This window comes from Cyprinus carpio, chromosome B21, assembly GCF_018340385.1.
Source record: "Cyprinus carpio isolate SPL01 chromosome B21, ASM1834038v1, whole genome shotgun sequence".
NCBI lineage: Eukaryota > Metazoa > Chordata > Actinopteri > Cypriniformes > Cyprinidae > Cyprinus > Cyprinus carpio.
The window spans coordinates 11,902,215-11,974,303 of NC_056617.1; the positions used below are offsets into that span (position 1 = coordinate 11,902,215).

Below are 72,089 nucleotides of genomic sequence, written 5' to 3' on the forward strand. Positions count from 1 at the left end.
GTTGTTGTAGTTTTAATGTTTAGAAATCTACAATGTATTTTGTTTTATTATGATGTGATTTAATGTAATGTTTTAATATATATATATATATATATATATATATATATATATATAATATATATAAATATATATATATATATATGTGTGTGTGTGTGTTTAGGTCAGATAGCAAATGTTGCCATTCTTCTGGAAATCTGCTGGTCTTTAAACAATAGTCATCAATCAGGTTGAACATAGTTTTTGAATACCATTCAATTACTAAGATTATCTTATATTTTATTCAGTTAATAAATCACTTTGACTAGCTTTGATTTTTTTCCAATTATTAATTAAATTTATTTTAAAGTTTAGGAGAAACATTTTCAGATAATCCCAACCAATCAGAGGAAGTCTATATATCGCCCCTTTTCTCACCTCCATTCCCAGACGACAGCAGGTCAAATATGGTTATTCTGTCTATTATATATACATGTGACCTCATGAATTGCTGTATAGTTCAGCTAACAAAATAGCCGCCTTTTTTTCATTACATTTGTATTATCATGTTATGTTTCATCATTCTAACTGTTCCATGAGTCCTTTGTCCTGATCCTCCAGATCCTTCACTTTCTCAGGTTTTCCAGGATCTTTTGCAGATTTGATCCCTTTCCAGGAATGAATGTATGATTTCAGATCCATTTTTTTTTTACACTGAGGACAACTGAGGGACTTATACACAACTATTTCAAAAGGTAAATGCATTTATTGATTTTCAAGAAAGAAACGCAATTTATTAAGAGACGCAGGCTGTGAACTACTTGAATTGGATGATCAGGGAAAACTATTTTCTGAAAATAAGCATATTTTATGTAGCTTCTGAAGGGGCAGTACTAAACGAACAGATACGATCTTTAAACAAAACAAGAAAAAATATTGACTCATCATCCTGTTCAAAATGTACACCCCCAACTCTTAATGCATTGTGTTTCCTTCTAGAGCATGAGTGAACAATGTTTTCACCTTTTATAATAGTTGTGTATGAGTCTTTAATCTTTCTTTAGAGAGAAGAGATGGACCTCAAAATTATTAATATTAATTATTATTAATTAATTATTAATATTTAATTATTAGTCATTGTCGGACAGGGGCCAAATATGCAGAAGATCCTGAAAAACCAAAGAATCTGCGGGACTTGGAGGATTTTTCTGAAGAAAAGCAGGCAGTTGAAACTGCTCTGGACTCATGAAAAACTATCCCAAAACAAAAAACAGCTGTGGGTCATCCAGTGTATGTAAACTTTTGAACATTTTTATAAATTATACATTTTTGTTTTAATAAAATCAGTAAATGGAAATATCTATTATGTAAAATTGCTTATTCATGACAGTTTTAAATAAAAATAGCATAGCATTTTGTTATAGTGATTGCATATTCTGCTAGGGCAGAGATTGGCACACTCAGTCCTGGAGGGCTACTGTCCTGCGGAGTTTCGCTCCAAGCCTAATTAAACAGACCTGAAGCTAATTAAGGAGCTAATCAAGGTATTCAGGATTACTAGAATGAGGGCTGGAGCAAAACTCTGGAGGGCAGTGGCACTCCAGGATTGAGTTTGCTCATCTCTGTGCTAGGGGTGTGTAAACTTATGAGCATAACAGTATTTTCTGTAGCTTCTGAAAGGCAGAATTAAATGAAAAAACATGGCATGATCCTGATGGTGCCATTAGATTTGTAGAGTGTGTGTGTGTCTGTCTGACTGAGAGAGCAGTAATCAATGTCCTAGTTCGAGTGTCCATTGCAAGTGTATTCATTAATGTGTTTGTCTTTTGGTTAGTATACATTTTTGAATGTTTCTTTTCAAAATTTATTGTTTAATGATTTACTGTTAGTGTCCATGTTTGCAAAATATTTAAAATATTTTTCTCAATCTATATGATGTTGCAGTCCTGCTGAGTTTGTTTAATTATATTTGCAGTCCTGTAAATGTTTGCAGTCTAGCATTTTTGTCAACGTGACTGAATTCGAAAGCGAAAGTAAAAGGATAAAACCAAAAAGTAATTTGCATGCTTTTGTCAGTGTCAGCAACTGTACGCGATGCAGATTGCACGCTTCCCACCTGAACTGCCCCGCCCCCAATGTGACTTCAGCAGATGCTGACCCTAGAAATATTACCCCCCCCCACTTAAAATAAAGTGGTTGCACTTTATTTTAAACAAATGTATTATTAAAAAATGGGGACTGTTTTAAAAAATATATATAAATAAAACAATCGTATTATGTTCATTATACTCTCACCCACAATAATTTTAACCCTTAAAATCTGTTGTAATTCTGAGGGTGTCCTTGAAAAATCTTCTCTGCAAGGGGTCCCTGGCACCAAAATGTTGTAAATTCCCTGTGCTAGTAGACATATACCCATATACAGCAGATATTCTGGTATATGGGTATATAAATATAGCAGATATATAAATATAGCTTCACAACGCTCATTTTGACCTCTGTGGTGAACATATGATCAGAAAATACTGCCAGACTGATTTTTAGTCTTTAGTAAATCATTTCAAAGTGTGATTTAAAAAATTATTTTAAAGTTTAAAGTGCCTAATTTCACAGGCTCGCGTGAGCATCCAGGATACACGACAAAGGCTGTTTTAATACAGGAAAGAACACTTCACACAAGATAAAGTTTTGAAAATCTTACATTATTGTTAATGTAGTGACAGAATGTACTGTATTTGTATTTGCTAGTACTAAAACTAACCACTAGGTGTCAATAGTGTTACACTTACCAGTAGAGTGTGTAGCTTACGAATCAGAAGGTTTTTTTTTTTTTTTTTTTTTTAATTGAACAACCATTAATGTACAAACAACTTGGCCATATCAAAACATCTTTACGTTACAATTTACAGAATAGGTGCATAAATACCACAAAAAGAGAGAGAGCAGAGAGAGGGGGAAAAAACCTTGAAGCGGGGCTAGGGTTTTTCTTGTAGATTATAATCCATAATAATAGAAAACAGAAATATTGCATTTTTCTTTTTCATAATTTTAAGGGCTCTTGAATACAAAACAAACTCATTATGAAATGCATAAAAGGCTGGTTTAACTTTCAGATTTGTGAATATAAAATTTTCCCAGCATAAGGATGCTATTGACCAGAAAATCATCGTTATTGTTATTGTTCAATACAATGTCCATAGATAATGTCTTTAATGATGAAGCTGTCAAGGTAACGTACCTTTGGGTAAAGCAAGTCATGAATATCAGACCATAGAGCATCCACATACTTGCAATGAAAAAAATAGATGATCCGTAGTTTCAATGTCGTCACAAAATATACATTGGTTAGAATCAAATCCAAATCTAAGTCTTAAGTACTCACTGGATGGATATATCCCATTTAAAATTTTAAAATGAATTTCTTTAATTTTGGGAGGTAAAGGAAATTTTATGTACAGTTCTTAGAATATGAATGGTATCTTTTTGAAAGTTATAAGAAATTGAATTTCTGTACACTACGACAGGATAAGAAATGTTGTTAAACATATTTCTAATAATTTTGTTTGAAAGTTGACCTTCTTTTAATTCACTGCCTTCAATTAACAGTGGAGGTAAACACAAGGTCATGGGGTTCGAATAAATGAGAGTTTCTTTGATCAAACAAATAATAGAGTTAGGGATAGCTTTTATAACAGATTCAAATTTAGCCCAACTGCAACTTAAATATTTAACACAGAAATTCTCATATGATATAATACCACTATTCTCCATTAAATGGGACACTGACCAAATACCTTTTTCCATCCAATCCTTGTCATACAATGATTTGTTTCTAACTGTAATGTATCTATTATTCCACAATGGTGTATTGTGTGGTGTGAAATTATGGTTATATAAAATCTTCCAGTTTAACAAGACCTGTTGGTGAAACTGGGATAATTTAACTGGGAGACGTTGAGTTAATAGAAACTATGTTCCTCCTAATTTCTTGAATAACTCTCTGGGAATATGAAACCCAAAATTGTTATTGTTTAAAAGGGATTTCAGCCAATTAATTTTAAGGGTCCCATTTATAGAATCAAAATCAATAACTTGTAAACCTCCCTCTTTATATTGTTTTATCATCTCTACTTTTTTAATATAATGGGTTTTCTTTTTCCAGATGTAACCAAAGTTAATTTGATTGATTTTTTTAATAGCTCTATTTAAAAATAGCAATTGTTTATGCTAGTTAGATTAATCTTGAAATGCTTTCCATCTTAGTCAAAAATATTCTACCTAATATGCTTATATCTTGCAATAACCAAGAGTTGAGTTTAATTTGACATTTATCTATTGTATCCCACACATTCATTAGTTTGTTTTCAGTGGAATCTTTTGAGATAAACATAGCTAAATATTTAACTTTAGATTTTATAGGGATGTTGTAAGCCTCAGTTAATTGACATTGATGGATTGGCATTAAATTAATTTTTAAACCAGAGGCTTTGGAAAAAATGTGAATCGATTGTAGTATTTTGGGGACTTCTGATAATTGCTTCATAAAAAAAGGCAGTATCATCTGCAAATTGACTGATGATTAGTGTCTGGCCAAGTACCTCTAGTGGGGCTATTGTTAAATTTTTGATAAGGATGGAAAGCAGTTCTGTAGTTATACTAAAAAGAAATGGGGAAATAGGACAACCCTGCTTTATACCATGACTGATGGAAAATCTGGGTGATGTACCTCCTGGCAAGGAAACAGAACTATTAGAATTTTCATAAAGAGATTTTATAATGTTTCAAAATTTATCACCAAAACCAAACAATCTTAAACAATCAAAAATAAAGGGATGTTCAGTTGAATCAAAAGCCTTATAAAAGTCAATGAGGAGAATAAAACCATCATCTTCTATTAGATGTCTGTAATCTAAAAGATCAAAAACTAACCAAATATTATTATGTATAGATCTTCCCTTCATAAAGCCAGATTGAGATTCACTTATAGTTTTGTGTAAAAACATTTCTAATATATTAGCATATATAAGGGTTTCAATTTTATAATCTGTGTTTAATAATGTAATTGGTCTAAAGTTCTAAAAGGTTTTAAAGTCTTTATCAGGTTTAGGGATTAAAGTTATTATACCTTGTTTCATGGTGGATGGAAATGTCATATTTTCTGTTGTTTCTTTTAACATGAGCATAAAAGGTTCTTTTAGTATGCTCCAAAAGTGTTTATAAAAGTTACACCCTGGAGATTTGTCTAAAGATAAGCTACCTACTGCTTTATCCAATTCATCAGATGTAACATCTGCATCACACAGTGCTACAAAATCATCATCTATATGGGGAATAAAGTCTTTAATAAGGTCAAAAAAGGATGTTGTATCATCCAGAGAAAAGGTTGAGGAATATAGGTTACTGTATAAAGAGACAACTTCGTTAGTGATTGAGGCTTGATCAGTAATTACTTGGCCCTGGATCAATAAAGCTTTAACTGAAAGTCTCTCTTGCCTTCTTTTTTCTAACCGACAGAAATATGAGGTACTCCTTTCCCCCTCCTCAATCCATTTAGCCGTAGACCTGATAAAAGCCCCTTCTGCTTTACGAAGATAGATTTCATTGAGTTTGTTTTGAAGACTTTGTAGTTTATGTTTTCAATTATCAGTAGGTGATGTTTTATTATATAAAAAAAAAACATTTATTTCTTTGATGATATTAAATACAGATAATCTGTTACTTCTATTTAGTGTTTTACCAAAATGAATTGAATATTCCCTAATTTTAAATTTAAGAAATTCCCATTTGGAGATATAGGACACTATAGATTCATCAGACATCACATTAGAGACTATGGCATTAATACCCTCATTAAATGCCTGGCATTTTAATAAATTAGAATTTAATTTCCAATATCCTTTATTTTGTCGGCTAACACCAGGAGGTTTAAAAATCAAAAGAGGAGCTGCTGACATACAACAATCACTAAGAAAATTAATAATTGAAACTGAAATTAACCAAAAATCTATTCTTGACTTTACTACATTATTTGGCTTAAACCAAGAATACTGTTTCATGTTAGGATATTTAAAGCGCCAAGGATCTAATAAATTGTGAGTGCGATAAAAATCCATGACCCATGATCAAAAAGGATTTTGTCTCCCCATTGATTTACCCAAAATCTTTCATCTTCTGGTTTGGAGTGTGTTTCCTGGAACGAAATAAAGTGTGCTTTTTGCAAAATAGAAATAATGACTTTCTCTTAGTGTTCTATCTTAAGCCCCTAACATTAAGAGAAATACAAGAAAAAGCAAAATTATTCATAACAAAATTGGCAACTGCCAAAAATATTAACAAGTCCAACAAATTATTCTTTGGAAAAAATTGAAAAAGAAAGCCCAAACAGGCACTGTCCCTTTAAACTGCATTCAATGCAAAAAGACCGTCCAAACAAATTCTATAAATCAAAAGGCCATTCAAGCTTTAAATGCTAAGGACTTTGTTTATATATGTTTCCTGTGTTCCTGTAGCTCAAGTGGTAGAGCAGTTTCGTTACAACATAGCGCAAGGTTGGGGGTTTGATTCCCCGGGAAAATATAATAGGTAAAAATTGATAGCCTGAATGCACTGTAAGTCGCTTTGGATAAGAGTGTCTGCTAAATGCATACATTTGAATTTAATTTTTAATTTAATTTAAATTGAATATATCTTGTGTGCTCCTAAGTGATTCTTTGTCCGTTTATATATCCAACACCTCCTCTAAAGTACGCACGCTTTCCCCGCATCTCTAGCTTCTTTTATCTTTGGCCACAGTGCAGCTCGGGTCTCCCTGTCGGCTTTGCAGAGGTCTTCGATGAAGCTGATACGAAGCTCTTTGCAGATCACGTGGTCCTTTGTCATTCTCCACAGTGCATCTCGGTGTATTCTCTGAGTAAACTGAATGATGACATGCCTTGTTTTATTTTCTTCACGTCTGCCTATTTGATGAACCGAATCCACGATGTGGTTGATATTCGAGGACCATGATGGGGAGATTTTCACCAGTAACTGAGCAAACCGCCTCACATATGTCTTCACCTTCCTTTTCCTTTAGGCCACGAATCCTCAGATTCCATCGGCGTTTGTATCTCTCCAATTCCAAGACACGCTCCATCAACTCCTCGTTATCTTTCTTTAAAGCCGATATGTCGCGGACCGAAGACTGTAACTGAGTTTTGCAGCCCTTGATTTCAGCTGCACTGAACTCAACTGCCTTGGCTATGTTGGTTAACATGATGGAATTCTGTTGTAGCTGAGTACCTAGTGTGTACACCTTATCTGTTAGCTGCTTTATAGCTTCTAAGACTGCATTCATTCCTTCTTTCCCTTCTGTCCCCATATCCTTCCTTTTAACTGTTGGTGCGTTCTTTACCTGCGAGAAAGGATCTTTTCTTTTAGTATTCTCGGTGGAAACTTCCATCCTTGTAGCATTCTCATGGCCATCAACTGCCTCGTTACTGCAGCATGAAGCGCGATTCTTTTTCGTAGTCATGGTGCACCTTATTTTCTTTAGTTTTACAGTTTCTTGATATATGTTACTTCAAAAGGAGCACATTATAGCGATTGGATAGTGTTACATGTAAAAAATCTGGGACAGTCCTCGAGAGCTTACAACATATGATGCACCTGATCCGCCATCTTCCTGTGCTCTTCACGAAGCAGAAGTTAAACTTTTGTTGCTGTTCCCGTCCTGAAAGGTAAAAAAATAATAATAATTCAGCATCGCGTTAGTTCAGTCAGGCCACGTTAGTCACACTTGCATCAGCCGACAGTCAGCTGTTCCTGACGTGTACCAATCCAGTCTTGACACCTATCACATGCGGTCTATTTAAATTCCCATTCTTCAGCGTGTCTTCCATCGCATCGCTGCTTGCAATTAACTCCCTCCTCCAACCCCAACTCCACCAGCTGAACCTGTAATCCAATCTAACTTTGTTCTTTCTTTACAGTCTCTTCATTGGAAGCAGTCTCTATCACATTTCGTTTACAACTCATGTAGTTGTGAATTGTAATTATTTATGCATATAATGGTTCTGTTCTGTACCCCAGGGGGGTTTGTCTTGCTGATCTCCCCGCTCTGTCCAACCATGGCTGCATGGACAGGCGTGTTTTGTCTTGCTGATATCATGGGGGTTTGTCTTGCTGTAACTGTATGCAATATAATTGTCATAAATATACTTGACGGAAGTGGTCCTGATTGAAATAATAAAAAAAAAAAATTCCTACCCGTTTCTTTATTTTCTTTTGTTGGATTTACAGGAGTTATTTTAGTTTAGCTTATTTTTGTTGTTTTTTTTAACCAATTTAGTTAAATGGGATTAAAAGTGATTTTACCTGTGACTGTAACTTGGACCACCTCAAATTAACCAACAGGGATATGTACAATTACAAAAAGAGGAATTTGAAAATATATAATCTCTCTAATCCAAATAAATAATTTGAAATATAAATCTGAAGTGAAATTTAACATTAGATTGATAAAATGACGAATAAAAGCACATTTGTGATTAGATTTGTAATTAGAACCTTTTGTTTGGTTTATGTTAATTTTTGAGTTTACAGTTAATGTTTGAGTTTGTAAGTAATGTTAATATAAAATAAGAAGTATTGTATTTGGTGTATGGTAGTGAGATTAGTGTGTTGGTATGAAAGTAAATAAGAAATTGCTGTTTACATTGATAACTTGCCATCCACTTTATTTTTCAATGCGGAAGTAAGCCTATGGGTGAGACTTCCGGTTCGTTAGCTGCTAAAAGGAAATAACGAGATAAATAATAACTTGCAGTAAATGGTAACTGTTTGCACTACAAACCAGTGTGTTCATTATTAAGATAATACATTAAAATAATATGGTAAGACACACCAATTTGCAAAATCAAGCAGCAAAAAGAGCGGTTTTGTACAGCTAAAAATAGCTGGACGCAGATGAGACCAGGGGTGTATTCCAAAAAGCAGGTTATGTGACATACCCAGGTATGTTTGAGGATAAGCGAGCGGATAACCTCAGCTTTCGGTTCCAAAAATTGGAGGTAACTTTCAGGGTATGTAAGAAACCATAGTAACGTGCTCTCTGAAGATAACCTGCTCCAGAGCAGCTTCTGTTCCAGGGTTAGTCATTTGTTAACATTGTTAACAAATAATCTTTAATTCTAAGAACAAAATATTAGTTGAAACAACAAAATGACTTATTGTTGTAATAACTTAAATTCTTAGTTTCAATTAACTCAAAATTTTAAGGCAACTAGGTTACTTCATTTTTTAAAACTTAAACCAACACACACACACACACACACAAACACACACACACACACACACACACACACATATATATATATATATTACAGTGCATTGACATTTAAAAACAAATTGTTATGCATGTATATTTTATTTATTACAATAAATAATACAATACAATAATAAAACAGATCAGACTGTACTAGTAATAAAATGATGTTCTTTAACAATATTTTGATTTCAGGTCACACAAGCTTATTTTTACACACTGTATATTATCTGTTATTGTTGCGTATATATATTACTTTCATTTATCATTTTACTCAAATTTTGCTTGGTCATTAAATCTACCAAGTGTAATGCACCAAGCAAATGCTGTTTTATATGTATTGTCTTGACTTTCTTCACTTTTCATCAGGGGCAGAAGCTGAAATCAAGAAAAAAAAAATCATTTTGTTTCATTTCTAGAAAGTTTCTTGAATTAAAATGTGGATCTGTATAAAATGTAAAAGTGAAATAAATCTAATCTAAAATCTAAATGTTGCTAAATACATATTTCTTTTAAATATTTAATTGTTAATACATCATAAAAAGGTGTACTCACATGAAGTAAGTGAATAATCACTCTGTGATGTCTCAGATCCTCGTCCTGAATAAGAATTACATAGTTTAATGATAAGAGTAACACTACAGAAATATCAGTAACACTTTAGATTACAACCAGCGTAACTTTTTTGTAATTATAGTGTACCAGTTGGGAACTGTCAGGGTTTAACTTATTGTTTATATATATATATATATATATATATATATATATATATATATATATATATATACAGTACAGGTCAAAAGTTTGGAAACATTACTATTTTTAATGTTTTTGAAAGAAGTCTCTTCTGCTCACCAAGCCTGCATTTATTTGATCAAAAATACAGAAAAAAATGTAATATTGTGGTATATTATTACAATTTAAAATAATTGTTTTTAAATTTATTATACTTTAAATTATCATTTATTTCTGTGATGCAAAGCTGAATCTTTAGGATATATGTGTGTGTGTGTGTGTGTGTGTGTGTGTGTGTATATATATATATATATATATATATATATATATAGTGTGTGTGTGTGTGTGTGTGTGTATATATATATGAGTTTATTTCAGCTATTCATAATTTGACAAGCATCATCTAAATAAAATTAATTAAATTTCTCTGACAAAAAAACAAAACAAATACAAAACAAAAACAACCTCTCCAAATCTGCCTATTCAGTGAATGGGCTAATGAACACTGCCCATTTTCTCCATACTGTACAGTATATGAATGTTTCCGCCTAGTGTTTGCAGCTCAGTGATTGGTGGTCTAGCTATGAGGGCCAAGCAATAGTAAATCAATGGGAGAGTAATTTTAAATGACAGAAAAACTGACCAATCATATCTTTCCTCTAAATGGGCGGGCCTTGTTATCACTAACTTTATGACAAGTTCCACCCACTGTGGGATCTCTATCGAAAAAAAAATACATACGCTGATAAACTAACTAGCTATTATGGGGCAGCTGTGGCCTAATGGTTAGAGAGTTGGACTTGTAACCCGAAGGTGCTGGCAGGAGTTGTAGGTGGGAGGGAGTGAATGAACAGTGTTCTCTTCCACCCTCAATTCCCATGGGTGAAGTGCCCTTGAGCAAGGCACTGAACCCCCAGTTGCTCCCCGGGCACTGGATATATAGCTGCCCACTGCTCTGTGTGTGTTCATGATGTGTTGACTTCTCACTGCTGTGTACTTGGATGGGTTAAATGCAGAGCACCAATTCCAAGTATGGGTTAGCATACTTAGCAAATGTCACGACTTTCAATTATTCATGTCATGATGGAAACCACAAATAACGTAAGTGAGGACATTTACTAGGCCGCTGTGCCAGTTATATTTATTATAAGCACTGCTTGTCTGTCTTGAAGTGTCTGTCGCTAATTTGCTGTGAGCGCTGTCATGTACACATTACATTTGCTGGTTTTGTGTGGTAGGTGGGATTGAGTGTCTGTATATTTTGTGTGATGATGCATTTGTAATGAGAATTTGCATTTGACTTAAATTTGGTTTTATTTTGGTAATATCAGTCACTCTCGCTGTACGGTATGAGAAGCACATTGCCCCAGTGCAACGCGTATCACACACCATCAGTTCAAGACAGCAGTCCAAAACATTTAAGCTAATCATTTAAACAGTCAAAACTTAACTTCAAGAATGAGCAAGTGGTGTCAATGAGTTTAAAGTTCGGGGATAGAAAAAAACAGCAAACGGGATGGGAAATTGCAATCTAACATTATAGCTCACTAAATGAATCACTTAAATTTATTAGAGCCACAGAAAGACAAACGTTTTGCTGAAAAAACCTAGAATGAAGTTTTTATATACATTAACAATAATTTGGGACAAATATAATGTATTTGAATGGAAAATGATGTGAGTGGCACTGAGGCACGGCAGGATTATGAACAGCGCCTGGAATCACAGCTGTGATTCGCGGACAGTTACCGGAGGCACCACCGGTGTGTGTGCACTCATAGAAAGTAATATGTGTGCAAATATTAAATGGGTCATATGATGCTTTTTTAAAGATCATTATTTTGTGTATTTGGTGTAACAGAATATGTTGACATGCTTTAATGTTCAAAAAACACATTATTTTTCAAATACTGTACATTAGTGTAAGTCCTCTATACCACGCCTCTCTCAAACATGTTGTTTTCTACATGACATAGACATAAGTCCCTCCTTCCGACAAGCGCAGTCTGCTCTGATTTGGTACACTGACCCAGTCCATTGTGATTGGCTGAACACCACAAGCGCTAGTCGGAAATGTAATGCCCCTTTCCATAATCGCAAGCTTCAACTTTCAAAATAAATGTAAAGACAGTTAATAATGTCCTTAGATTTACCATCACTTCAAGCCCGAAAGGGGAACAGAGTCGCGTGAAAGACACAGTGATGATGCTTCTATGTGTTTGCAGTACACAGGCCACTGACGGTTAAGACAGCTGACTCCATTGTTATGTGACCCTGTCTCTCTCTCACACACGTGCACGGACCGCACACACACATACACACACACGATGCGCAAAACTCCAAATTTGAACAGTCAAGAGCAAATACAACAACAACAACAACAACAACAACAACCTTTATTTATAAAGCACATTTAACACAATAAAAATTTATCCAAAGTGCTGTACATAGTGCATAACAGTAAAAAGAAAAAAAGAACAACAATTACAAATTTCCAAAAGCTAAAGAATAAAAATGTGTTTTCAGAGTAGATTTAAAAATATCCAATGAAGGAGCAGACCTCACATGATAAGGGAGAGCATTCCAAAGCTTGGGCCCAGCCACAGAAAAGGCCCGATCACCTTTTAATTTGTGGCGACTTCGTGACACATTTAAGTGCCCTAGCAGGACAATATGGCACAATAAGATCACAAATATACTTTGGTGCACAGCCAGACAACACCTTATAAACAAACATAAGGATCTTAAAATCAACTCGAAACTTAATGGGAAACCAGTGAAGGGATGCCAAAACAGGAGAAATATGGTCCCTCTTTCTAGACCCAGTCAAAAGTCTTGCAGCAGCATTTTGAACAATTTGTAATTGAGATAGTGAAGATTGGGGAAGACTACAATAGAGAGAGTTGCAATAGTCCAATCGTGATGTTACAAATGCATGAATTGCAATTTCTAAATCTTTGCTTGAAAGAAGATTCTTCAACTTTGCAATAGATCTTAAATGGAAAAAGCTTCCTCTAATAACCACACTAATTTGTTTATCAAAAAATAGTGAAGAGTTGTCACAAGATGGCGCCGCCGAGTTCGGTCGCCGTCCAGGTCGCTCCGCTTAGATTGTGTTTTTATTTACTTTTTTACCTCCTTTTGCTTTCTCTTTTTGCACACATAACCTCTGCACTGATCACTTATGACAAAGGAACACTTTCAGGACACTTTATCCTCCAACCCATCGTGGCCATCTGAGATTCTCCAGAACACCGAGATGAACAATGGCCACCTGAATAACCACCCGAGGCGACGGATCAAGAAACACCGCGGGAAACGTGCTGGGTTCCGCAACAGACTGAGAAAAAGAGCTCACAGTCCTCCTCTACCGAGCATTCTGCTCGCCATTGTCCAGTCTCTGGAGAATAAGATGGACGATCTTAGAGCCAGGATAAGTTTCCAACGGGACATTAGGGACTGTAACATCCTTTGTTTGTCTGAAACATGGCTCACGCCCTCGGTCCCGGACGCTGCTGTAACGCCGTCTGAAAACTTCTCTGTTTTACGGATGGACAGGACAGCTGAGGCCGGTAAATCCAAAGGTGGAGGAGTGTGTTTCATGATTAACAAGAAATGGTGTGACCCCAGGGATATCTCCACTCTGTCGCGCTCCTGCTCGCCTCATCTGGAACATTTATATATTATTTGCCGCCCATTCTATCTTCCCCGGGAGTTTTTCATCGATCATCGTTACTGCTGTCTACATCCCACCACAAGCTGACACCGGTTTGGCTTTGTCCAAACTTCACGATGCGCTCAGCGGCAACATCAGCAAACTTCCTGATGCTGCTGTTATCATCGCTGGGGACTTTAACAAAGCCAACCTCAGGCAGGTTATGCCTAATTTTTATAAATATGTATCCTGTCCAACCAGAGGACCGAATACACTGGATCATTGCTACACTCAGTTTAAGAGTGCCTACAAAGCTCGCTCACTACCGGCTTTCGGCAAATCGGACCATGCCGACATTTTCCTCACACCCGGAATATAAACAAAGGCTCGTTCAAGAATGGTGCAGAGAGTGGTGACGCGCTGGTCCACCCACTCTGAAGCCAAGCTACAGGCAGCTCTTGATGACGTAGACTGGGACATGTTTCGGGCAAGTTCATCTGACGTCAGCGAGTTCACGGATGTAGCATTAAGCTTTGTAAACACGCTAGCCGAACAAGCTACGGATACACATATCTATAAGGACCTTCTCTAATCAGAAACCTTGGGTGGACAGTACAATCCGTGCAGCAGTAAACAAACGCACTGCTGCTTACAACGCCGGTCTTTTGTCGGGAAACATGAGTGAGTACAAAGCATCGTGCTATGCTCTCCGAAGCGCAGTAAGAGCTGCCAAACTCCGATACAGGGAACGAATAGAGTCACATTTCCAGCTCAATGACTCCCGACGCATGTGGCAAGGACTAAGAACCATCTGTGCCTTTGGAAATAAATCCTCTGCAGAGGTGAGAGCAGATCCGTCGCTGGCTGACGAGCTAAACACTTTCTACGGCCGCTTTGAAAGCAATCTGAGCAGCACGAGTCTGCCAATCAGCGCGTCAGGAAGCAGCATTCAGAGCAGCGATAATCATGTAATCACCGTGTCTGAGGACGAGGTTCGGAGGGCTCTAAAGCGAGTGAATGTCAGGAAAGCAGCCAGACCTGATGGGATTTCTGGCCATAGTCCTGTGCTGATCAGCTCGCTGGTTTGTTTACATCCATTTTTAATGAATCTCTTGCTACATCGGTGGTTCCCACCTCCTTCAAAAAATCTGTCATCATCCCTGTGCCTAAGAACAATAACCCCTCTTGCCTGAATGACTATCGTCCAGTTGCCCTCACATCAATAGTCATGAAGGTCTTTGAGGGACTGGTTAAAAACTTCATCTGCTCCTCCATCCCGGATACTTTGGACCCTCTTCAGTTTGCTTATCGCCCCAACAGATCCACTGATGATGCCATCTCTCACATCCTGCACTCTTTCTCTCACACACATTGACAGCAATAACAGGAACTATGTAAGGCTGCTATTTATCGACTATAGCTCAGCTTTCAATACTATAGTCCCCATCACGCTAGCTTCTAAACTCATGGACCTCGGCCTGACTTCTTCACTATGCAACTGGATTATTGATTTCCTCACCGGCAGACCTCAAATGGTGAAAGTAGGCCAGTACACCTCTTACTCCATCACCCTGAACGTGGGACCTCCACAGGGCTGAGTCCCCTGCTCTACTCTCTCTACACACATGACTGAGTGTCTTCCCACAGCTCCACATCTATTATCAAATTTGCTGATGATACTGTGGTTCTGGGCCTCATTTCCAACAATAATGAGACCGCATACTTGGATGAGGTAGAGAAATTAACATCATGGTGCCAGGACAGTTGTCTCTCTCTGAATGTGAGCAAAACTAAAGAGCTGATTGTTGACTTCAGGAAGAGACAGCAGCAGCCCTATACTCCTCTAATGATCAGCTGGACCCCTGTGGAGAGGGTGAGCAGCTTCAAGTACCTCGGTGTAAACATCTCCGAGGATCTGACTTGGACTACACACATTCAAACTCAGGTTAATAAAGCCAGGCAAAGACTGTACCATCTGTGACAGCTGAGAAAATTCAGGGTTTCACCTGCAATCCTGAAAACTTTCTATTCAGGGGCCATAGAAAGCGTATTGACTCAGTGTATATCAGTGTGGTATGGGAACAGCTCCAGTCATGTCTGCAAAGCCCTGCAGAGAGTTGTGCGCTTAGCTGAGCGCATCTCAGGGTCTGCTCTCCCCTCTCTGCAGGACATCTACCTCAAACGCTGCAAAAGCAGAGCTGTTAAAATAATCAAGGACTCCATTCACCCCAGTAACCATCTTTTCACTTTGCTGCCATCTGGTAAGCGTTTCCGTAGCCTGATGTCAAAAACTGAGAGACTTAGGAGGAGTTTCTTCTTCCCCCAGGCCATCAGGCTCCTAAATTCAAAACCAGCCTCTTAACATCTTCATGTCTCCACTTAATATTCACTTTATCAGTAAGATATTCATCATTCACTACCTCACATTGACATACTGAAAGTGTCAACCTGTTTGCACATTTGCCTCTTGTACATTCCTGTGTATCTTAATATTTAAGACTACAGTTTACTTTCATGCACATTATTTTCCACTATATATTTAATTCTACAGTATACATCTCTTTATATATATTTTATATTTTATTCTTCATTCTTTCATAGCTATATTTATGTATATTTTCATCTGTGTTGTATTCTTTAATAACTGCACTGTCCATGGAGCGGACCTGACTCACATTTCACTGCTGGTTATATATGCTCTATATAATTGTGTATGTGACAAATAAAAAAATCTTGAATCTTGAATCTTGAATCTCTTGAGTCAAAGATCACTCCAAGGTTTTTGATTTGTTTGCATACATTTGTTGAGAGAGGACCTAACTGGGCTTTCAGAGCAGGAGAGGAATCTGCCGGACAACCGAGGCTTAAAACCTCTGTTTTATCCTCATTTAGCTGCAGAAAATTATTTGTCATCCACCTCTTGATATCATCTACACATTCCAATAACAAATCAAATGAAGCAGTGGTGTCAAGCCTTACTGGAAGGTAAAGCTGAGAATCATCTGCATAACAGTGATATGAAATGTTGTACTTCTGAAAAATGAGGGCCAAGGACAGCATATAAAGGGAAAACAATAAAGGTCCCAAAATAGATCCCTGGGGCACACCAAACAAAACAGGCGCAGTTGACGAGGAACAATTTCCTAAATTTACAGAAAAAGTCCTCTTTTCGAGGTAGGAAGCAAACCACTTTAGTGCAGTGCCCTTGACACCTACCATATATTCTAGCCATTCAAGAAGAATGTTGTGGTCAATGGTATCAAATGCAACGCTCAGGTCTAGCAAAACCAGCACAACACAAGAGCCTGAATCTAGAGCAAGTAAGATATCATTTGTAACCCTCTACAGAGCTGACTCAGTGCTATGTAATGATCTAAAGCCAGATTGGAACATGTCCATAATATTAAAAGAATTTAAATAAAACTGGAGCTGGGAGAAAACTACTTTCTCTAAAATCTTGGCGATAAAGGGCAGTTTAGAGATCGGTCGATAGTTACTGCACATTTCTGGATCGAGTTGAGGTTTTTTCAACATAGGTTGCACAATTGCATGTTTAAAACTAGCTGGAACTTGTTAAATCATCTAAACCAACAACATGTATGTTAGACCCTATTCCATCTAAGCTCCTAAAAGAGGTGCGTCCAGAAGTCATAGATCCTCTTCTGACTATTATTAATTCTTCATTGTTATTAGGATATGTCCTGAAAACCTTCAAACTGGCTATTATTAAGCCTCTCATCAAAAAAAACACAACTTGTCCCCAAAGAACTAGTTAATTATAGACCGATCTCGAATCTCCCTTTTCTGTCCAAGATACTAGAAAAGGTAGTATCCTCACAATTATATTCCTTCTTAGAGAAAAATGGCATCTGTGAGGGTTTTCCAGTCAGGATTCAGACCGTATCATAGTACTGAGACTGCTCTCCGTAGAGTTACAAATGACCTGCTCTTATCATCTGATCGTGGTTGTATCTCTCTATTAGTGCTATTGGATCGTAGTGCTGCATTCGACACTATTGACCACACTATTCTTTTGCATAGACTAGAACACTTTGTTGGCATTAATGGAAGTGCATTAGCATGGTTTAGATCGTACTTATATGACTGCCATCAATTTGTAGCAGTGAATGAAGAGGTATCATATTGTTCACAAGTGCAGTATGGAGTACCTCAAGGCTCAGTACTAGGGCCGTTACTCTTCACGCTTTACATGTTACCCTTGGGAAATATCATCAGGAAACATGGAGCTCAGTGTTATGCTGATGATACTCAGCTCTATATTTCTTCGCGGCCCGGCGAAGCATACCAAATTGGAAAACTAACGGAATGCATAGTCGATATAAAAAACTGGATGACGAGTAATTTCTTGCTGCTAAATTCTGAAAAAACAGAGGTGTTAATTATAGGACCTAAAAGCTCTGCATGTAATGACCTAGAACGCTGTCTAAGATTCGATGGCTGCTCTTTTAAATTCTTCGTCATCAGTTAGGAACCTAGGTGTGCTATTTGATAGCAACCTTTCCTTAGAAAGCCACTAGCATTTGTAAAACTGCATTTTTCCATCTCAAAAATATATCTTAATTATGGCCTATCCTCTCAATGTCAAATGCAGAAATGTTAATCCATGCGTTTATGACCTCAAGGTTAGATTATTGTAATGCTTTATTGGGTGGTTGTTCTGCACGCTTAGTTAACAAACTCCAGTTAGTCCAAAATGCAGCAGCTAGAGTTCTTACAATAACCAGGAAGTATGATCATATTAGCCTGGTTCTGTCAACACTGCACTGGCTCCCTATCAAACATCGTATAGATTTTAAAATCTTGCTTATTACTTATAAAGCCCGGAATGGTTTAGCACCTCAGTATTTGAATGAGCTCTTGTTACATTATAGTCCTCCATGTCTGCTGCGTTCTCAAAACTCTGGCAATTTGATAATACCTAGAATATCAAAGTCAACTGTGGGCGGCAGATCCTTCTCCTATTTAGCGCCCAAACTCTGGAATTACCTAACTAACATTGTTCGGGAGGCAGACACACTCTTGCAGTTTAAATCTAGATTAAAGACCCATCTGTTTAACCTGGTTTACACATAACATACTAATACACTTCTAATATACAAATCCGTTAAAGGATTTTTGGCTGCATTAATTAGGTAAACCGGAACCGGTAACACTTCCCATAACACCCGATGTACTTGCTACATCGTTAGAAGAATGGCATCTATGCTCATATTAGTCTGTTTCTCTCTTATTCCGAGGTCACCGTAGCCACCAGATCCAGTCTGTTTCCAAGTCAGAGGGTCACTGCAGTCACCCAGATCCAGTATGTATCCAGCCAGCACCTTTCTCCATTCTGTCACCGATGGAGTTTTGGTTCCTTGCCGCTGTCGCCTCTGGCTTGCTTAGTTGGGGACACTTCATTTAGAGCGATATCGACTTGATTGCAAATTATTGCACAGATACTATTTAAACTGAACTGAGCTGCATGATGACATCACTGAATTCAATGATGAACTAACTGTTTAACTGTCATTTTGCATTATTGACACACTGTTTTCCTAATTAATGTTGTTCATTTGCTTTGACGCAATCTTTTTTGTTTAAAGCACTATATAAATAAATGTGACTTGACTTGACTTGACTTGAACTATATAAACACCTTTGGCTAAAGAGCTGTTTATGATAGCGGTAACCATATGACTAATGGTAGAAAAAACATCCTTAAAAAGACGAGCCGGGATAATACCTAACTTAGAACCAGAACACTTCATAGTAGAGATTATATCAGCTAAAATTAGACAAACAACTCATGGGACAGGGCAGTTGCAAGTGACATGGTTCCGATGGAACAATGGAGCTTCTAATATCATACATTTTTTGAGTGAAATGTTTTAAAAAATCTTCACAAAGCTCAATAGATAAAATATTCATGGTCAGGTTTAAAATAGAGTCAATCGTATCAAACAGGACTTTTGGTCGCTTAGCGTTATCAGAAATTAATTGAGAAAAGAGGTTTGATTTTGCCTTTTTTACTGCCGTTTGATAATCGAAAAGACGTGATTTTAAAATGTCAAATGAAACCTGTAGCCTATCTGTAGCTACAGACTGGATCTGGTGGCTACGGTGACCTCGGCGACGACTTCTCCCCCTCCGGTCTTCGAGATCTCCACACGGAACCGCTTTCTCTCCCCTCCGCGAGACGGAACGCAACGCTGTGATCGTCAGAGACTCCATCGTCCGACATGTCCGTGCTACATTAGCCGAAGGTAAAGTGCACACTCACTGTTTCCCTGGTGCTCGTGTTGTCGATGTTTCTGCGCAGATACGCGTGATCCTGAAGGCCGTATCTTCAGGAGCCTGTTCGAGACGGTTCGCAGCACAACGCCCGCGGTGACGATCATCGTGGCAGGACCACTGCCCACATATCGACGAGGACACGAAAAGTTCAGTAGACTTTTTGCTCTAAATGAATGGTTATTGTCATGGTGTAAAGAACAGAAACTGCTCCTTGTTAATAATTGGAATCTTTTCTGGGAGCGTCCTAGGCTTTTTCGCGCTGATGGCCTGCACCCCAGCAGAGTCGGAGCTGATCTCCTCTCAGACAACATCTCCAGGACGCTTCACCCCATTTCACTAGTAAGCCAATTCTCAAATAACGGCTATGATGGCTTTTGTTCTACCTGCTTAAATGTTAGAAGTACTTGCGCTGTCCTATCTATTAAGACTGTGTCTGTTCCCCGAATAATGAGGTCAAAATATAAATTTAATATAGGATCTAGAAAAAATCTTATCGTGATTAAACCAGAAAAACATAAAATAAAATGAACAAAAACATTTTGAAAGTTTGGGCTCATAAACATTAGATCACTCACACCCAAAGCAGTTATTGTAAATGAAATGATCACAGATAATAGTTTTGATGTACTCTGCTTTACTGAAAATTGGCTAAAACCAAATGATTATATTGGTCTAAATGAGTCTACTCCACCAAACTACTGTTATAAACATGAGCCCCGTCAGACTGGTCGTGGGGGAGGTGTTGCAACAATATATAGTGATATTCTCAATGTTACCCAGAAAACAGGATACAAGTTTAAATCATTTGAAATACTTATGCTTAATGTTACACTGTCAGATATGCAAAAGAAATCTATTGTATCTTTCTCTGGCTACTGTGTATAGACCACCAGGGCCATATACAGAATTCCTAAAAGAATTTGGAGATTTCCTCTCAGACCTGTTGGTTACCGCTGATAAAGCACTAATTTTCGGAGATTTAAACATTCATGTTGATAATACAAATGATGCATTAGGACTTGCGTTTACTGATTTATTAAACTGTTTTTGGAGAAAAGCAAAATGTCACCGGGCCCACTCATCATTTTAATCATACGCTAGATTTAATTATATCGCATGGAATCGATCTTACTGACATAGATATCGTACCTCAAAGTGATGATGTTACTGACCATTTCCTTGTATCATGCATTCTGCGTATTGATGATAATAACTATGGCTTCGTGTTATCGTCCGGGCAGAACTATTGTTCCAGCCACCAGAGACAGATTCGCAAATAACCTGCCTAATTTATCTCAACTGCTCTGTGTACCCATAAATACACATGAACTAGACAAAATGACTGGCAACATGGGCACTATCTTCTCTAATACATTAGAAGCTGTTGCCCCCATCGAATTGAAAAAGGTTACTGAAAAATGTACTGTGCCATGGTACAACAGTAATACCCACGCTCTCAAGAAAGAAACTTGTAGTCTTGAGCGTAAATGGAGAAAAACTAACTTGGAAGTTTTTAGAATTGCGTGGAAAAAAAGTATGTCCAGCTATAGACAGGCTCTAAAAACTGCCAGGGCCGAGCATATCCACAAACTTATTGAAAATAACCAAAACAATCCAAGGTTTTTATTTAGCACAGTGGCTAGATTAACAAATAACATGACACCACCCGATCTAAATATTCCCTCACAGTTAAATAGTAATGACCTTATGAATTTCTTCACTGATAAAATAGATAACATCAGAAATACAATAAATGTAGATTCTACAGCGTATAATACTTTAGTTTTATCCATCGCACCCAAAGATAAACTGCAGTGCTTTACAACTAAAGGACAGGAAGAGCTAAATAAACTTATCACTGCATCTAAACCAACAACATGTTTATTAGATCCTGTACCCACTAAATTACTGAAAGAGTTGTTACCTGTAGCAGAAAAATTGCTTCTCAACGCTTCTCGTCATTATCTTTAGGTCACGTCCCAAAACCATTCAAGCTGGCGGTTATTAAGCCTCTTATTAAGAAACCACAACTAGATCCTAGTGAACTGGCAAATTACAGACCCATTTCAAATCTTCCATTTATGTCTAAAATTTTAAAAAAGTTGTGTCTGCTCAATTGTGCTCCTACCTGCAAAAAAATGATCTCTATGAAGAATTTCAGTCGGGTTTCAGGCCCCATCATAGCACAGAAACTGCACTTGTTAAAATTACAAATGACTTGCTTCTTGCATCAGACCAAGGCTGCATCTCATTGCTAGTTTTACTTGATCTTAGTGCTGCGTTCGACACCATAGATCACGACATACTCATAGATAGATTACAAAACTATAAAGGTATCCAAGGCCAGGCTTTAAGATGGTTTAGATCCTACCTGACCGATCGCAACCACTTTGTTTATTTAAATGGGGAGTCATCTCATTTATCACCAGTAAAATATGGAGTGCCACAAGGATCTGTCCTAGGTCCTCTGCTATTTTCAATATACATGTTGCCCCTTGGTAATATCATTAGAAAATACGGGATTAGTTTCCACTATTATGCTGATGATACTCAACTATATATCTCAACAAGACCAGGTGAAACTTCAAAATTATCTAAGCTAACAGAGTGTGTTGAAAATGTAAAAGATTGAATGACCAATAATTTTCTCCTATTAAATTTAGATAAGACAGAGATATTACTTATTGGACCAAAAAACATTACACAGAATCTCATAGATTACAATTTGCAATTATACGGATGTACTGTTACTTCCTCTACTGTCAAAAATCTGGGTGTTATGTTAGATAGTAACTTGTCTTTTGAAAATCATATTTCTCATGTTACAAAACAGCATTCTTCCATCTTAGAAACATTGCCAAGCTACGAAACATGTTACCTGTTTCTGATGCAGAAAAGCTAGTTCATGCATTCATGACCTCTAGATTGGACTATTGTAATGCACTGCTAGGTGGTTGTCCTGCATCCTCAATAAACAAGCTACAGGTAGTCCAAAATGCAGCGGCTAGAGTCCTTACCAGGTCAAGAAAATATGATCATATTACCCCAATTTTAAAGTCTCTGCACTGGCTACCTATTAAGTTCTGTATCAGTTACAAAATATTATTACTTACTTATAAGGCCCTTAATGGCTTAGCTCCTGTGTACCTAACTAGTCTTCTACCACGCTACAACCCATCACGCTCCCTAAGGTCACAAAACGCTGGACTTTTGATAGTACCTAGGATAGCAAAGAGGGCCTAGGTTCAAGAGTCACGGTTTGCTACTGTAGTGTACATATTCAGTTCCTCCGTGTAGGTATAAGGGAATTATATGCAAAGTTTGGGGAATAAAGGGGTAATAACCTGTAAAATTACAAATAATTTCTACTGTAAGTATTTGAAACTAAGGGGTATCTATTCTAATATTACGTGGTATATGTATGACCTAACAACAATCTAAAACCACTTTTCCACTATTGGGCCAAACGGTTCTAAGAACTGTCAGGTATGGTTCCAGTTGTATTTCCATGTGAGCCTGGTACGGCGTGGCACGATTACAAACCGTTCTCGGCCCGGAATTCTTGGCACGGTTAAGCTGCTTAACCTTTCCATTCCGTGCCGATCCGAGCCAGTCAGCACGGATACGATTTCATTTTCCACTGTGGTGCTGATAACAGAGCTCTTTGGAATGCAATAGAAATGCATCTGATGTTGCCTTGATTACACAAGTGCAATATAAACAGCAATTTGGACAATGATCAGATATTTCTGTTTTTGGGACTCCTTTTTTATCTGATATGTACTTCGTTCAATAACAGAAAAAAGGAAAACCCTTGACGTGAAAAATTAAACAGAAGGCGATGACGGGTATAATTTAGCTCATATTCTCCAAAATGGCACTACAGTGATGTGGACAGACATAGAGGAGATGAATTGTAGAATAAAGTCATTATTTTTGTTTTCTTCACATACAAAAAGTATTTTCGTCGCTTCATAACATTACAGTTGAACCACTGATGGCAGATTGACTATTCTGATGATGTCTTTCATACTTTTCTGGACCTTGACTGTGTAACTTACTTGGCAGTCTATGGGACAGTCAAGCCTCCTGGTTTTCATCCAAAATATCTTAAATTGTGTTCCAACGATGAACAAAGCTTTTACGGGTTTGGAACGACATGGGGGTAAGTGATTAATGACAAAATTTTCATTATGGTGCAGATTATCCCTTTAAGATAGGAACATGTGCGGAAAATAGGAAAAAAAATTATTGAAGGGACAACTTTGAAACTGTCTGGAGTGTGTTAAAACTGGACGATTTAATGGACTGAACTGGAAACAGAATGGTGCTTTAGACAGTCAAGTCTGAAAGTTTGTGGTGCTCATGACAGGAATATGTGTTGAAAATACAAGAAAACTAATCGAAGCGAACAGGAGAGAGATTTTTGAAACTGTGCTCTTTTAAAACTGTCCGAGTATAATTCTCACAACATTGAGCGGTGATTTATGAGCGGTAAAGCCAGGAACTGAACTAGTCAAAATGGTGTTTGAGGAAGTGGATCAAAAGGGTAGGCTCAAATACGGTATAATCCTGTCAATTCACTATAATACACAGTTTAATTTTGACTTTTAGTGTTTATTACTGTGTGCTTATTGGCGTAATGGTTTGGCCATAATAGTTTAACTTCATCAGAGGGTGAACAACATGTACAAATCAAACTAAATCTTGAATTTGTTCTTAAATACGCTTTTCAAAAAGAATTTGGGTTAACTGTGAAATCTGTGTAAGTATGGAGTTCCTTTGTTTTTTTCTGAACTGGTGTAATACATTTTTATCTTTTATTATCTGTTGCCTGTGTTGTGTTGTCATATTGTGTGTGATTTTTTATTTAAAAACCCATTTTGGGTTAATTTAACCTAGCAGTAGGCCTATAGTAAATTTCAAACAATATTGTAATTAAATAAAATAGTCAGCATCTTTACTGATATATTACCTGATATATAATGTATGTATGACAAATTGTGTAAACAATTATTTCAGAGCAATTTGTTGTAGCCAATTACCCTGTAACTACGTGGAACAAGGAGGTAACAACAAGCACCGCTTTAATTTACAGCCCACAACTGTTGTATTTACCCTGTAACTACATGGAATAAGGGGGAATAAGCGCCACTTTAATTTACAGCCCGCAAATGTTGTAACTACATGGAATAAGGGAGAACAAGTTGGACTTAAACACAGAACAAGTGTATATTTGCACAGTAATTACAGAGAAAACTATTGCACTAGTTTTAATTTAATCGTTTGATCGCCGAATTAAACCCTCTACTTTTTTTACTTTTTTTTGCGCTATAAAAACATCACAGTATACATCCACTGAAATACAGCTGTTTGCAGAAAAAAAATACATGATACAATATTATTGTATCATATATTTTTTTCTGCAAACAGCTGAGAAGTAGTAAGCTTATTATAAACTAGACTGAACCTTGATGGTATATCATGCAAAGTTATTTGGTGATATTGGTGTTTGGAAGTTTGCTGGTGTGACTCAGCTGAGATCAACGAATATGCTTTCATAAGGTAAGTAGACTTATAAAAATCATAGCAGAAACTCATTAACTCATTTCACTAGATGTCCAGTTTTGTTATTCAGTAATGAGAAACAGAATGGTTAAAAAATACCTAGACCTATAATAAAATAGCCATATAAAATTATAAAAAGTATATTGTCTTTCTGAATCACTCCCAAACATAATATTTTTTAGGCCATACATACCACGTAATATTAGAAAAGGTACTTAGTATAAATGATTTGTAATTTTACAGGTTGTTACCCCTTTATTCCCCAAACATTGCATATTATTCCCCGACTCCGAGGTACTGAATAGGTACAAGTTACACTGTAACTTCAGTTTACTTGCACAGTTATTTGCAGGGTGCATATCTGGTTGTTACCTCATTATTACCCAAATTTAACATTGTTCCCCTATACCTAAACGTACGTTCTTTATAGATACACTATAATTACAGAAATGTACACCGTAAATTCAGTATACTTACGTAGTTCTTTGCGGGCTGTAATCTAAAGCATTACTGAAATATCAAACTACATAAGGTGAACTTGCATACGGTGAAGATTGTTTCCAAATTAACAGATGTTTGGTTTCTTTTCTTCCTTGAAAACTAGATGCAAAAAAAAAAAAAAAAAACCTTTACCAGCAGCTTGTCTCTTCTTCCATATGATGAGTGCAGTTATGATGAGAACAGCCCCACACATGAACACCAGCACACCGATCACTACAGACAGACTGAAGAATCGTGGGTCAGATTCATCCACATCTGAAAAGTTTTGAGATGAGTGATATTTGAGAATAAACTATTGAAACAAACAGGTAAATCTGTTTTCATGTTATTTATTTTTTACTAAATTTAACAATTGTTGTCCCTGTACTCAAAATATTTGTACCAAATGTAATGTCCAGTTTGTTGTCCAGATTGAGGTGCTTCATTGTGCAGTTGTATATATGTTCTTCACGTAGCTTTTCTTCACTGATCACCAAACTCTTCCTCATCTGGTAAGTTCCATCTCCATTAGGCAGAATCTCTCCTCCTGTGATCTGATCATCATCCACAGGCTGACCATCTCTGAACAGGGTCAGGTTAATGTGACGGGGGTAAAAACCTGCCAGACAGCTGATCTGAAGCCCTTGAGAGTCTGGGAGCATCTTCCTCATAAGTCTGACTCTGGGTTTCACTACAAAGAAGATTGAAAAGTGTTACTGTTTGTTAACCCTTGTGTTAATTGCATCAGTCATTCAGTTATGATAATCATGATTAATAAGCATTCAAAAGCATTTAATCTGGTCCATATTTGTTGATAATGTTCTTTTTGTATTTGAATTATACTGAGGTTAATCAGGTTGACTCACTCACCTTTTCTCATCACATTGTTCTTTTCCATGTTCAGGTACCTCCGCAAGGTTTTAATGCAAATAGGATGAAAAACATTTTCAGAAATTAACTTTGCATAAAGCTGTTCTACTTGGTCAAATGTTACCCATAGCAGTTTATTCTGTATTTCCCTTTTTTCCATGTCAAAGGTGAACTCCCCAACGTTTTGTCCATCGAACGCATCCCGTAAATGAAGTGGACCTGGTTTATCATTGTTCAACAATTCACATCCAGCAAGTCTCTGAGTAACATGTACACCTGTAGATGAATGGAACATGTAGTTTTTACCACTTCTATGTCAAAAGGTTTATATGCTGTGTGCATAAACAAGTAAGAGTTACATTTGTTTTGTAATGTATTGTGTGGCATTATCAGTTTGTTGCTTCGACTAACCTGTGTGATTTAAGTGATCATAATAATGGAATACCAAATATTTCAGGTTGTTATATTGAAAACGAAATACAGTTTCAGCATCGCTTTGCTCTTCATCATAATTTACGTGAGAGCGATAGATGGGTTTCCATGTGTTTGAGTCATAATATCCTATTTGCACATCATCCAACATCAGCACAACACTGAACTCAGGAAATGGTGTTTGTCCAGCTATATATGTTGCCAAAATCACTAGTGAGTGAGAATCTGTGGACACACAAGTACAAAAACATATAATATTAGTGTAGCCTGAATTTATACCACTACATATACAACTATACATTCCTGATCACACCAAAAGAAACAGAGTTGTCCAATAGAAATACAATAAATTAACTATTTTTTGTTGTTGTTGCTTTTCATTTTGCTTTATCAGACGTTTTAAATCACTGACATTTGATTTACTGATTAATTTCCTCTTATCAAACTGCTGTCATGTTGATGGATTTTTGGTTGCATTTCTTTCAGTTTCTGTTCTCTTGTGGTCTGTTGCTTGAAGTTATCTGAACCCAAACCAAACCGATTTAATTCATATCATAGTTTCCATAGTTCCATAGTTTCCCTTTGATTTACAGCTGTCTCTCATTCATTAGCCTCATTATTCCACCCTGCTGGTGATAAAGGCATGAACAAGTTTCTCCAAGTCTTGGCTGGAAACAAAACATCTTATTCTTGCAATGTTTTTTAAATGATAGTATGCTGATTTAGTTACTGCTTTGACATGACTACTGAAAGTAAGGTCTATCTCCAGAATCACACCAAGATTCCTGACTTGATTTTTAGTTGTTTGACCCCTAGAGTCAAGGTATGCATTCACCTTGAAAACTTCATCTTTGTTTCCAAATGCAATGACTTCAGTTTTTTCCTTGTTTAACTGAAGAAAGTTCTGGCACATCCAACTATTAATTTCATCAATGCATTGGCAGAGGGAGTCAATGGGGCTGTAGTCATTTGGAGATAAGGCTAGGTAAATCTGGGTATCATCAGCATAGCTGTGATAGGCAATTTGGTTCTTTCTCATTATTTGACTTGTGGAAGCATATACAGCCTGAACAAGAGTGGTGCAAGAATTAAGCCTTGTGGGACTCCACATGTCATGGACGTCCACTTAGACTTATGCTCTCCTAGACTCACATAATAACCTCTCCCTTCTAAGTATGACCTGAACCATTTGAGTACCATCCCAGAAAGCCCGACCCAGTTTTCCAGTCTCTCTAGTAGTATGTTATGATCGACACAAGCATATACAGGCTGAACAAGAGTGGTGCAAGAATTGAGCCTTGTGGGACTCCACATGTCATGGACGTCCACAAAGACTTATGCTCTCCTAGACTCACATAATAACCTCTCCCTTCTAAGTATGACCTGAACCATTTGAGTACCATCCCAGAAAGCCCGACCCAGTTTTCCAGTCTCTCTAGTAGTATGTTATGATCGACACTGTCAAATGCAGCACTGAGATCTAGCAATACCAGCGCCGATATTTTGCCAGAGTCACAATTTAAGCGAAAATCATTTATTATCTTAATGAATGCTGTCTCTGTGCTGTGATGCAGTCGGAAACCAGATTGAAAATTGTCCAGGTATCCATTTGAGTTTAAGTATTTGTTCAGCTGAATAAAACTACTTTTTCTATAATTTTGCCTATAAAAGGAAGATTAGATATTGGTCTATAGTTGCTCAAAATGGTGTTATCAAGATTGCTCTTTTTTCAGGAAGGGGTTTAACAACTGCAGTTTTCAGGGAGTTTGGAAATGTCCCAGAAAGAAGTGAGGCATTCACCACTTCTAAGAGATCTGCTTCTAAACAGTTAAGCACACTTTTGAAAAAAGATGTGGGAAATGTGTCAAGATAGCAGGTTGACGATTTTAGGTGCTGCACTGTGTCTTCCAAAATTTTGCTATCAATTGCTTCAAAAATAGACATAGGGCCCTATCTTGCACCCAGCGCAATTGACTTTGTACACCGACGCATGTGTCATTCCTATTTTGCACCCGCGCAAAGCGCACTTTTCCCTCCACAGAAGCACGTCGCTAAACTAGTGAATGAACTTGCGCTCCCTGGGCGGTTCAGCGCAAAAAAGGAGGCGTGTTCCGGCGCAAACAGTCCCTGGTGCTATTTTGCTGTGCCATTAAAAACAATTGCGCCACTGACCAGAAAAAACCTAGTCTAAAGTCAGTGGCGCGTTGCGCGTTGTTCATTATGCTATTTTAAGGGCGCATGCTTGACCATAATGTATAGCGTGCACAACGCGCATACACTTTGCTCATGTAATCTACACAGATGCAACAGTTATCTTTGCAAATCATAAATTGTTACACTAAAAAAATATTAACACATGAGATGACGGAAATCATTGTGGTGTGCCACGAAGATGTGAAAAAATAGGCATAAATCTAGCTTACAAATTATTCAGGCTAATTGTAGTAATTAAGGATCAGACCTGTTTGCCCAATAGTGGCAAGACATATATGTACATAATCAGTCTCCTCGGCTGTGAACCGCTCCTGGCGTGCGCCTGGTAAATACGCCATAATAATAGCAATCCATAATGGAACTTGCGCACCTGCTTTTAAAGGGAATATTGGATGATGCTCTGATTGGTTTATTTCACGTTACGCCCAAACCACACCTATGAATAATGAAGCTACTTCAGACCAACCCATTTTAGATTTGCGCCGGGCGCAAGAGGCATTTATCTCGCCGGGAAAATAGCAACAGCGCCGAGACCCGCCCACAAAGTTACTTGCGCTTCGCGCTTTGACACTTGCGTTTCAGATCGTTAAAATAGGGCCCATAGTATCTTTTTGATATTGAATCTGTCTGACCTCTGCATTACTTGAGGATGTGCTAATCACCTTCCTGATATTGATGATCTTCTCAGAAAAGAAGGAAGCAAACTCATTGCATTTGCTGTCTGAGAGCATTTCACTGAGAATCTGACTTGGGGGGGTTTGTTAGTCTCTCAACAGTGGCAAAAAGAGTATGAGTGTTGTTTAACTTACTGTTTATAAGGTTTGAGAAGAAATTCTGTCTAGCTGTGGCTAGATTCACATTAAAAGCATGAAGGCTGTCTTTATAGATGCTATAGTGAATTTCAACTTTCGTCTTCCGCCACATCCGCTCAGCTTTTCTGCATTGTCTTTTCAAAGTCTGAACTGCTGTCGATCTTCTCCAAACTGATTTCTGTCTGTTTGTTTTCTTACTGACTATTATTGGAGCAATATCATCAATAACATTCTTAACTTTTGAGTTAAAGGAATCAAGGAGAAGATCAACAGAGTCTACAGAAATGCTTGGTGTTAAAGATATAGCCTCCATTAAAAAGGAAAATTGTGTTCTCGTTTATGCATCTCTTTCTGACAGAGACGGATCTAGATTCAGTGGTAGCAGAGATCAATATATCAAAGAAAATACAGAAGTGATCAGATAGTGCTACGTCCTTAATAACAATGGATGAAATGTTTAGACCCCTACTGATGATTAAGTCTAGAGTGTGTCCACTATTGTGTGTGGGTCCATGCACATGCTGAATCAAGTCAAAAGTGTTTAGAACTGTTATAATTTCTTTTGTAGTTTTGTTTTCTGCATTGTCTATGTGAATATTAAAATCCCCTGCAATAACAAAATAGTCAAACTCTGAGGAAATCATGCAGCAGATTGAGGGTTTGGGCCCTGGCGTTGTGGCAGTGGTCGGAGAGCTCTCACAGGAGCAGGGCTCACAGGCTTTGGTGGTTGGGTGGCCCGCCATTTTTTTGTTGATATCTGAGGGCTTGCAGCGAATGAGTGAGAGAGTTTAGTCCCAGCATACACCAATTCCTCCATTTTCTGTGAGAAGCACAGAAGTGGAGATGCTGGAGAGAGGGATAATGTGTCCGGTGAGAGGGGCTGTGTCTCTGGTGGCTGTAATATGTTGTTCTGGCTTCCCTGGCTGTTTTCCAGAAAGTCGTCCTTGGGTGCTGAGTCTTGTAGCTGTTTTGGTACATCACAGTCTGTCTGTGAGGAGCTCTGTGGGCAGGGCTCAGCCGGGATAGTGTCCGTCCGCAGTGCTTGTTTTGGCTGCATGGTGTTATCAGTGTCCTTGTGGGATATGTCAACCACATGATGACTCGGACCCGGTGTGTGTGTGCTGAATGGATTGACACACTCTGCTGAAGGATGACGGAGGGAGAAGTAGATATTGTCCTTAAGAACTCTAGCACCAAGTTTGTTTGGGTGGAGGCCATCCGGTTTAAACAGTTGTCTATGGCCCCAGAAAAGATTGAAGTTGTCGATGAAATTCACACCTTTTATACTGCAAGATCTTTGTAACCATGTGTTCAGCCCAAGCATCCCTGAAAACATATTTGTTCCCCTTGCTGGGAGTGGTCCACTGATGAACGACTGAACTTTGAGTCTTTGAAGTGTTTCAAAGAGTTCACTGAAGTCCATCTTAAGGAATTCTGACTGCTCTTTCCGAATATCATTCTTCCCCACATGTATGATGATTCGATTTGCAGTCTTGTGCTTCATTAGAATGTTCCGAAGTTCCTTGTTCACATCAGAGACGGTTGCTTGAGGAAGGCAGCATGTTGTGTTGTAGTCCTGCTACTGATGTTTCTGATAATAGAGTCACCCACTATCAGAGTCCTGGACTCGGCTGCACTCTGAGCTGAATGCCGCTGTCTGCTCGACCTTGAGCGCCCATTAGTAGCGGTGTTAGCTGCTGGCTGATCCAATCCATGTTTAATCACATTTGGGGATTCCTCACCCGCAGTTCATTAATGCTTCAAATCTGTTCTCAAGATGTATATGGGGAGGTAGAATACCAGTATTTACAAGCCTTGTCATAGTCGAATCTGGGGTAGAGGAAGCTTCGGCAGCAATACGAGAAACCCGTGACAATCTGATGTCTTGTGTTCCTTTGGGTCTCGCTCCCTGTGTTGTGCCATTGATTAGTGTGGCGATCAGTTTCGGCTTGTTCCTCTACACTTGGTATAAACTGTTGAGATTCAGAAGATTCATGGGACTCACTGGCTGTATGCTGAGGGGGTCTATATCGACGGTCTGCTGTGTGTTCCGCCCGTTTTGGAAGTCCAGCAAGTAACTTTGTTTCAAGAATCACAATCCTTTGTAGAAATTTGCAGCAGTTCATGCAGCAAGTAGATCCAACAGGAGGCCTTTTTTCTCTCTTCTGTTTGAATGTAGGCAGTTGTTATCCCGTCTCCGGAATGTAAGCTGCTGGCAGTGGGAGGCAAAGTCTTCTTTTTGTAGTATTATTCCAGTCCCAAAGAGTTTTTAGTTTAAGTGTTTGTGCCATGTGTTGATCTGCTGAAGTAAAAATCTTAGAAAAATCTGAGAAAAGTACAGAAATAAGAAGCAAAGTGCAGAGCAGTAAGCTAGAACGTCCGAACGGTAGCAAATCCGGAAGTCAAACTGACCACGCCACATCAATTTGGTAACAGGGCCACCTATTGGTCAAGAGTAATAAACCATTCATTAATCTTTAATCATGAAATTTCCAAAAATGCTAATAACTTTTGCTTGCATTAGCCTATTGTGATGAAACTTCTTTCAAAATACTCATTGGGTCATGCCAACAACATAGATAGCAATTATGCCACAGTAAGCCGGCCTTCCTGTCTGCCATTTTGATTTATGTTGAAAACCTACTTTTTCAAACTCCTCAAACGTTGGTCCAATTTTCATCTAGATCGAGTCAGATCATCTTCAGGCTGTGCTGGCAAAACTTTATGGATTTTGTATCGATAAACAAAACCGTTTTCGTACAGCACCACTACGGTGCCAAAATCACTCTGAGGCTGTATCTCTGCAAAGCTTTGACATAATGACAACAAACCTTGTATGTTCCATTGTAACCTCACACAAAACACACCAAAATGATTTGATTACAGCACCACCTGTTGGTCAAATGTGATAACCCATTTATTATTTATTTTAGGTTGTATTTATGATTTTTCAGCCATTTCAACTACAATCATTCAAAAACAGCCTTAATTACTCATTATTGCAGTTGGTCTGATGCTACATGCCATGCTTTGCTCCTCATTTTGCCTCTGCTGGGCTTGGCCCTGTACTATCAAAACACTTAGCCACCCTCTTTTTTTTTTTTTTTTGCAAAAGATGGATAAAAAGGAATACTGCAATGTTTTTTTTAATAAATAATTTATCCACTATCATATTCATGCACTTCATTATTTTTTTTTAAATTCATGTGCCCTCGAAATCTTTATTCAAAAACATTATCCTCCCCTCCCCCTCAAAACAAACTCATCTTCTCTTCTGGTCATGAGCTACGTCACAAGGGCTTGATGTGAGGGCTAAATGCTGGGGGAAAAAAAGCTGAAGTTGATGCTTCACTTTATAGAAATCCAGTGCTGACACAAGCCAGGGGCAAGTATAATATCTGTAAATGTTGAAAGGACATTAGGATATTACCCACAACATTACTCTTAGGACATTGCAAACTTTTTTTTTTTTTTTTTTTTTATGAATATGACTTCACCTGATGGAGGACACACTCAGTCATTCAGGCAGTCTCTCTCTCTCTCGCGCGCGAGAAGGGCCTAACAAGGCATGTTTTGTGCAATTGATTGTCCTTGTCATCATCTTCCTCAATAAATAAAAAATTTCATCATGCTAGAGTGTCACCAGTGGAGAGAAATCCCCTCACAACTAACTGCAAACTGGCATTCAGATCTGCCTCCATTTTGTTAGCAACGCCCCAACTTCCAATGATCAAATCAATTCCCGAAGGACGAATCCAAGTCCTGCCCTCTCATTTCAGATGCTGTTTCACTCGGATAGACGTCACCGTAGAGAAAAAAAAGACAATCGCTACTTCCGTTTCATGCCAACTTCAATGGTATGGTTCACAAAAATGAAATTAGTCATAATGTACCCAGGTTTGTTCTAAAACCTGCATAAAGTTCTTTCTTCTTTTGATCAAAATAAGATACTTTGAAGAATGTCTCTCAACTAAACAGCTGATGGTTTTAACTTCCATAGTAAGGTAAAAAAAATAATAATAATAATTCATTGGGCATCAGAAAAACTGTTTGGTTACCCGCATTATTTAAAGTATCTTCTTTTATGTTCAACAGAAGAGAGAAATTATTACAGGTCTAGAACAACTTGTGGTTTTTTTAAAAGATGACAACATTTTTCATTTTTGGGTGAACTGTCACTTTAAGTCAGACAGTCCACCATGAAAAAACTGAAATGCCTCTCAGCAAACTGCAGGTTTATCGTTAGTTAATGTACAGACATGTTGATAACTTTGCCATTCAGCGCTACTTTTGGAGAGTTTGTGGTCAAAGGGCAGATATGAGCTTGTAGATGTTTAAAACCGCACAGGTTTGTTTACCACATGCTGCTCTTGTGTGAAAGGGCTTTAGCGGGGCATGTTCTGGAGAATCCGTCGCTATGGAAACAAAGACGCCAAAATCACATGCAAATGAGCTTCTCTAATAGCCTACTTATTATTAAATTAATTAATTTAGAATTGCTATTAGTATTATAAACAGTAAATACTTATTTGTTTATTCAAATATGTGTTGGCCTTTGTAAAATATGGGAAATATTATTTTATCTTAAAGGGATATTCCACCCCAAAATGAAAATTTTGTCACTAATCACTTACCCTCATGTCGTTCCAAACCTGTAAAAGCTCTGTTCATCTTCGGAACACAATTTATACTATTCTACACCATTACACTATTCTAACAATGCTTTTCATACTTTCCTGGACCTTGACCATGTTACTTACTTGGCAGTCTATGGGACAGTCACAAGGCCTCCAGGTTTTCATCCAAAATATCTTAAATTGTGTTCCGAAGACAAACAACGCTTTTATGAGTTTGGAACAACTTGGGGGTAAGTGATTAATGACAAAATTTTCATTTTGCTGTGGAGTAACCCTTTAAATACAGGCAGGGCCGTAGCTGGGGTTTGAGGGTCCCTGGTGCAGGTTTTGACCAGTGGGCCCGTTTTTAAATTCTTTAAATATCACAAATAAACAAATGAAACAATGTCTTCACTGTATAAATTAAACATTATTTAAAATGAATACTAGGGCTGCACGATATTGGAAAAAAATTACATTACGATATTCCCAGACCAAGGCTGCATCTCATTGCTAGTTTTACTTGATCTTAGTGCTGCGTTCGACACCATAGATCACGACATACTCATAGATAGATTACAAAACTATATACAGGTACCGGTATCCAAGGGCAGGCTTTAAGATGGTTTAGATCCTTCTTGTCTGTTCGATTTTGTTTTTTTTATTTGGGTGTGGTGTCATTTATCACTAGTTTATTATGGGTTGAAATATGGAGTGCAACATGTTGACCCCTTGGTAATATCATTAGAAAATACGGGATTAGTTTCCACTGTTATGCTGATGATACTCAACTATATATATCAACAAGACCACGATGAAACTTCAAAATTATCTAAGCCAACAGAGTGTGTTAAACAATGTAAAAAGATTGGATGACCAATAATTTTCTCCTATTAAATTCAAATAAGACAGAGATATTTACTTTTTGGACCAAAAAACATTACACAGAATCTTGTAGATTATGATTTGCAATTAGACGGATGTACTGTTACTTCCTCTACAGTCAAAAATCTGGGTGTAATATTAGACAGTAACTTGTCTTTTGAAAATCATATTTCCCATGTTACAAAAACAGCATTTTTCCATCTTAGAAACATTGCCCAAGCTACGAAACATGTTACCTGTTCCTGATGCAGAAAAGCTAGTTCATGCATTCATGACCTCTAGACTGGACTATTGTAATGCACTTCTAGGTGGTTTGTCCTGCATCCTCAATAAACAAGCTACAGGTAGTCCAAATGCAGCGGCTAGAGTCCTTACCAGAGTCAAGAAAATATGATCATATTACCCCAATTTTTACAGTCTCTGCACTGGCTACCTATTAGGTGGTTCTGTATCATTTACACAAATATTATTACTTACTTATAAGGCCCTTAATGGTTTGCTCCTGCATACCTAACTAGACTTCTACCACGCTACAATCCATCACGCTCCCCTAAGGTCATGCCCAAAACGCTGGACTTTTGATAGTACCTAGGATAGCCGGCAAGTCCACTACGAACGGAGGTGAGAGCTTTTTATCGCATTTGGCCCCAAACTCTGGAATACGCCTTCCTGATATGTTCAGGGTTCAAAACACACTTCCTTTGTTTAAATCTAGATTAAAAAACTCACCTTTTTGGCCAAGCATTCAAATAATGCATTTTTCATAATTTTGGACTGCAGTTATATCTGATGCAAATGCGCATTCTTTATTCTTTAGCTTGGGATTAAACTATTCAATTTTACTTGGCTGAACACCGCAGCAGCTACGCTAATGGCTTATGTCTCTATTTGTTTCTCTGTTTTGCCACTAGGATTTACACACCGGAGCTCCAGTCTGGATCCAGAACACCTGAGAAGAGATGATGCCAGCCCTCAGAGGACCTCAGATGATGCAACGTGCCAGAGACAACATACAGAACTACCCACATTTTGCTATACGTTTGATTGGCGATATTTGCTTTTAATCGTCTGTTTGTTACACGGCTTTTTTTATTTGATTTTTCTGAACATTTCTGACATATACACATAAACTGATCAGTCACCACTGATAAGCTACTACGTAAGCCTTGTCGAAACTTTAATTTTCTGTGGCGACCAAGTTGCCATCCTTGGCAATTATTGTGTATCGTATTTCTGTAAAAAGCGCTAATAACAAAATATAAATTGTAATTGATCCCCCAAGCCTGCTATCAAACAACTTTGCAGGCTGTGAGCCAGGTTCCGTTGGCAAGTGACGCATGTTGCCACTAGTACTGAAAAGTCTCTCTGATGGCGATCTTGGTCCACAGGAATACACAGGTATTTTGCGGGCAATCCCGCCCTCCTGGCGAGACGAGGAAAAATTAGTTTGTTGTTACTTTCCACCAAGTGCAAGCTTGCCCTCCCCCTCTTTGTTCTATGGAGGGTGTTAGCAGGTAGGTGTTTATGAACTGCTTCCAAAGCTTCCCAGACACATCTACCTTTAGGGTCAGAGAGGAATCACCCTTTGCTGAAGATTTCACTCTGTTTCTCGTAGAGAGGAAGCTTGCCCCAAAGACTTCTTTGCTGTTTCTTGCTGGGGTGCACTGGTAACGTTGGGCTCCTCCGACAGTGCGCTACAGTGCTGCAGCTTTGCCCTAGCTTGATTTCTCCTGGCAGTTCCATCATTCTGTGATGCCACTCTGTTTGCCTTAACTCGTGCGGTCTTCGCTGTCTGCACTGATGTAAGTCGGATCTTGAACTATCTGGGGGTCCAAAAAGTGCTCTCGGTGAAATATCTCAGCAGCTTTCTGAGTATCAATCATCTTCATTATTTCTCTGTTGAGGTTAGTCCTGCATCTTCTTCTTTATTTTCTTGGTCAGGTCTGTGTCTCTTCCTCTCGCATTTTCCATTAGTGAAGTGTGTTGAGTTAAGCGCTGAAGAAACATGTGGCTTTACAAAGATGACATTGACGTATCATCCCCTGAAAGATGCATCAGCGTACAAATCCAGCACTTGGGCCCAGTGACTTGCTTACAGATTCCAGGACATCTATATCTTGCCAGGTTGGAATTAGACACCATGCCCGCAGGCTTCTTTTCTGCAGACCGGACCTGAGTTAAAGCCCGCTGCTGTTTCTAATATCCTGCTGATCATCATCTGTCGGGAACCCCATCTGTTTGGCATTCTGCGATGAGATGGTAGATCGAGTTCCTCTTGGACTTTTGTCATGGGCATCGCTGGTGCCTTCCAGGCTGTGAGAGAAGGGCTCACACCAGCTTCTTGCAGACTCCTATCATGCATCGATCAATGCAGGGCATCTCATTTTCACTGGGCTCATTTTCCTAAGCGGTTAGAAAACAAACAAAACATCTGCGAACTGTTAATTATTGAAAGCACACTGTTTTTATTTTAACCAATAAATGAAGATCTCTCTTTTCCAAACGTTGATAAACGCCAATATACTTTTCCGTCGTTTAAAATGTACTGCAAGATGCAGTTTCTTTCCCAAACCCCAATAAGCCGCCGAACTTATTTTTAGCCTAAACACGAATCAGTGAACATTCTATGCAATCCAATATCTTGAGGCCACGAGTTAGTATCTTGAGGCCACGAGTTAGTATCTTGAGGCCACGAGTTACTATCTTGAGGCCACGAGTTAGTATCTTGAGCCACGAGTTAGTCTTCTTGAGGCACTACGATTTCTACCAAATTTTTTTTTTGACTAAGTGGGCACCAGAGGGGCTCAGTAGAAAGAGATCCTCAAATGTGCTCATCAAAACTATTTTTTTTGCCACTGATCATAATAAGTTAAATGTTAAATTAAATGTTAGTGTCTGTTATTTTTTGATACGTTTTTAACGCTCTTATGTACCACACACTGCACCCAAATTCATTTTTACAAGTTTTGGTCAGGTTCAGGACAGGTTATTAAGACCATAAAACGGCTGATGTAAAAATGTATATTTATTTAGGATAAAGATCATGGTCATTACTCACCAACTGCAAGATGATGCAGTCTGTGGCCGACGCACTGTAGCCCTGGTCCCCTTGTTCAGATCGGCAGCTTTCACCATGTTTTGCTGCATTATCTGTTTTGTTATTACAGACTTGACATGTCTCCTCTAATCCACAAGCCAACAGCCCCCGCCTTCTCTCAGGGCCTTCTGCGATATTTCTCGGCTTTATGGAGTCATTGGACCTTTCCGGGAAAAATGCCGTCTGCAAACAGCGACTTTTTAGCTCGAAGTCCTCTGGTGATGAAATGGACCTTGCAGACTCATGTAAGGTCACTGGCACAAGGCAAGTAATTATTCTATATAGCACATTTCGTACACAATGATATGACTTCAGAGAGATACGTGTCGCTTTCACATAAAAGAAGGTACAAATCAAGTAAGATGGAAAAATAATAACAAAAATAAAACAAGCACTTTAAAAAAAAACAATAAAACAAGCAATTTTAAAACATTGGAAATTATTTAAAAATTAGACTTATTTAAAATGAATTTTAAAACAGGTAAAAATAGAAAATGATTTTACATAGAATACAGTGAATATGTAAAATACAGTGCAATCAATTGGCTTAGACACACATCGCACAGTGTGCTCATGTCAACAAATGCACAGCTAAACAGAGTGAGAGAGTTTGAGTCTAGATTTAAATGTGGACTAATGTTTTTAGCACATCTGATCTCTTCTGGAAGCTGATTCCAACTGTGGGCGGCATCGTAACTAAAGGCGACTCCCTTGTTTTGTGTGAACCCTTGGTAATTTCTAACTGACTCGATCCTAATGATCTGAGTGGTCTGTTAGGTTTTATCTTCAGTGAGCGATCTGCAATGTATTTAGTCCCTAGATCATTGAGTGATTTATAAACGAGTAAAAAAGTACTTTAAAATCAATCCTAAATGTAACTGGAAGCCCAGTGCGAAAGTGTAAGGACCACTGAGGACTGGTGTGATCTATTGAAAACACCTCCGAGATTTCAATAGGCGGTTTGGGCAATTCTAGTCAGAATCCTAGGGCAGCAGCGTTCTGGATCGAGCTGCAGCTGTGGCCTAACATAGGGTCTTCTTGGGAAGGCCGGTGAGGAGACCTTACAGTAGTCCACCCTGCGGTGATAAAGGCTGAACAATTTTCTCTAAGTCTTGACTGGAAACAAAACATCTAATATCTGATGTCAATTGTTTTTTGAGGATAAGTACAAATACACTAATAGACTGCTACAGTAATAGTTACTGAGGTGAACATGACATACTACTGAAACTTAGGTCCTGTCCTCCAGGAATCAGCACCAAAGTATTCCTGACTTGATTTTTTAGTTGTTTGTCCGCCTTGAGTCAAAGTATGCATTCACACTTGAAAACTTCACATCTTTGTCTTCCAAATGCATAACTATCAGTTTTTTTTGTTCCTTGTTTAACTGAAGGAACAGTTCCTGGCACACATCGCAACTATTAATTTCATCAATACATTGGCAAGGGCAGTCAATGGGGGCTGTAGTCATTTGTGCGAAAGTGCTAGGTAAATCTTGTGTATCATCCCATAGCTGTGATAGGCAATTTGGATTCTTTCCTCATTAATCTGACTTGTGGGAGGCGAATATACAGGCGAACAAGAGTGGTGCCAGAATTGAAGCTTGTGGGACATCACATGTCATGGACGTGCCACTTAGACGTAATGCTCTCTCCTAGACTCACAGAATAACCGGTCTCCCTTCTAAGTATGACCTGAACCATTGAGTACCATAGCGAGCAGAAAGAGCCCGACCCAGGTTTTCTAGTCGTTTCTAGTATGTATTTTATGATCGACAGTGTCAAACGCAGTCACTGAGATTCTAGGCAATAACCAGGCACTGATATTTTGCCAGAATGCAGAATTTAAGCGAATATCATTTATTATCTTAATGATGCGCTGTCTCTGTGCTGTGATGCAGTCGTAACCAGATTGAAAATTGTCCAGGTATCCATTTGAGTTGTAAGTATGTTGTTCAGGCTGATTAAGGACTATCTTTTCCTATACCTTGTTGCCTATAAAAGGATAAGATTGATATTGGTCTATAATTGCTCAAAATGGTGTTTATCAGAGTTGCTCTTTTTCAGTAGGGGGCTTAACAACTGGGCAGTTTTTCAGGGAGTTTGGAAATTGTCCCAGAAAGAATGAGGTCGTTCACACACTTCTAAGAGATCTGCTTTCTAAACAGTTAAGCACCCTTTTGAAAAAAGATGTGGGACAGTGTGTCAAGATAGCAGGTTGACCGATTTTAAGTGCTTGCACTATTTCTTTTCTCCAAATTTTGCTATCAATTGCTTCAAAAATAGACATAGTAATCTTTTATGATATTGTGTCCAGAATCTGGCTGGACCTCTGCCTTACTGAGGATGTGCTAATACACCTTCTGATATGGCTATCTCTCAGAAAAGAAGGAAGCAAACTCATTGCACTGCTGTCTGAGAGCATTTCACTGGGAATCTGACTTGGAGGTGTTTGTCAGTCTCTCAACCAGTGGCAAAAGACGTACGACGTGTTGTTTACGTTACTGTTTATAAGGTTGAGAAGAACTTTTGTTCTAGCTGTGGCTTAGTTTTACATTAAAGCATGAATTCTGTCTTGTATAGAGTCTTATAGGTGACTTTCAAGTTTCGTCTTCCCCGGCCAAATCCGCGTTCCAGGCGTTTTCTGCATTGTCTTTATGGCGTATAGTTCCTGAACTGATGTTGATACTTCTCCAAACTGATTTCTGTCTGTTTGTTTTCTTACTTACCATTATTGGAGCTCATTGGAGGCATGCCCCAGTCACGAATGGAGTTGCAATGTAGGGCCGCCGTTGTCCTGCCTGGACCACACTCAGTTGTGGTAATTTGCATAGTATTCCACGTGCGTCAAGTTTCTGCCTCAATTTAGATTTGCATTTTCATACAGCTCTGTTAATCCGCAACTGGAACAATATGTGCGGGATGGTCAAACATACCGCACTGCCAGCGTTCGTATCATTTTCTTAAATCCCTCTTGGCGACGGTATTTATGGCAACATATCTTAGCGATATGAAACGTTATTGCGTCTGTATTGCTTTCTGTCGTTGAGAAGCCTTTCGGGTGGGGTAAGGGGGTCACACTGTCAAAGGCTCACAAATATTTGTTTTGTTTTTGGTTGACATCCAGATTTGGAACTTTGTAATTCGTCGTAAGAGCTTTGGTGTGCCCCAGACAGCAAGCATTTTGGCCTATATCCGGCCCACATGGCCCGTATGGAGTGTTGGCTCTACACACTGTGCGTACCAAGAGTGCTCAGACTGACCTGAGATTTGCCCGCCAAACATGTCGCATTATCATAGGCCTATTGTCACGTATTCTGTCTATAAAACAGCTATTAAATATGCCAAAGTAAATTGTTTGCATATAGTCTAAATATTACGCCCAAATAGAAAGGAGAAAATAGTGCTATAAACGGGTCATAATGCTGCTTAAATTATAGGCATGGCAAATCCACAAACAAAGTAGTATAATTTGGCCAAAAATGGCAGGATGCCGTCTTAATATTCAAGAAAATCGTCATAGAGAAAATATGAAATAAAATTTAATGTTATATTATTTCTTTACAAAGATATTGATTAATAAATATATCCAAAAGGTCAAGACTCTGCCATGAAACTTTGTATTTATTTAACCATTGTCCTAATTTCCCAAATTTACGAGCATTCATAAATATCTGATAACTATCTGCCCTATATCTATATTTGTAAGTGCTTTTATTGTAAAAAAATAAAATATGAAAAAGTAAATCAGGTATCTACTTTATAGTATGAATTTCAGGCTGATCATATCGCTATTAATTTCTTTTAAAAAAAGGGAAGAGAAGAAGTAAGTACCGCAAACAGATAAGTATTGTGGAGTCGCTATAGGCTAACTGTGTTAAATGTGAAAACGCAAACAAAATGTAGCTTAAAAATTACTATTTAATTTAGAATTTACCATGCACAAACAGTTGGTTATCAGCATTCTTCCAGATGTCCTATGTTCCTCAAAAGCAATTAAAGAATAAGGTTTTTGAAAAAAAAGTGGGGTGAGTAAATGTAAATGTTAAATAACAGAATTGTAAATTTTTATGAAATATCCCCAACTATTTTTTTAAACTAAATGATAGCATACTCAAATAAATAAATAATAAAATAATCTTTACTTTCTTAGGGATTTAACTGTTGTATTTAAAAATCATTTCCAAATTTCACGCATTCGTGCCTGGGTGATAACTTTATGACACCCAAAAGCTCATTCAGGGGCATTCCCCTCTATCTGGAATTGTAAGGGCTTTCCTTGCCATCTCACGCTCTTGCAAACTGGATGCTATGGACTTGCCGTTAGAGTCCGTAGCCATGAGAGAGGTGTGTCCATGGTAGCTTAGCACATAAATATGCATTTTAATTTTATTTTTTTTTTAACTTATGAACCGTGTTTTACCGAGAGGTTCGAAGCTGGTTGTACCTGTGTGAGGGAAATTGAAAGCACGCAGGGGGTACGTGTGTTTCTAAAGCAAACCTCAGCGTCATCGCGCATCTGCTAAAAACTAACTCCAGATCGATTCTAAATTCTCAGAAATCGATCCACAATTTGTTGGGAGATGGAGAGATCGAGCGATTTATATTGATTCATCAATTATTGATTTTTTCCCCACCCCTATAAGATGACACATTGTCTTTCTATAGATTGATAGTTGATTTGATTTCTGTAAGGGAGAGGATGACCAAAAATCAATATGAACCTTTCTGTCTTGAGGAACCCGGAAATTATTGATTCCGTTAATCATCCTAAAATGAACAAATCTACAGGGAATGATGGTAGTTAACAGATTTTTATCATGGACATTCTCTGAAAACCCTTAGCTCCATTCCTTGCAGAACAGAAGTCTATTACAGAGAGTATTCTGAAGATATCTCTTCACTCCTAACTTGACAACAAGGTGGGATCGCTTCTGATGCCCAAAAGCTAAAAAGGATCCACTACTTGAAAAAATGGTGTCCAATTGTTTACTTAACAACTGATTACAAAAATCTTTGTTTCATTTCTTGCCCAGATTACAGAAAATTATGAGCTATTTACTTGATGGAATCACAATCTGGCTTTATTCAAAATATAGCCAGTATTTTTTGAATAATTCTAAGATTTAACTCTAAAGATGTTCTTACCTATTTCTGATTGATTTTCAGAAGACAGGTTTCATCTTTTTTTTAAGACTTCTACAAAGCCTTTTATTTTTTGTTGCCTTTGAAAATTTGGTTTTTTGGTGAATTTTTTGATTTTTATTTTTATAATGCCATCATCAGTAACTGCTCACTAACAATTAAGTTTTGGTTTTGTCCAGCCAGATTCAAACCTTCAGAGGGGTATCAGGCAAGGATGCCGCTATCTCTTCCTTCTTATTGCATCAGATTTTCTCACATTTTATTAATAAAAAAGTGTTTTGAAAGGCATTCTCATTGCGGGGGGAAAAGGCTAATAAAAGATCAGTCAATTAGCAGATGATTACTGCTCTTAAAGAGATGCCTCTTAGAACCCTGTCGCAATCACCCACTGTTGACCAATTTTAGTAAAGCTTCTGGTATCTTTTTTAATTTGTCCAAATGTGAGTTACTTTCAATTAAAGAATGCAACCTATCCACAATTAATAATATGTCCAATTTAAAGAGATCTTTATTAGGAATCTCTTTATGCAAAAATGTATTTAATTTCTCCCCTATAATTGAGGAAAATGTGAGAAAATGTTTATTTATGGCTGCAAAGGAGACTTATCACTGAGGGGAAGAATATTACTTGCAAAAGGGCAGGAAGGGTATTTCCAGACTATCCATACGCTGCTCAGCCTATCCATGTTGATGAGAAACACTCGCAAGAATATTAACAAAATGTATTTAATTTCATCATGGAAAAAATGGCATACAATCTGTGATTTTAAATGCCTTTGAAAATGGTGGTCTAAAATATGTTAGATTTTTGTACATTTAAAATAATATTCTTTAAAACAAAATTGGGCCAAAAATTTTATTAAAAAATCAAGGTTGTCTGGGGGGGGGGGGGGGACAAACATGTTCTCAGTTAATTAAGCTTAATCGATATGGTGTTAAAAAAAACGCTAGCTGATAAGTCAACGAACTTAGCTGCAACTGACGACTTTTTAAGCATGGCAACACAGGGAACACCACAAACACGAACATTTTATCAGTTATGAACTTGTGTCCGTCACTTCACCCTTCTAATTCTTTTTTACTTGTACTTCTGTTTTTTGCGCATTGAATCTGTGTGCCATTGTTATGCGCAATGTTTAAGATCGATTTCGTATCTTTCTCTATTACCTACTATTTCCTTGCAAAATACAACGCCCCACACAAGCCACAAGACACAGACACAGAACACACCAATACAACAACAAACACACACAACCACACACACACACACAAACACACACACACACACGTGTTTCTATATTATAGGGACTTTCCATAGACCAATTTATTTTTATAAGTAGGCCAACAAATTTTAATCTATCACATAACCCGACCCCTAAACAAAGCTATAACAGAAAAGTTTCAATCTTATACATATAATAATAATAATAATAATAATAATAATAATATATATATTATTAACTAAATAATATCAATAATAAACGTATGATGATGTTTTCCACTCGTGCGTCACGAAAATGCTGAGATAAGCTGTCAAAAGGATTTTAATATGAACAATATTTAAATAAAAACCATTTGTTGGTGAACTTACTGCCAAATGATGACTTTTAAGCATGGCAACAAGAACACAACAAGCATGAACATTTTCTCGGTTTTTTTAAACCTCGTGTCCTTCCCTTTCACCCTTTAATTCTTTACTTTTAACTTTTTTTTTTTTTTTTTTGCGGGTTTGCATCCTTTGTGCATTTCCCACCCCGGGAGTTTAATGAAAAAATTTGTATTTTCTCTATTCTTTCCTTGAAAATTTTTAAAACCCACCCACCCACCACACAAAAAACCCCCTTTTTTTTTTTATTGGGCCCCAATGAAAATTTTTTTTTCATGTAAACCATTTAAAATCAAAAGTTATTTTTATTTTTCCAATTTAAAAATAAAAAATACAAAAAAAAAAAAAATTAGATTTATTTTTTAATTAATTTAAATTTTCCCAAAAGTTTAATTAAAAACACAACAAACACAACAAAAAACCCAAACAAAAAAACACAAAAACCGGGCGCCCCCCCACCCAAAACAAATTTTCCTTTTTTTTGGGACTTTCCTTTTCAAATGATTTATAATAAACTTTTATATTCCTCAATAATACCCCAAAACCCCTCACAAAAAAACATATTTTTCGTAAATAAATTTTTTGAAATATTAGAAAATCTTAATAATTTTTGGGGTTTTTTTTGGGAATTAAAAAAAAAAAAAAATTTTGCTTTTTAATATTAAAAATTTTTTTTAATTTAAAAAAAAAACCCCCCCCCACCCCCCGCCCCCCCCCCCAAAAAAAAAAAAAACCCCCAAAACCCAAAAACAACAAAAAACAAAACACAAATTCAGTTTATATTCCATAGAATAAATGGTTTTAAAAAAAGGTAAAAACTTAATTATAAAAAAATCCCCCGGGAAAAACACCTTTTCCCAATAAAAAAGTTTTTTGATTTAATTTAAACAAACAAATGGTGTTGAACTTTTGGGGTAAAATTATTCTTAATTTTTTGAAATTTCCTTAGTTTTGTATTAACAGTTATTAATTAAACTGCCCTTTCCCAAACTAAGTATTTTTTTTTCCCTTTAAAAGGTCCCATACCTCATTTTTTTAACAGTCCTCCATTTTTTTTTCCTTTTCTCTTTGGAATTTACATTTTGGTGCATAAAAAAATTGTAATTTAAAAAAATTTAAAACCCAAAAAGGTTTCAAAAAAATTTAGATACCAAAAAAACAGTATTCAAAAGCCCCAATTTTTAAAATACATTGGGGAAATATTCTAATGAAAATTTTAAAAAAAAAAAGGGTTTATTAACCCGTTTATTTGAAGCACCATTTCAAACTTTTTCCCCATTAAAAAAAAATTTTTATTTTTGGGCCTTTTGGAAAGTGACATTTAGGAATTTTTAAGATTTTTTACAAAGGACAGAAACTCTTTTAGGACAACCTTTTGTGAACCTAGGAGAGGAGGAAATTCGATTTTGTATGCAACTGGCACTTAATCATTCTGAATATTTTTTTTTTATTTTAAGTATTGCTTTGCTGTTGAAAGCGATTTTTGCCCATTGGGTGTGTGTGTTTTGGGAGAAAAGGAGAGAGGAAGGGAGGGGGAAGGGCCGGGTCACACAGTGGAGTCAGCTGTTTAATCTGTGGCTTGTTACTGCAAACACATACATTAACATGTTCTGTCCGCGACTCTGTTCCCCCCTTTTGGGGTTGGACGGGTGGGAAAACAAGGACTTTTAACTTCTTACTCTTTTTTTAAAAAGAAGCTTGCTATTAGGGAAAAGGGGGTTTACATTTCTGACTAGTGCTTCGGTGTTCGGCCAATCCAATGCACTGGTCTTGCCAATCGACAGCGCCTTTTCAGAAGGAGGGACTTTTTTAAAACTACAATTTGAGAGAGGGGGGCTAAGGACCTCAATAATGTCAGTTTAAAAATAAGTTTTTTGAAATTAAAAGTCAACATATTCTGTTTCCCAAAAACACAAAAAAATGACTTTAAAAAAAAATTTTTACCCCTTTAAAAAAAATGCTTTTAGTCTGGGGCTGGCTTAAGCCTTGTCTGTGAAAAAAGGAAAAAGCTTAAAAAAACATGGCCCCAAAAGAAAAAGGTGCAAAAGACTTTTAAATTTCATAAAAATTAAATTTTAATTTAAGAAAGCCAGAAGAAGACCTGGGAAAATTGACACTAATCAAACCAAACTGCATTTAACTGGAAGTAAAAAGCAAATGGAAGCTCACCAACAAAGGGAGAAACCCAAAGTACAAAGACGGAAAAAAATTTTCTGTTTTAGAGCTTCTTTTCTTTAAAAAAAGGGGTCCTTAAGGCTGATTTATCTTCTGCGCAAAACCACGCGGGGGAGCCTTTTTTTGCCCTAGGAGCACTGTTTTCATTTTAAATTTGCTGTGGCCGTGTTGCATCAGTACAAATGCGACCGCTAAATGCATTTCCACGGGGATGTTGGGTGTAACCTGCAGTACCCGACAAAAGCCGAAGAAAAAGGCCCCGTTGGAGAAACTTATATCATGCGGGGCAAATAAATTCAATCTTAAATCTTATTAAAAATCAAAAGGAGACAAAATGGAACAGGAGAAATGGGATTCTTTCCACTCCAAAGGGGCTTGTACCCGGCAAAACACCTTTTTTTTCAGGACACTAGTGATGTACGTGGGGACGGAAAGTATTAGACCCCCCTTTAAATTTTTTCCCTCTTTTTTATATTGAGCCTTTCTAAAATATTTTAAATTCTTTTTTTTTTTCCCCATTTAAAGTACACCAGCCCCCCAAATTTAAGAAAACCAGAATTGTTGACTTTTTTTCAGATTTATTTAAAAAGAAAAACTTAAAATCACATGGGCCAAATATTCAGCCCCTTTTCTGTGAAATCATATATTTTAAAATCAGGTCTGTCCATTTTTTCTTCACCTTTAGATGGTTCTACACCTTTTTTTGGTCCCGCGTGTTTGATTATATGATTGGGCTTGATTGGAAGCCACCACCCTTTATAAGCCTTCACTCCTGCATGTCGAGCAAATGAAATCATGAGTCAAAGGACCAGAGAAAATTGTGGCAAGGGACATCTGCCCAAGGTTACAAAAAAAATTCTGCTGCCTTTGGTTCCTAAAGGGACAGGGCCTCTATAATCCTTAAAAGGGGAAAATGTTTGGGAGACCCAAAACCCTTCCTAAGGCCCTCCCCAAACTGAGCTATCAGGGAGAAGGCTTGGTGAAGATTTTAAAAAACCCAAAAATCACTGTGGCTGGTCCAGGAGGTCGGAGATGGGGAAAAGTTTAAAAGTCAACCATACGCGCCCCCCACCTCTGGGCTTTTGGCGAGTGCCCCACGGAAGCCTCCAGTGCAAGACCTAAAAAAAAACCTAGGCTCCAAATGGTGAGAAATAAATTCTCTGGTTTATGAGACCAAATAGAAATTTTTGCCCCAATTCTAAGGGGGATTGGGAGAAACCAGGCACTGCCATCACTTCCAATACAGTCCCAAAAGTAAGCTGGTGTGGCCCATGCTTTGGGGGTGGTTTTTCAGCAGCAGGGTAGGGATGGGTTCAAAAGGGGGGAAAAATAATGCGGCCCAGTACAGGGATATTTCCCGGGTGAAAAACCTTCTCCGAGTGTCAGGGCCCCAAAGGGCCGAAGGTTCACTTCCAAAAGCAAAGACCCTAACCACATAAAAAACCGAAGGAGTGGGTTCACAAAAACTCCGGACGTCTTTAATGGCCCGCCAGAGCCCGGGCTTAAAACCCATTGAGATCTTGGAGAACTGAAAAAGGCTGTCCACCCAACGTTTTACCCCCAAACCCGACAGAACTGGAGAAAACTGCAAGGAGGAAGGCAGAGGGCCCCAAACCCGGGTGAAAAACTTGTTGCATCTTTTCCCAAAAAATCATGGTGCATTAGATCAAAAGGGTGCTTCACTAAATCGACAAAGGTCGAAAACTTGGACCTAATATTTCAGTTTTCTTTTTTAATAAAAATTTCAAAAATGCAACAATTCTGTGTTTTTTTTTCAAAATGGGGTGCTGTGTGTCAGCAAAGGGGTGGGAAAATAACAAAAGTGAAAAAAATTTAAGGGGTCGAATACTTTCCGTACCCACTGATAAGGGTGTGTATAAATAAATGATGACCTTGTTCTTTTTTTGTTTTTTTTATAAGAATTTTAACATTTAAAAATTTGAAGGCAAAAACACCCAAACTCAAGTACATGTAGGGGGGGATTCAGCAGACCAATCACAGCGCTTGCGGCCGTTTGAATTGACGCCTTTTTAATTTTTGGGGGGTGCACATCAGGCTAGGGTTGAGGATGTGCTCTATGCTAGGCTACGGCAGTCGTGAGAAGTATAAATCCGCCTTATTCTGTGTTCGTCTGCCTCACTTGAAGAATCACCTCAGTCTGGGGTTTTGTTTCAGAAGAAAAAACTTTTTTTTCAAAAAGAAAAAACCCGGGGGTTTTTTTGAAAAGGAATCCCCGTTTTATGTGGTATCTCCTTTACAGATACGGGCTTCCAAATATTCCTAACCTTATGCTTCAATTCGATTCCCCCTAGAGAGAAGGGGGCCCCCCTATTTGTTAGGGTAAGGAGAAAGACCCTTTTTCCAGATGTTTTCTCATCTGGGTTTGGACATCCTGGCCACGTAGGCATCTTTCTTCCTATACTAAACCATAGGATTATAATTGAATAATAACTATAGACATATGACTAAATCACCTTGATTATACTTGATTAAAAAAAAATCTTATTAATAAAATCTTCCACATTTTCCCCCCTTTAGACTTAGAAAGTCTCATATTTGATTTTTTTTATTCAGAGTGCTACTCCATAACCCAGTCTTTTTTTTTTAAACACTACCAGTGATAATAAATCACACTGTATTATCCCCAAATGACTAGATATGTAATTTCACTCTGGGGAGGAACAGGACCGAACATCTCCCTCCACACTTGACTAGAGGGATAAAGATCCACCTCCCAAAACCCTTTCTTTAATAGAAAACAATGTAATAAGCGGGGACATGTAATTGGTTCAGCACTTGTCTGTGGTTGTCACAGTTGTGTATAAAAAAAACATAAAAATGCATACAAAACAAACCCCTGATATCCCCAAGATTATAATATTGATCTTCAGCCCAGATACCCTATACATCGTAGGGGCCCCCCTGGCAGAGTTAGCTACACTTACAACCCAGGTATGGTTCATCTTTAGACCTCTTCATTGTCCTCGTTAGAGTCACTTGAACTATCATCAAAAGTTTGTTCATTTAAGTTTAGTTTGTTTAGCCATCCTTCATAATATTCCTCAGGCTCCTTTCTGTGACCATTGGGACTTTTATCACTTCCATTTCTTACCCGTAGCGTTGACGATTAATGTTCTTAATAGGTAATACAAAACAAAATAATAATCCTCCTACTAGTATGGCAACTCCCAAAAACTTTCCCATGCTCCAAATTTCAAATAAATCCAATCCCAAATTTGTTTGTTTTCTTCCGGCATTTGCTGTAACTTCAGCTCTTAATTTTTTATTTTAGTCATAACTTCACTAAAACCCTCCCCCGGGGGCAGTATTATTTGGTATAAAAGTACAACACTGATCTCTGAACAAAACAAAACTCCTCCCTTGTCCGCCAAAAGCCAGTTAAGAGCCTGCCCGGGTTTTGGATTTTTCCCTACTTGTTGCATGTACTTGGTCTCCTAAAAAGGTTAGGCATCATCAGAAATAATTAATGAATCTTTGTTGATTATAATAAATGAAATTTTATCCACTCTGCTTTTTTGTTTGGTGTGATCCAAACAAATATTGACTCAAAACCTGTTTTTATTTCATCTCTTGCTTGATTCATTAGGAATTCCTCTCGTTGTCCTTTGAGCCCTAAATTTACATTGGGTCTGGCTCGAAACCTTTTTTTAAATTCGTTGTCTTCCTTCTTGTGCTTGGTTCTGTTCCCCATTGTGCATGTTAATTTCTTGAATAATCGTACTTTTACACATATACCTTTCCATCCTACTGGTAAAGAAGGCAGTAATATCTCACCTCCACAGATCCAAAAGAAATCTGCTATTATTAATGTTTGGGGGCTTCATAATTTCTATTGAAGGTAATGCAATAGTTTGATTTTCCATTCTTCAGGCGTTATTTTACTTCCTTTAGTTGTTCAGAGTGCAAATATTTCTGGAGCTCTAGAAGGAATTCCTGTTTTCCCAAAAAATTGTTTTTTTATCTATGTTCCAAATAATAGCACATTTCCTTTAAATTTTGCCCACATTTTTTGTTCCTTTTGGTTTTATGGAAACAACTCATATTCCTGTTTATAATCTATGCTATACCTTTTGGATCTCTACTTTCCGTTTTTCAATTTTTATATTTTGGCTGACACTGAGTACTGACACCAAGATCCCCAGAGTGGTCTAAAAAATAATCTGTTAATTTAGGTTTCCCAAAAATCCTAGACTTTCAGAAAAACAATATGGTCTGGTAAAATCTGTTAAATGACAAAAGTTTCATCCCAATTGGCAGATTTTCGGTATCATATGGATTTGTATGGCTATTACTTTGTTTAACGGGGATTTCGAGCACAGCAAGCAATTTCTTTTCCTGTTTCTCTACAGTAAAAGGGTGCCCATTTATACCATTCATTATTTTGAGCTGTATCCCATAATGCATCAGTATATAATGTCTTCATCACCTTGAACATCATAAACGTGTTTTCTCACGATTTTTGATTATCATTGGTTCTGTTGGGGTGATATCATTATCACTTTTGTTTTAAAAGGGTTTAAAAGTCAATTGAAGGAAGTCAGGTTGTTTTCCTACCTGTCTCACTAAACGCTCGTATAGGTCGTTTGTCCAATCCGAATACGACCATCAGAGCGATACACAAATTTCGCCCCTATCGCAAAAGGTCGTTTCATATTAATTTTTGTACTCTTTTATTTGCCTGTGATTTGTGGGTTCGTGTAGCTCAGTTGGTAGATTATGGGGTTTGACCTTGATATGCAATCATTCTATCATGGTCGATCCCAGAGAACGTACTGCACTAAAGTTATCTCATAAACATAATGTAGCATGATTTCTTGAGGGTTAGGTTTAGGGGGTGGTTTAGGTTTTGGTCATTCCAAACGAATAGCCACCTAGTAAAATGTACGAATTACTGTGAGATGGTGTAAAAGTCCATACATTCTTTAAATAAACTTCATTTGATTGGTAATGACGTATACTCATTCATGACGACAACGCACGCGATACTGTCATATTTTACCCCCTCTAGAGGCCGCTTACTTTAATGTAATAGTCGTAATAAGGGCTTGCACAAACCCTATAGGTCCTTTTTGTTGGAGGACAGGCTCTGTTTTTGGTTAGTTTGGGTTGCATTACTGATGATTAGCATAGGATGTCTTCAAAAGTTGTCAACCATCTCTGTCCCTCCATTCTGACGGAGGAAAGGAGCTCCTTGTGGATATTTCTTGTGCTCTTGCATTGCACTTCATCATGTACTGTCTTCTATTTACTTTCTCCTGCACTCTGGTTGTCTGTTTTCTTTCTTCTGGCTTTCCGTGGAACTCTAGTAATGGTTAGATGTACCAGTCGTACTTCCTCCACTTGGACGCTGTTGGAGGGCTCTCACCACTTTGTAGGTCCTCTTCCTAGGGCCATTCCACTTCCCTCCGGAATACCCTCGATATACTTGGCACCTGACACTGGGCGCAGTCCTGATTCTCTCTGGGCCTTTCTTTTCCCGTAATAATAGCTTATGTATGCAGTTAAATTCCTTCATATAAGAGCGAATTCCATTGTAATTGCCTAGAGGACGGTCCTTTATAGGACCCTCATGGCACAGGCTGGGACCCGTAAACATTTCATGTGGTGTTAGTGCGTGTTTCCTGTTAGTTTGCATGCGATAGCTCATTAGTGCAAGAGGTAATGCATCAATCCAATTAAGTTTAGTACTCTCACATATTTTTTTATTTTTGGCCTTGATAACTCCATTAATTCTTTTAACACACCCTTGTGATTGAGGTCTGTAAATGCAACCTAGTCCTGTTTTATTCTTAGGGTGGCAATCTGGGAATTTGTTTTTGGACACCTTGTGTCCTCCTTGCTAATTTTGTCAATACCTTAATTAAAACTTTGTGACATTGTTCTAATGAAGTAGAACAGATAATTAAAACATCCATATATTGTAACAGTGTACCATCTATTATGGAAGGTCTTCTAAATCAGCCTTAAATTTTATTAAATAAAGTGGTAATTTTATATCCCTGAGATTCTGGTGTATTACGTTTCCCGCATTGTAAAGGCAAACAGATACCACTCCTTCTGCAAGCGTACACTGAGTGGCAGACAAAGATCAATTCCCGTAAAGTATTAGGCACAGAGGGACATTTGTCAGTAACGTGTGCAGGTTTGGTACCTCACTGGCATATCTTCTGTTATTTAATTTATGGTTCGTAATCATGAACAATCGCCATCTGTTTTGTCTGATTTAATTACAGGCATAATTGGAGTGTTACAGTAACTTGTTTTTTTATTAATACTCCTGCCTTCACTAAACCTTTAATAGTGTTCTTTATTTCTGCTTCAGCATCTGAACGTAATGGTATTGTGCTTTTCTCTCTAGCACTCCACGTTCTTCGCCATCACTGGGCATTAAGTTGTGAACTCTACTTCTCACTTGATTATGCTCAATTTATTATTATTCCCTCGATACTGCTGTGTCATGTCTAGACTCATTGTTCATTGTACCCTGACTCTCCAGTGTCCTTAATTTTATTCTCAGTTGTGGTTATTACTTCAGATGTTTAGGCCTGTGTCACTTTCTTTTGACCTGATAACTACTTCCCTGAGGAATTCCGTCAGCAAATGGTTGCACACAAAATTTGATGTAAGTTTTGTCACTGAATGAAAAAATTAATTGGGTGCTATGTTGGTTCCCATTTGCTATGTTCTGCCATTTTCATATTGGTCCTAAGTCTTTTGGCTTCCATTTTTACATATACTGCAATAGCGCGGACAGAATTATTTAAATTGAACCATTTTTTAACAAATTCCATCCAATCTGGTAATACTTAAAGCTGCTTCCCGGTTTACTTAGTAACGATGTAAGGGGAAGACTTAATCTCAATCTGCTGGCCTTTTTGTTTCTTTCTTCTTTCTTTCTCTGCCATTTTTGGTTCTATTTGTTCAATCCTGTCCTGATCATATTTCATTGGGCAATGAAATTTCAATTTGGATATTAGACTTCAGGAAGCTGTGCTTCATAACCGTTTTCCCCAGTTATTGACTGTCTGTCTCACATCTTGCTTCTCTCTGTCCTATCCTAATAGACAAATTGCTGTTGGCTCTCACACCTACAATTTGTGTTTTTTCTGTTCCTATTGCATCAATTTATATTATTTCTGGAGAACACCAAATTTGTGTAGCCCTAATTTACACAATGCATCTCCTCCTAACACAAATTTGATAGGAGTCTGATTTGATACCAGAAGGGGCATTGTTTAGCTTTGATTCTTTGGTTTGTTAGACACACTGGAGATGGTATTGGGAATTAATTGTACATTTTTCCTGAGATCCCATATTGTCTTTTGCAAATTTGCCACACAGGGAGATGTGAGGCATATCTCCAAATTTAAACAAGTATAGACCGCATTCGGTGTCCAGGAGCATGGGTGTGGTTTTTTCCTCTCTATTTTAATACTGCATAATAGGCTCTTGATCAGCTTTACCTGTTAAAAATTTGGAAGCTGACTCTCCCTTTTTTTTAGGTTCTCTTGGCTCCCCTCATAGCCCTGGAATTTGGACCTTCCCCAAGGGTATTACTGGGGCCTGTACTGGACCACGTTTATGCTGTTGCCAGCTCACCTCCTTCCAACCCTGAGGGTGCTGTTGCCATGGATAAAAAAAATTTTTTTGGGAAAAACCCCCAGTTACTTTATAATGTCCTGGCGTCCGCAGAGCCCTCATCAATGCCTGGAGGAACCAGTATAAGGCTTGCCTCTTGCTCTCTGGCCTCGCTGTATGGGTTTTTTTCTCTCCAGCCATGGTCCTGGCTGTTGAGGATTAAACATTAATTATTGGCACAGGGCTTTGGGTGTGCGTTTTGGAGGGACTGGCTGGAAGTGGGCTGGACTGAAGAGTTTGGTTGGCGAACAATTACTAGAGACTCATTGTCATCCTTTGTGCTGCTTCTGGCCGTCGTTAACTACTGAGCTTTGAATCTTTTTCCTTATTTTTTTCTTGTCAGTTTCTTCACTCTGTAATTGATTTAGTTACTTTCTCTTCTCTTTTCTCTTCTCTTGCTTTTTGAGCTTTTGTTCATTTTTTCTTATTTCTCCACTGCATGAGACAGGATGGTCACAAAACTCTTTGTGTGTGTTAGAATTTAATTCCGACCACAGCCTCCAGCATGGCTCTTTACGCTGGCGGCATGCATCACGCAATCACAGCTTGTCTAAACATCGTTGGCCATTTAATGGGTTTTTTTCCTGGATCCCCCGCAGTTTCTTGCTTCCACCTTTTTTTAGGCTGTTTTTTCGGGACATATGTGTGTGGAGTTTCCTAATGTCTCCCAACCTCTTCTCTCTTCTCCACTCCCTTTACTGATTTAGTATGCAGTGTGATCGGATACCGCCCGCACGCAATGCCTTGTCCACACTTCTGGGTCGGAATGCATCAAAAACAATCCCGAGTCCATCATTTGTGAGAGTTCAATGCTCTGTTTAGAGGAGTTGTTTTGAAGATATTTCCCCATCGTGGTCCTGCCAACAATTTTAGCCAGCAAAGCTTTAATTTCTCCCTAAAGCCAAAAGCCGGCCCATATTTTCTTCCTCAAACAACCCTGATCCACTTTCCCCGCCCCCTCATGAATAACTGGACAGGGCGAGTGACCAGCCCCTCAAGGGCCTGCAAGGCCATGGGACATATTGTCCCTGCTCACACCGTGATTAAAAGTGGGATTTGTGTTGCAGCCATGGTCTTAGTTGTCCACTTTTTCCGATGCCCTGTTTCCCGTTTTTTCCGTTATAAAATAACTCATCGGATGGAATTCTCATCCTCAAAATACTATAGAACCACGTACGTATTCCGCGCTCTGACATATTTACCTTCCTGTATCTTTTTTCCTGATTCTTTAATTTTCTCTTCCATTTCTTCTGCCATAGCTAGCTTGTACTTGTGCTTCAATTTCTCTATCTTTTTCTCCCTCATTTTTTTCTAAATCCTTCCCTCAAACCAGTCCTTACCGTCCTTGGTTTGTTTTTCATATTTTTTCTAACGCTGTAACGCACACTGCTGTAACAACCCATATGGTAAATAATCTTCACTTTTCTTTCTGTGTTTGCCTCTGTGTGTTCACAGCTGGTTCCTCCTCTCCTACCCAATTCCATCTCTAGTCTCTGCCCTTCATTCTCCAGTTTCTCCTGTTTACTTCCACTGTTCCGTTGAGGATTGGGAACTCCTCCCTCTAATTGTAAATAGGGAGGGAGGCTCAGAAAATAATTTTCTTTCTTCTTCTTGTGTGTCTTTCTTTCTCTGCCCCCTTCAGAATTTTCCTACCTGTTTTTAAGACTTTTCAACATATCCTCACACCCTCTATTTTTTAAACATGGCTATTAGTTGTCTTCTCTCTCTTTTCCCCTCTTTGCTTCTCTTTTTTCGTTCTTCTCTTTTCTTACTGATGCGTTTAGTTATTATAGTTTTTTTATCAGAGTGTCCAATTTTTTTTGTGTTTTCCTCACTACAAATCTACAATCCAAATGTCCCCTCTTCCTTTGGCCATTTTGTCATCATGTTTTTGTTCTCTTCTGCCATTTTGTATGGAGATCGTATTTATTAGCTCTTTACACAGTGGATATTTTAATCCTATTATTTCCACTGGTGTGGGCTGCCATCTTTTACCTATAATATTACCATCAAAATCAAATGTGTATATCTATATTTATATAGTAAATTAATTACTATTTTTTTTTTCTTTTTCTTCTATTTTAACCCAATTTCTTTTGTATGATTTGACAGTCTCAACTCTATTTTTACTATCACCCTTTATATAACCCATTTCTAATAATATTTCTTTATTTACCTATTATTTTCTCTTTTTATTTTGTCTACACATGTAATTATTTTTTTGATTATACAAACTTAATGCCTTGCTCCCACTCCCACTGCACTGTGTCTCAGAGAATTTGTTTCCTTCTCATTACACACAGGAACCCCAACATGCAAAAACCTATTAAAGATCTTGATTCAATCTTTATTGATACTGTTGTCCTAAACTCATTCCACACTTTCTAAACTCTTTATTCAGCCAGAGTGTTTATGTTATTGCATTCTGTTTCCCTTTATCTAAGGGATAATCATTCATTAATTGCTCCTTTTATTTTCAAGGCTCATCAAGCATACTTCATTTCCTCTCAAATGTGTGGTACCAGCTGGTTCCCAACTCTGCAAAGCCACACCTAAGTGATGGTCCAGGAACGATGCCAGGGAGGACGCGTTTTTACCCACCTGATACAGAATTTATTTATTCAACATTCATCATCACTCACACAGACATTCATCCGGACACAGTTTCACACACACAACAACACATAACTTGAGTGACCTGCAGTGCCCACCCGTTCTGACCTTTGAGATAGTGACCTTTACACACCTTGTTCTCTCTTAAAAGCGTTAGCCGTTGGGACTTTTTCCTCGCGATTCCTTAACTAAATCTGTTTCACGATGTATTGCTGTCCTTTCCTAGGCACCGTCTTCAATAAACACAGACCACTGCATGCAGTGTATTTCTGCCTACACCATCCAGTTTTTCAATTAGTAACCTATCAAGGCCTTCCTATTTATAAACCAAATATGTGCATGCAGTTATTTTCTTCTGTAATAAAGACCCCCTTTTTTATTTTATATATCTCATTATATTTTTTTACATTTGGGAAGAGCAGATTTTAAGTGACGTTACCACTCAGAACTGACCTTAACCAACACAATTAAATTTTATAAGCAAAAATGCTTACCTTATTTTATGGTGGCCACCCGGTTGTGTTGATCATCGGTCAGCTCAAAAGTGGTCGTCCTCTCTGCTGCTCTTTTCCAGCCCCACGTTGGGTGCCAAATCTGTAGTGTCGCCTGCCTCAGCTCTGAAGAATCACACTCAGTCTGGGGTTTTGCTTTCAGAAGAAAAGACTTTATTTCAAGGAGAATAAGCCGAGAGTTCCTTGCAAAGAGATCCCTCGAATGTTATGTGGTATCTCCTTATATACAGTATACAGGGCGTTCCAAATATTCCATAATTCTCCTTATGCTTACAATTCGATTCCTTCCTAGAGGACGTTGGCGTTGCGTGAATTATAAGTACAAACCTAGGATTTGTAAATAAAAATGTCGGAGGATTTCAATATAAACCAAGAGGAGACTGGTTTTCCTTTGCTAAAGTAATGAAACTTTGGTTCCTTTGCACCTATAAACAAACTTGCGAGACTAGCATATTTCAGAGGCGCGCGCTGCTCATATGTGCTGTGTCATCCGCTGTAACGGAATAATATAAACAGAAGATAACAGAAGTGAGAGAAAAGTGTTTATTACGTTTGAAAAAATTTATATTTTTCTTACAAAAACAGGAGGCCTTTATTCACCACCCGGAGCCTGTATGGATATTTTTCTGACAAAAATGTATGGATTCACTACAGAGGGCCTAACTGTAACGCCTGCTGACTGCAATGATAGAGCTTGGAATGGCAAGGACAATTTTTAATATAACTCTGACTGGATTCGTCTGAAAGAAGAAAGTCATATACATCTAGGATGCCTTGAGAGTGAGTAAAACACAGTCTAATTTTCATTTTTGGGTGAACTAACCCTTTCATGTGTTCTTTCTCGTATGTCACAATGTTCAGATTTGACAGGGAACAGCAAAAGTGTTACTTTGTGCCCCTTTTCAGAAAATAAAGGTCCTGACTTTGTGCCATTTTGTATAAAATAAAAAACTTTCAAAACAAAGTCAATGATTAAAAATTAAAGTACACTAGTGTGATATTGTGAAAATTATTTATAAATAATGCTTTTTTTCACTCAAAAATTAGGTGCCTACTCTTAGATAAACAAAGCTTACGATTAATCAGATGCAAATATATATACAAAACCAGTCCTAAATGAAAGAAAAGAAGTTGACAAAAAGATTGAATCCAATATTTTGTGATAATATAGCATAATGAGTGATTTATAAGCAATTTTTTTGACTTTGTGCCATTTTGTACAAAATAAAAGCCTTTCAAAACAAACTCCCTGATTAAACATTAAAGTACACTAGTGTGATAAACCGTGCAAATTTTCATCAGTTTTTATTAGTGCTGGGCAACAATTAATTTTTGTTAAATTAAAAAAAAAAAAAAAAAGTATAACAATTAATCGCATGATTGTCTGCGACGATTAATCACATTGTTATACACAAAATTAGTACATGCATTCAAAAGTAGTGTATTGTGCAGTTTTTCATTTAAGAGTACTGCTATATGAACAAGAGTGCAATAACATGTGGTCTGCTAACACTTTAAAACAAATAGGTGTTTTTTTACAGCAGTATTCCTTTTACACAGTAGCAAGTTAAAACATTTATTGTAAATCTTAACTTATAACATTAATGTAATTAAAATAAATATAAAACAAGCTATGTGGTTTGTTATAGAAAAACAAGTTATGCTCAGAGTCCAGAGCCTCGTTCATAACATTATAACAGGCATCTTCCTATTATAGACCTGCACGATCGCAGGATCCAACACAGCAGAGTGCAGCACGGGATGACACTGTGGGTAGACAGTGGCGAAGCTAGAGTTTTATACAGGGGGTGGCCAAGGCTAATTCAGGGGGTCCATAGACCATGACAGAAAATCAGTACATTAACCAGTGGTTGGAGCAAAATATCTATAATTAACTTGTAGACTACAGTGTATTTATAAATGTTGTTCAGAGAGCCTAAAACTTTAAATTACTTCAAACAGGGCTGCCAGCTTTTGAGTTCAGAGTGATAATTATTCAGGAATAATTAACAAGCCTGCAATTAAGCACACTATCAGTCAAAAGTTTTGAACAGTAGATTTTTAATGTTTTTTTAAAGAATACTCTTCTGCTCACCAAGCCTGCAATTTATTTGATCCAAAAAGCAGTATATTGTGAAATTGGCCTATTTAATTGGCCTATTTACTATTTAAAATAACTACTTTCTATTTGAATATATTTTAAAGTGTAATTTATTCCTGTTTATTTAAAAGCTGAATTTTTGCCATCATGTACTCCAGTCAACATGATCCTCAAGAAACATTTTATTAATATTATTATTATTATTATTATCAATGTTCCCTCTAAGCTGCGCGCGCGCGGCCGCGCACTTCTTCCCGCCGCAGCCGCCGCAGAAGAAATAATGTGCCGCCGCACACGCATAAATGAGTTGGAAAAGCCATTTGCGAAAAGCGAAATGAATTGCAATGCTCGGATAAACCGCTACAGAGTTGATATCACGATAGAGTTAGAAACGGTGAATGTGGTTAGTTTCATAGAAAAGGAATGTGCGGCAAATGAGTCGCTGTAGAAACCGAATATTTTAATGGTTTGCGTACGAAATAGCTCAAATCGTGCGCCGACGCAAAACGCAATGACGTGAAATTAAAAACGTCATCATGTATTAAAGAAGAGCGGCTTGATTTAAGTGCTGGAAATAGCGGATGATGGGCACAGAACGGTAACAAAACTCAGAGACATTTACAGTCACAACACAGGTGTAGTTTACATAGCTATAGAAGAATTGACGTTCACGTTTTTTTTTTTTTAATATTTAACTTACAGATCTCAGTTTAAATGCTTCAGTTTTTATTCTATTCTATCAGTTTAAATGCTTCAGTTTCTATTCTATTGGATTTCTATTCTATCAGTTTAAATGCTTCAGTTTCTATTCTATTCTATCAGTTTAAATGCTTCAGTTTCTATTCTATTGTATTCTATTCTATGAGTTTAAATGCTTGCTTCAGTTTCTATTCTATTCTATTCTATTCTATTCTATTCTATTCTATTCTATCAGTTTAAATGCTTCAGTTTTGTTTTGATATTATATTATGTTAGGCCTATATTATTAACCTAATAAATAATTGACCTTGTTTTTTAATGGAGTCTCTGCTCATCAAGGATGTGTTTATTTTATAGAAAATTATAGAAGGAAAAAAACAGTAATATTTGTGAAACATTATTGCAATTTCTAATATTGGTTTCCAGTTTTAATATACTTTAAAATATAATTTATTCCCGAGGAGCAAAGCTGAAAATTTTCAGCATCATTACTCCAGCCTTCAGTGTCATATTATCCTTCAGAATCATGTTCAAATATGCTGATTTACTATCAGTGTTGAATCTGTTGTAATGCTTAATATTTTTTTACTTATTTTATATTTTTATTTTTTATTTTTGGAACATGTGATACTTTTTTTCTTTTGATTCTTAGATTAATAAAAAGTTAAAAAGAACAGCATTTATTCAAAATAGAAATCTTTTTTAAAAAAAAAATTTCTTTATTATCACTTTTTTATCCATTTAACACATTCTTGCTGAATAAAAGTATTAATTTCTTTAAAAAAAGAAAAAAATTACTGACCACAACTTTTTAGTAGTGTATATCGTTACACAAAAATTTCTATTTTGAATATAAACACTGTCCTTTTTAACTTTTTATTTATCAAAGAATCCCAGAAAAAATCCACAAAGTCCCCAAAAAATATTAAGCAGCCACAACAGTTTTCCAGCAGTGCTAATAAATCAGCATATTAGAATGATTTCTGAAGGATCATGTGACACTGAACGACTGGAGTAATGATGCTGAAAATTGCTTTGCTTCATAGGAACTAAATTATATTTTAAAGTATATTAAAATAGAAAACTTTTATTTTAAATTGCAATACTATTTCACAGTATTATTTTTTGTGAAATAATAATCAGTAAGTTTTATCAGGTAATCTAAAATGTACATCATTTAGTCATGGGTCAAAATCAAATACAAATAGCACATTAAAGTTAAAAGTTTACACACTTTTTTTTTGTGTGCGCGCTGTACAGGTCCTGGTATAAACAATGTTTTTGCACAGAGGGGGCCGAAATGTCCGCCCAATAGAGAAAAGTTTTGCTCAGCAAAGAGAAAAAAAAATTAGAGGGAACATTGCTTGAAGCTGGAGTAAATGATGCTGAAAATTGCTTTTGCTTCATAGGAATAAATTATATTTTAAAGTATATTAAAATAGAAAACTTTTATTTTAAATTGCAATAATATTTCACAGTATTATTTTGTGAAATAATAATCAGTAACAATGTCCCTCTAATTTTTTTTTCTTGCTGAGCAAAACTTTTCTCTATTGGGCGGACATTTCGGCCACCTGTGCAAAAACATTGTTTATACCAGACCTGTACAGCGCGCACACAAAAAAAGTGTGTAACTTTTAACTTTAATGTGCTATTTGTATTTGATTTGACCCATGACTAAATGATGTACATTTTAGATTACCTGATAAAACTTACTGATGACTATTTCACAAAATAATACTGTGAAATATTATTGCAATTTAAAATAAAAGTTTTCTATTTTAATATACTTTAAAATATAATTTATTCCTATGAAGCAAAGCAATTTTCAGCATCATTACTCCAGTCTTCAGCAATGTTCCCTCTAATTTTTTTTTCTTGCTGAGCAAAACTTTTCTCTATTGGGCGGACATTTCGGCCACCTGTGCAAAAACATTGTTTATACCAGACCTGTACAGCGCGCACACACAAAAAAGTGTGGTAACTTTTAACTTTAATGTGCTATTTGTATTTGATTTGACCCATGACTAAATGATGTACATTTTAGATTACCTGATAAAACTTACTGATTATTATTTACCACAAAATAATACTGTGAAATATTATTGCTATTTAAAATAAACGTTTCTATTTTAATATACTTTAAAATATAATTTATTTCCTATGAAGCAAAGCAATTTTCAGCATCATTACTCCAGTCTTCAGTGTCACATGATCCTTCAGAAATCATTCTAATATGATGATTTATTATCAGTGCTGGAAACTGTTGTTGCTGCTTAATATTTTTTGGGGACTTGTGATTTTTTTCTGGATTCTTTGATAAATAACAAAGTTAAAAAGGACAGTGTTTATTTCAAAAATAGAAATTTTGTGTGGTTACGATATACACTACTAAAAAGTTTGTGGTCAGTAATTTTTTTTTTTTTCTTTTTTTAAGAAATTAATACTTTTATTCAGCAAGAATGTGTTAAATGGATAAAAAGTGATAATAAAGAAATTTTTTTTTAGAAAATATTTCTATTTTGAATAAATGCTGTTCTTCTTAACTTTTTATTAATCTAAGAATCAAAGAAAAAAGTATCACATGTTCCAAAAATAAAAAATAAAATATAAAATAAGTAAAAATATTAAGCATTACAACAGATTCAACACTGATAGTAAATCAGCATATTTGAATGATTTCTGAAGGATAATATGACACTGAAGGCTGGAGTAATGATGCTGAAAATTCAGGCTTTGCTCCTCGGGAATAAATTATATTTTAAAGTATATTAAAACTGGAAACCAATATTAGAAATTGCAATAATGTTTCACAATATTACTGTTTTTTTCTTCTATAATTTTCTATAAAATAAATACATCCTTGATGAGCAGAGACTCCATTAAAAAACAAGGTCAATTATTTATTAGGTTTATAATATAGGCCTAACATAATATAATATCAAAACAAACTGAAGCATTTAAACTGATAGAATAGATCGCATAGAATAGAATAGAATAGAATAGAATAGAATAGAATAGAAAACTGAAGCAAGCATTTAAACTCATAGAATAGAATACAATAGAATAGAAACTGAAGCATTTAAACTGATAGAATAGAATAGAAACTGAAGCATTTAAACTGATAGAATAGAATACAATAGAATAGAAACTGAAGCATTTAAACTGATAGAATAGAAATAGAAACTGAAGCATTTAAACTGAGATCTGTAAGTTAAATATTAAAAAAAAAAAAAACGTGAACGTCAATTCTTCTATAGCTATGTAAACTACACCTGTGTGTGTGACTGTAAATGTCTCTGAGTTTTGTTACCGTTCTGTGCCCATCATCTGCTATTTCCAGCACTTAATCAAGCCGCTCTTCTTTAATACATGATGACGGTTTTATTTCACGTCATTGCGTTTGCGTCGAGGCGGCGCACGATTTGAGCTATTTCGTACGCAACCATTAAAATATTCGGTTTCTACAGCGACTCATTTGCCGCACATTCCTTTTCTATGAAACTAACCACATTCACCGGTTCTAACTCTATCGTGATATCAACTCTGTAGCGGTTTATCCGAGCATTGCAATTCATTCGCTTTCGCAAATGGCTTTTCCAACTCATTTATATGCGTGTGCGCGGCACATTATTTCCTTCTGCGCGGCTGCGGTGGAAGAAGTGCGCGGCCGCGCGCGCGCGCAGCTTAGAGGGAACATTGATCAGTAAGTTTTATCAGGTAATCTAAAATGTACATCATTTAGTCATGGGTCAAATCAAATACAAATAGCACATTAAAGTTAAAAGTTACACACCTTTTTTTGTGTGCGCGCTGTACAGGTCTGGTATAAACAATGTTTTTGCACAGGTGGCTGAAATGTCCGCCCAATAGAGAAAAGTTTTGCTCAGCAAGAAAAAAAAATTAGAGGGAACATTGATTATTATTATTTAAAATAGTTGAGTACATTCCAGGATTTTTTCCAGGATTCTTTTAATGAATAGAAAGATCCAAAGATCAGCATTTATCTGAAATAAAAAGCTTTTGTAACATTATACACCATAGCATTTAAAAGCTTGGAATCAGTATTTTTATTTTTTTTTATTTTTTGGGGTTTTATTTAACAAGGATGCTTTAATTTAAATTGATCCAAAATGATGATAAAGACATTTATAATGTTACAAAAGATTTCTATTTCAGATAAGTGCTTTTCTTCTGTACTTTCTATTCATCAAAGAATATTTTTAAATAGTAAAAATATTTCACAATATTACTGCTTTTGCTGTCTTTTGGATCAAATAAATGCATTTTTATTAATTGTAATAAAAAGCAATTATGAGTAAATATATAAATGTAATTTTTGCAAAAATTCTCTCTACTGTACATTGTTCTACTAATTTATGGACACTGAGTGGATTTTCTGCTGTAATTTTTTTTTAGCTGCTGTCTTTCCACGGTTGAAACACTCATTGAGTGATTACACTATATATTCAGTAAGTTGTGTAGTGTATCTTTCAACATGGATCAGATGTTGATTCAATCTTTATTTCATGCTAATAAGAATGCACTCCTGCTTCGCTAGAACTTAAGGAAAAGCTGGAGCGCGCATGATCCGTCACTCTACTAAAAGCTCCAAAACTGTATTTATCGTTTGAAATTCTTAATATAATTTGAATGCTGAGACTTTGTTTCCGTCAGCTTGTTATCTTTGTCCTCTCTGCTCTGCGATGTTTTTCACTCCACAGAAAATTTACATATGTCACGAGAGTGCATACATGAGAGGCTGGATAAGGTTGTGATGAAGCGCGATGTGGAACATCAGTGCCACCCTGGACACCCCTCTGGCTCCACCACTGTTTGTACTGGAATGGGGTAAGTACAGGTCCTTCTCAAAAAATTAGCATATTGTGATAAAAGTTCATTATTTTCCATAATGTAATGATAAAAATTAAACTTTCATATATTTTAGATTCATTGCACACCAACTGAAAAATTTCAGGTCTTTTTTTGTTTTAATACTGATGATTTTGGCATACAGCTCATGAAAACCCAAAATTCCTATCTCAAAAAATTAGCATATTTCATCCGACCAATAAAAGAAAAGTGTTTTTAATACAAAAAAAGTCAACCTTCAAATAATTATATTCAGTTATGCACTCAATACTTGGTCGGGAATCCTTTTGCAAAAATGACTGCTTCAATGCGGCGTGGCATGGAGGCAATCAGCCTGTGGCACTGCTGAGGTGTTATGGAGGCCTAGGATGCTTCGATAGCGGCCTTAAGCTCATCCAGAGTGTTGGGTCTTGCGTCTCTCAACTTTCTCTTCACAATATCCCACAGATTCTCTATGGGGTTCAGGTCAGGAGAGTTGGCAGGCCAATTGAGCACAGTAATACCATGGTCAGTAAACCATTTACCAGTGGTTTTGGCACTGTGAGCAGGTGCCAGGTCGTGCTGAAAAATTTAAATCTTCATCTCCATAAAGCTTTTCAGCAGATGGAAGCAAGAAGTGCTCCAAAATCTCCTGATAGCTAGCTGCATTGACCCTGCCCTTGATAAAACACAGTGGACCAACACCAGCAGCTGACGTGGCACCCCAGACCATCACTGACTGTGGGTACTTGGCACTGGACTTCAGGCATTTTTGGCATTTCCTTCTCCCCAGTCTTCCTCCAGACTCTGGCACCTTGATTTCCGAACGACATGCAAAATTTGCTTTCATCCGAAAAAAGTACTTTGGACCACTGAGTCCAGTGCTGCTTCTCTGTAGCCCAGATCAGGCGCTTCTGCCGCTGTTTCTGGTTCAAAAGCACACGCCTGTGCACGGTGGCTCTGGATGTTTCTACTCCAGACTCAGTCCACTGCTTCCGCAGGTCCCCCAAGGTCTGGAATCGGTCCTTCTCCACAATCTTCCTCAGGGTCCGGTCACCTCTTCTCATTGTGCAGCGTTTTTTTTCCACACTTTTTTCCTTCCCACAGACTTCCCACTGAGGTGCCTTGATACAGCACTCTAAGAACAGGCTATTCATTCATAAATTTCTTTCTGTGTCTTACCCTCTCGCTTGAGGGTGTCAATGATGGCCTTCTGGACAGCAGTCAGGTCGGCAGTCTTACCCATGATTGCGGTTTTGAGTAATGAACCAGGCTGGGAGTTTTTTAAAAGCCTCGGGAATCTTTTGCAGGTGTTTAGAGAGTTAATTAGTTGATTCAGATGATTAGGTTAATAGCTCGTTTAGAGAACATTTTCATGATATGCTAATTTTTTTGAGATAGGAATTTTGGGTTTTCATGAGCTGTATGCCAAAATCATCAGTATTAAAACAATAAAAGACCTGAAATATTTCAGTTGGTGTGCAATGAATCTAAAATATATGAAAGTTTAATTTTATCATTAAATTATGGAAAATAGTGAACTTTTATCACAATATGCTAATTTTTTTGAGAAGGACCTGTATATGTTGCCAAAATCATTAGTGAGTGAGAATCTGTGGATACACAAGGACAAACATATAATATTAGTGTGGCCTGAATTTATACCACTACATATACAACTATACATTCCTGATCACATCTAAGGAAACAGAGCGTTCCAATAGAAATACAATAAATTAACTGTTTTTTTCTGTTGTTATTGTTACTTTTCATTTTGCTTTATCAGACGTTTGAATCACTGACATTTGATTCACTGATTAATTTCCTCTTATCACACTGCTGTCATGTTGATGGATTTTTGGTTGCATTTCTTTCAGTTTCTGTTCTCTTGTGGTCTGTTGCTTGAAGTTATCTAAACCAAACCAAACCAAACAAACTGATTTAATTCATATCATAGTTTCCATAGTTCCATAGTTTCTCTTTGATTTACAGCTGTCTCTCATTCATTAGCCTCATTATATATACTCCCAGTTCTGTTGAGTTCTGTGGATGATATCACCAGTCCCACTCCTGATCCAGAGCCCAGCCAGCCATCACCCTGCTGCACGGAGCGAACGCCAGAGCCCACTGCAGATGGAGAGCCTAAGCCCGCTGTGACACACAAGTCAGTGCTAAAAGAAACAACTGTGACTAGGATCACCCCAGGGCCAGAGCCCGACATTATGTCTGACCAGGTGTGTGGGCCAGCAAAGATGAGTGGAGATCAAGGGAATGGATTGAAACCCCGTCCACACTCCCACCACTGAGGGTGAGCTGCTGCTGGTATCTGAACTCTTTAATGCTTCAGAAGAGGATATTCCCTTGTTTCTTCCATCCCCACTGGTTCCACCAACTCCTGAATCTCGTGAGTCAAGTTCCCTCCCAGCCTCCTTCTCTTGTCTTCTCTTCCGGGTCTGTTGTGAATGCGACTGCTGTGACTGTTGATGTACGACGCTGCTGGCGTGTTTTCTGGTGCGCCCAATAACAAATAACACGTCAGCGGCGTCACTGCAGTGCTGTGAACGCGCTCACAACAGCCCAGAAAGAGAAGAAAATGCTGAATAAAGTAGTAATTTTTGTTATTTTTGGACCAAAATGTATTTTCGATGATTCAACCAAGTGTGTGAGCCAGCAAAGATTAGTGGAGATCAAGGGAATGGATTGAAACCCCGTCCACACTCCCACCACTGAGGGTGAGCTGCTGCTGGTATCTGAACTATTTAATGCTTCAGAAGAGGATTTTCCCTTGTTTCTTCCATCCCCACTGGTTCAACCAAGTCCTGAATCTCTTGAGTCGAGTTCCCTCCCAGCCTCCTTCTCCCACATGCTCTTCCAGTCTCTGGCTATTCATCAGCCTTGCCTCGGCTGGCTCTTGTTGGTCACTCAGCTCATCCTCAGCATGCTACATCATGTGGCTCCGCCTCGGGCCTTCCAGTCCCCAGCTCCCTCTTGGTATGAGGATCCCCGTCTCCACCTGCAGACTCCGAGGACTGGGCTCCTCCTTCCCTCTGGCTCCACCATTGTCCTCGGTAGCTCCAGGTCCACCACGGTCTTCTTGGTCCACGTCTCAGTGTCTCTTCAGCTCTTAATCTTCACCATGGACTCCACCTCCATTGGCTCTGTCTCTGTTAATCGTCCCCCTACATCGTATAGCACTGTACATGACAACTGCGTTTCCAAACACATCCTGACACAACCTGAGTTGCCGAGACATTCTGCTCTTGCTCCCACAAGATAACTTCCCTGCTCAATATGTCTGCTTTTCTGTTGAATGTCACACTGTTTTCACTGAATGTGCTATTTAAAATATGCAATTAAACCATCTGTAGTCAAAAAATTGCAAGCAGCAATCATCAGGGTTCAAGCAGTTTGGAAAGGAGGAAGAAACAACAAAAACTAGCAAATTCGTGAAACCAGATCAGTTGGGACAAAGAAGCTTTATTACTATGTACTCTACTTCAGAGTTGTTCAAAATTTTATGTTAAAAGCATCATCAAAAAAAGCTTAATTGCCCCTTGATTGATGCAACGATGTATGCATGTATCAGACACACATGGAAAAAAGTTGTCAAAAGAACATCAGTTCGTCTAGAAGATACAAGCCAAGAAATGTTTTGGCCATGGCCCAAACAGGAAAGAGGAGAATGGGTCTCAAGCCAGGACTTCAACTCATGTCACCAAGTGCTTCTATACAATGACATGTACTGCCCACAAGGCTATGACTTTAGCAGCTTTATTACCTAAATGTCATCCATATGTTAATGTTAGGTGCACATTCTGTTTTTGTTAGGTCTGTGAGCCAGTTTGAGTTTTCTGAAAAACATATTTTTTAATCTCCTTGTACACTGTACAATTTACACAACATTTTGCCTGTATCATCTAGAGACACTCAAAAAAAAAAAAAAAAAATCATTTAAAATATATAATCCAATATATATCTTAATTCTTCTCATAACTTTTTGTCTGGAGATGCTAAATGTTGGGTGATTATGCTACTGTCACGGTTCATGAATGCACTGTTTCCTGCTCGTCTCATGTTACGTCATGTTGATTGTTTCATTTGGGCAGCTGCGGCTCATTCCAACAGCCTACTTAATGCCCTGTCTTTCATCTCTTGTTTGTTAGATCGTTGTTTGAGGTCCTCCGTGCTTCATGTCTGTGTCTCATCCGCTCAAGCGTTCCTCCTTGTGTCTTCGTTCCTGTTCGGTTTCTGTGGATTACACCCTCGTCACTCGGATCCCTCATCACCATTTACCAACGCACTCAACTCACCTTCCCACCGGTCTGTGCTGTCATCGAGGTCCCTGCGCCACCCACCACCAACCCAGCCTGACGTTACGTTCTGAATAAATATATTACTTGCAACTTGCTTCCTGTCATTTGAATCCTGACAGAACGATCTGACCTCCACGTGGAAGCAGCGAGTATCCCATCCTCGGTGTTAGAAGAGTTCCTCAGCGCCAATGCTCTAAGGATGGACTCCCAGGAATGGGATCTCAACGAGACTGGTCGCGCTGTCCAGGCATTGGTGGGGCAGGTGTCTGAGCTCACCCAGCAATTACAACTCCTGCGAGCTCCCACTGCGCCGCTCACGCCGCCCGTTCCCCCCACACCACCGGAAACCCCCTCCCAGCCGGAACCACGCCTTCCGGTTCCGGAAACCTGCTCTGGTGAGCCAAATTTCTGTAGAGCTTTCCTAACACGATGCTCAATGCACTTCTCCCTTCAACCCAGGACCTTCTCCAACGAACAAGCCAAGGTGGCGTTTGTCTTGACGCTGCTCACTGGGAGGGCGGCATTATGGGGAACGGCGGTGTGGGAGAATCAAGATCCATGCTGCGCCTCGTTCCAGACACTCGCCGCGAAGATGAGGCGGGTGTTCGATCGGGCCTTTACCGGGAGAGAGGCGGCTAGGAAGCTAGCTGAACTACGGCAAGGAGAGGGATCAGTGTCGGATTCCTCGATCGACTTCCATACCTTGGAAGTGGAGTGTCAATGGAACGAGGAAGCACAGTGGGACATGTTCCTGCATGGGCTGGCTGACCGCGTCCAGAAGGAGATCTATGCCCTGGACCTTGCGACCTCACTCAACGGACTCATAGAGTTGGCACTAAGGGTAGATGCATGACTAGCACGAGTAGAACAATGTAAACTACCCAATCTTACACCAAGTGCTCCTACTGGTACCCGGGTCAGCGGCGGGGACGCGGCCAGCCCCCTCTACGATCACGAGCCCATGCAGGTAGGGCGAGCTCGGCTTTCCCGGGAGAGGTGGAGATCCCTGGGCCTTTGCCTCTACTGTGGTGGAACCGGTCATCACGCCTACATCTGTCCGGTAAAAGGCCAAGCCCGGTAGTAAGTATGAGGCTACTATCGGGTGGGATCTCCTCCAAGAAGACCTCATCATCTACTCTCCTCCCGGTAAGACTGAGATGGTCAGCACAATCTCACGACTGTCAAGCACTTCTGGACTCCAGGGCTGAAGGTAATTTCATGGACTATGCACTCGCACACAAGCTTCAAATTCCCCTCAGACCCCTCACTCACCAGATTGCGGTTCATGCCCTCAATGGACAAAGACTGCCTGTCATCTCACTCACCACTGGAGACATTACCCTCATCACATCAGGCAACCACTCTGAGATCACCTCCTTCTATATACTGGACTCTCCCCTTGCACCCATAGTTCTCGGTCACCCCTGGCTCCTCCGTCACAACCCTAAAGTGGACTGGCAACTTCGTTCTATCTTGGC

At 37.8% G+C, this 72,089-nt stretch overlaps 1 protein-coding gene across 1 annotated transcript; it reads right to left on the reverse strand.

Moving 5' to 3' along the window:
- Window positions 1-9,360: 9,360 nt before the first annotated feature.
- On the reverse strand, window positions 9,361-38,203 carry LOC109080817 (BOLA class I histocompatibility antigen, alpha chain BL3-7-like). Its single transcript, XM_042747865.1, has 7 exons — window positions 38,014-38,203; window positions 27,294-27,539; window positions 26,883-27,158; window positions 26,416-26,703; window positions 26,166-26,288; window positions 9,833-9,877; window positions 9,361-9,655 (listed from the first exon to the last, which is right to left on the reverse strand). Exons 1-7 carry the CDS (start codon window positions 38,201-38,203, stop codon window positions 9,633-9,635), a joined length of 1,191 nt encoding a protein of 396 aa, XP_042603799.1. The 3' UTR covers window positions 9,361-9,632.
- Window positions 38,204-72,089: the final 33,886 nt, after the last annotated feature.

Excerpts from the sequence above, each read along its gene's own strand:
- LOC109080817 (XM_042747865.1), bottom strand. The coding sequence starts at position 38,203 with ATGCATGATAGGAGTCTGCAAGAAGCTGGTGTGAGCCCTTCTCTCACA. Across the intron at positions 27,159-27,293 it reads TGATCACTTAAATCACACAG|GTGTACATGTTACTCAGAGA; the intron begins GTTAGTCGAAGC and ends ATTCATCTACAG. Across the intron at positions 9,878-26,165 it reads GAAGAAGAGACAAGCTGCTG|GACGAGGATCTGAGACATCA; the intron begins GTAAAGGTTTTT and ends ATTCTTATTCAG.